A 53436-nucleotide genomic window follows, 5' to 3' on the forward strand; every position below is an offset into this window, starting at 1 on the left:
CTTCTTAGTGTACATTCTGTTGACGTACCCTATTAAAACGCAATCAAAAACGCAAAAAACCGCATCTAAAATAGTATAAACAGAAGCAGAGTTCTTTTACGGTAAGCTAAGATAAACGACTTCCAACCACTTAACACTGCGTTGAATAATAACAATCCACGAAAAACCTTTTTTTACGAGTGTTATGTCACTATTAAATTCCACAAGTACTTTCGACCTCCACCGAGGTCTGCTTCAGGTGATGACTCAGTGGAGGTCTAAAGTACTTGTGGAATTTAATAGTGACATAACACTCGTAAAAAAAGGTTTTTCGTGGATTGTTATTATTCAACGCAGTGTTAAGTGGTTGGAAGTCGTTTATCTTAGCTTACCGTAAAAGAACTCTGCTTCTGTTTATACTATTTTAGATGCGGTTTTTTGCGTTTTTGATTGCGTTTTAATAGGGTACGTCAACAGAATATACACTACAAAGCGATTTTTTTATATTTTCCCCGTGGGGGAGAGGGACAGGATTAAGGCTTACCATGAAGAAATTGGCTTCTATTATACTATTTCAGATGCTGTTTTTTGCGTTTTTGATTGCATTTTAATAGGGTATGTCAAGAAAATGTACACTAAGGGATTTTTCGAAAAATTCCCCCCCATGGGGAAAGTGTTATACATTTATAATAGATACATTTTGAGCCACAACAACGCATGGCAGAGTCTGCTAGTTTTATACATATTTTCATTAAATTCTACTCTAGGGCAATAGTCTGCCAATTTTTTTTTTTATTCAACAGGTCTACCAGAAGGTAAAGTTTGAGAAACACTAGGTTAATGCATGCCATTGAGATATTTTGTACTTAAGGCAAGTAGTTCTAACAATTTTTTAAAAATTGCACTAAGTTTTTCTTTACAATTTAAATAAAGATATACTGTTGGTAATAAGAATATTAAAACTATTTCAGTGAAATGTTGACTTAGTGTGTGGGGGTGTTTATAACAGAAATGTAAAGAATATACAAATGCTACTCATCAATTTTGCTTTGTTACTGTATCTAAAAGACCAAGTTCTTAAGCAATTCTTTACACTTTGCACAATATCAAATGAACTAATTTTAATTTTTACTTTTTTTTTTCAATTTTAGATTTAATAAGTAAGTTTGATTACACATAAGACTTATTATTCTATTCAATTGTAAGATTGTATGTTAAAATCACTCAAAAGCAGACCTTACAAATATTTTTTATTTTCTGTTAATGTTCAGACAATTATTACAGACATTTACTTCTTTTACTAATAATGCAGATTAATTTTAAAAACTAATGTTGATTGTTTATGTGAAGAATATTATAAAAATGCAACAGGGAGAGCAGTATTGCAAAATGCCAAGGAATCAAACTAAGTCCCAAATATAACATACCACTATCAATTATCATTTGTAAATTTTAAAACAGCTGTATTAATTATGCAGCATTATGAATTTGAGAGAAAAGTCTTATAATAATCTAACATTAATAAAAATTTTTTTTAATGTTTTAATATCTCTTCTCTCTTCATTTTTCTTCAAGTTCCTCATAATTATCATTTACTCACTCAATTTGAGGGCAAGTGTGAATAAACTGATTAAAAAAATGATAAAGTACAAAAATGATAATTTTAATTTAGATGGTATTTATTTATCATTTTTTAATTTTGATGCATAACAAAACAATTTCTGATTTTTTTCCAGTTTTATTATTTTATAGAGTTCACAAAATTTATTAAAGGATAAATTTATTAAATATATACTTTTGTAAAAGAAAGCAAAAATGTAATCAAGAAGACATGTTTTGTACTAGACGGCGCTAGTTGGCTAGTGTCACATACTTTGGTCAAAGGTCACCTTCTTTGTTCTAGTTTGCTACATCCCTGTGTAGCACGTGTCTCCCCTCTCTTTGTGCATGTAGTCGTATTACATATAACTGTGTATTTCCGTACATCGTAAGATATACGTTTACTTGCTTCATCTTCTGACAACTTTGTACATGGATAATAAAGAATTTGTTAATGAATAATGGCATTTTTCTAAAGCCATGTAGATTTATAGTTGTGGATTAATAACAGAATAAAAAAATTTTAATTTAATAAAACATTTTATTTTTTATTTCAATAACTCTGTGATTATACAAAAACATGTAACTGTTAATTAAAAAAATAACTAATTAAACAATTGAAGAAGCAATAGTATATGTGCATAGTAAGTCAATTGTTGTTTTCTTTTGTCAATGTGCCATATTGTATGGGATGTGAGGGTCAGCTGAATTTGTATAAAGTTGATTAGAGAAAGTCAGGAAAAGCCATGGAAAGCCATGGAATTTTAAAAAAATTTGAGTAGGAATCCTACACAAAAAACTATCTTGCAATTATTTATAGAGAATATCAAAAAAGGATGTATGAGAGAAGCAAGAACAATTTTCAATTTGCAAATTAGCTTCTGATGAATTTCCCTTGCTTAGATTGAGAAATTATGATGTTCTTAAGCTATAATAGAATAAGGCAAAACAAAAATTCAGCACAATAATTTTATTCATTTTAATTGATTTTAATATACTTAATTTTGCTACATAAATTTAATTTAGAAAAATATGAAGTGAGGAACTGATTAATTTGTTCTATATCTGTTTGCTTGTGACCTTTGTAATATTATCTGTTCTCATCTTAATTATCTCATTTCTCAGTCTTGTTCATATCCTGTCTCCTGTGCCACATTTTCTTTCACTTCTGTTACTTGCACTCCATTTTCTACTCTCTCTTCATTACTCCATACTGAGTCATTGTGCTGTAGAATACAAATGTTGTGTAAACTACAACATGCAGCTATAAGTTCTACCATTAAGTCTATGCGAGACATATCCAAATTTATTCGTCACCACGTGACCAAACGGTCAACATCGCGTCAGCGAAGATCACAATGACAAGTTTCGTCAGGACTGACACCACTGTGTCTTTACGGACAGACACAGAAACTGTTAGGTTCTCACGCAAACGATCACGTGTGTGAGTGAACGGATTCGGGATGGAGAGAGAGACAGCACACCAGAAGTGACTTATGCAGAGATGGGTTAACATAACAACTATTTAATGGGTAATTATAGGCCATTATATACAATTACATATTATACAACATCTCGATTTTAAATATGCTAGCTTTTAGATACATTTCTATGACTGATAGATATTAGATATATATATATTGGATATTAACGTTTTTGCAATTCCCGAGAGAGAATTTACAGAAGTTGCACGTGGCGATAAATAGCTTGTATGAAATCTTGATCTGCTGTAAGTCAGTCGAACACAAAAGAAGACAGTTCTGGATGACAGTTCTTATTTCTACAGTTCTTAGTTAACTAGATATTAGGCAAGGAGGTATCCAAAGGCAGAAATATATCCAAAGGCGAGGAGGTTATCCGAATATTTTAGCACTTGAGTGGTCCGATCGAGGAACTGGTGACGACTCCCCTGTTTGTTGTTCCGTTCTATATTTTGAACTGTTGAAATCGAGATATTAGGTCAAGAGGTGATGAGAAGGCATCATTGTTAGGCCTGAGAATTTAACAAATATTTTTTTTCCAGGTGCGAAAGTTGACAGTTATGTATCAAGTTTATAGTTACGATGCAACGTTAGGAACAAATAATGTAAACACACGGAAAGTCTGGATTCAGATCCTCACAATTGCAATAGAACAGAAACAAGATCTTTCAGTAAATTTTCAAATGTAAATTGACTTACTTGAAAATGTTCTTTAAAAACATCTGGCCTATATTCCAATACAATCTCTGAAATATAGTTTGTTATTTGCATATTGATTCCTTTCACTTCTTACTTTTATACTGTGCTTAATTAACAAAAATGAATTCTTTTTCCTTGGATTCTGAACCTAAATCTGATAAAATCTCTAAAATCACTCCCAAACATGCCACCATGATGGATCCTGTATTGTGTATAATATATTGTATATTGTGTATTGTATACTACTTTTATATTGTGTGTTAGTTGCAAAAAGCAAACTAACAAACATGACAGAAGCAATCTATATCATGTGACAAAGACTGCTCCAAGCTTACAGATTGATCCAGCCAAAACACGTATATGCAGCATAGGTGTGTATTTAAATATACCTATGCTGCATATACTTGTCAAAAGTTTAAATATGACTTTTGATACAGTAAGATTTATTGGTTCTGTGAAAAATTATTCCCTTTTATATAATTATTCCTACTTTAATAAGGATTTAAAATTATAAGCAGCGTGATACAGACAAATGTACACACATTAAAATATATTTTCATATAAAACTTATTCATAATTTTAATTTTACTGCACAATTCTTTGACAAGTCCCTTGCAAAATACTGCCTTTCACTTTGCATTATACAATACAGTGCAAATATCAACTTAGATGTTATAATGATGCTTGCACATATTTTGCATGAGAGTGATTTTCCAATCACTTCCAATATAACAGTCATTACAATCATAAGCAGAATCCTTGTGACTTCACTTATAAAGGCATTGTTCCCTGCCTAGCTGTATTAAAACCTAGAATTTCATGTGTGACAACACCACACAAGTCAGTTGTATTTCAAGGGTGCAGCAAATGTAATTTTAAGAGCATGGAGATAGAGGATACACAAAGATGTATCTTTGATGTAATTATCAATTTCCACAACTGTAATTTGTTTTGAAATAATATTATTACACTTTGTTTCATAACTCCTGAAATTCATTAGAAACATTATATGCATATTAAGGGGACATTAATATGATTAATATTAATATAATTTGAAGTAAAATATTTCCCCAAAAATCAAAACCACATTCAGGACAGTATGTAAACCAAATTAAATTGATATTTGCCCAGTAGTTTTTTTTTTACAAAAGTGCTCTAAATGCTTACACTTTAATTATAATCACCTTATATTAAGCAAATGATTACAGTTAATAGCAAATAATGTTAAATCTTATTGATTTATCAAAATTACAATATTGAAATTTGTTCTAAACTGTGAAATTTTCCTTGTTAGTCATATTTTCAATCTATTACTGTGGGGTGTGGATTTGAACCCAATCATGAACACATGATAAAAGTCAAAGATTGATTCCCTTTTCCTATCTCTGCCCCATAGCAGGAAAGACCTTCCCACAATAAGCAAACAGTTGTAATTATTTGTCATATATAATTTTGTTCAAAGTAATCAAATTTTATTTTGTTGAATATCTTATATAATAAATACCTGTGATCCAACAGTTTTTTTATGTTGTTTTTGAGATGATTTAGATGGAGCTGAAGACTTTGACCAAGATGCAGGTTTTAATTTTTTATTGCATTTATCTTCTTCAAATAACTCAGCAACCAATTCATACTAAAAAATAAAAATGCATGGTTATAAATATTTTTACAAATTAGAAATAAAAAGACTATACTATTCTTTTATTATAAAATTTATTAAATTTCAAACATTTACATAATCACAAATTTTTACTAATATTCAGCATTTTACATACAAGTTCTTAATTAAAATAATCATGTTTTACAGATAACTTTTTTTATCTAAATACATGCAAATACATATAAAGATAGTTATCTAAAAGTATTGAATGTACAGGTTAAACTATTATTTCAACACTATAACGCAAAACTATATTTAACAAAAAATTGAATTCAAACAGAAAAAACTTTGTGGTTATTATTATGCTTTTTAAAATAAGTATGCTAGTAATAATTGGCATATTTATTAAGAAACAATGAAATCTCAATCAAATTAAACAAATGAGTCATCCAAATCATATATGTACAGTACATACAAGAAATCATTTGGTTCTTTCAAACATTTAATAATCAGCAAAAGCTTTAAAAATTTTTTCATAGTTTCAATATTTACTGGATCTATTTATAAGGGACAATTATTAAAATATTTACTATGTTTACTTTCATGAAACATGGTAGATATAGATTATTTTATTATTTCAGAAAAAAGAACAATTCTATATTACATTTGAAAAATCCAGGATACTAAAGTTCATTAATTAAAAACATGAACATTTTATCTTTTACATAATTTACTAAGATTGTAGTCTCAGTACAAGATTCAAATATAAGATTGAAAACAATTCAATTATTTTATTCTAATAATGTTTTAAAATAAACATAGGCTGGACTTTGAAGAATTTTTAGAACAAAATATCGAACGATCCATTTTAAATTATTCATTGACTATACAAATATCATACATAAATTTATTGTGATTTTCAGGCTTGAAAAATTTATTTGAATTGTATAACATTATCGATTTAGAAGAATTTACAAAGTTACAGAATCAGCATATAGAGTAATTTACGCGAGAATGTAAAATTTATAAGTTAAATTTAACCTTTTTTTACTTCTTTCCGGCAAAAAAAAAATTGTAAACCAATTAACTATTTGGAATCAAAATTTTGGTTTGAAAAATATTTAGTCTAGTTTAATTATTTATTATTTAAATATTCATATTTTCTTTATATTAATAAATACTTAGAACAGATTAAAAATTTACAAAATTTTATCCCAAAGTAGTGAATATAAAAAGGCATATCTTTTTATTTGAATATCTAACTTTATAGTAATTTCCTTTGCAGCCCCACTTTCGTATAGAAAATGCAGACATCAAAGTTTAATAATGAACCATATAATGCATCATAAATTTTTGTTACGCTGCTCATTAACACTGAAACGTCGCGTAATGGATCTGATCAAACTTATGATAGGTACGATTAAAAGACCTCTTAGAGTTTAAACAAATAAACTGTTGCGACAAGTTAAAATAAAAGTTTATGAAAACAATTATGCAATAGCAGGACCACAATTATGTTACTTTGTTATTCTGTACATGTCTGCAGATCGAGAGAAAGAGAGAGAGAGAGAGAAAGTAAGTAAGTAAAACAACGAATTCTCAAATTTCAAACAGAATTAAAACAGGAAGTGGAAAGGAAATGAAAAGGAGATGGAAGAAGAAACTAAGGACGAAAGTGGACAAAGCCCAACGAACTATGACGAAACCATCTCCGTATAACTGTCTCCCAGTTTAACTTGAATTTTAGTCAAATGAAATGCTTCAAGTGAAATATTTGAAGCATAGATTTAAAATGCGATTTTAAAATTTGCGCCGGTGGTTAGAATGGGTCTACTAGAGGTTAAAATTGTCGAAAGTCAAAAGGAAACGCAAGTTTAGTTTGGAATCTCACAATATGCATTGTTTATTTTTTTAACTTTTTGAATTTGAACAATAGTCAAGCCAGATCAAGAATACTTTAAGCAATTAATTACATCATTAATCTATATCTATATCTACATCTACATATACCACGTATGTATAAAAATGGACGTGTTTGTGCCTATGCGTCACTCTGCAGCCAAAACTACACATCGCACAAAAATGGTGTTTGTGTGTGGAAGTAGCCCCAAGTCTCCCATCGTGCACTATGGTAGTTGCGTCTCGATAACTATAAGGGTATGAGAGATATGGGGTTTGAAAGTGGTTGACTTCGAAAATGTGTGACGCTTCAATGAGAATGTTCCAGTTTTTTCTAGAAAGTTCCAGAACCAAGAGGTGAAATTTGGTACACAGTTAGAGTACGTCATGAAAACGCACACCAAGAAGGGATTTTTCGAAATNGTTAGGGTACGTCATGGAAACGCACACTAAGAAGGGATTTTTCGAAATTCCTCCGCGGAGGGGAGAGGGAGAGCATTAAGGCTTAACCGGAACAACGGCTTCTACTGTACTATTTTAGATGCAATTTTTTTGTTTTTAACTGCGTTTTAGTAGGATACGTCATGAAAACGCACATTAAGAAGGGGTTTTTCGAAATTCCTCCGCGGGGGCAGAAAGAGAGCATTAAGTCTTAACCTGAAGTACGGCTTCTACTTTAGATGCGAAGTTTTAGTTTTTAATTACGTTTAGTTTTCATTGAATACTTAGCGGTATTAAATTGATAACATTTCGGACATTGTTACAAATATTTTTTATATATTTCGATATTCTAACCAATGTTCGAACTGTTTTAAAATCGAATTTGTTATTGCATATTGGTTCGATTATAGAACGATTGTAAACGTTCCAGAAAATTTATCAAATTAAAAACAGTTCATTTGATTCTCAGCAATTCTCATCATTCTCAGTGGTGGGTGTTAAATAACAATTACTATGATTGTTGAAATATTGAATGTAAATAGGATTTGCTTGCAAAATCCACGCGAGCGAAGCCGCTGGTAACAGCTAGCTTTGTAATTCAATGGCTTATTAATAATACTAATTACATTTTAGCAAAATACTAAGTTTAATAATGAAGAGAGTTAGAGATTTTATAAATCGATAGAAGAAAAGCGTAATAAATTTCAAAAGTAAGTAAATAAATAAAAATATGATTTGGATCTACTTTATTTTGTATGATCAGTTCAGTTCACATTGTTCCTAACATTATGCACAACCTCACACGAGCCTCATTCACAGATAATAATTAAAAATGATGTCTATCAAGCACTATATCTCGTGAAAAATTAAAATTTTACATCATAAAAGTTTATATATTAGACTATTTGAATGCTTTTTGCTAACTAATTATGTTATTTTCTCAATCCTTTTTAAATTTATAAATTGTGTCATCAATATTTTTGTTAGCTATAAATCGAAAATTAGATTGAAATACATAAGAACAATTCAGTCTAAATTTTTTCTGTTTTTACAAAATAATGCAAATTTAATTTAGTATAATATTCAGATTATTAACTTAAATCTATTAATTTTATTAATACTATAAATCACTAAACTATTAAAGAATTTCTAGAAATTCTTTGGGAAAAAAAGCTTTTAAAAATTTATTGATAAAGAAGTAAACACATATATTCAAATTATTGGTTTATAAAATTTTTAAAAATATAAATAAGATTTATTTGTTTAATTATATGAAATATTTTTCATTCATCTTAGTAGTGATTTATGAAACTCAAATCACTTACAAAATACATAGATAAGCTATTTATATAAAACAGAAACTTATTACTTGATAAAATCAGATATCATTTATGTGTTAAGTAAAATAATAACTCACAAATATATTTAATATAAACTAATAATTTTACGTTCTAAACAAGTTAACTGCTTAAATCTAGAACAGCTTATCAAATTCTCCTATCAAATGGTTTAATTGCGTTTATCGAAAGAAAAAAAATCGTATTTGCAGATAATTTAGTCGTTTTTACGCTTAAAAGAACGAAAGAAAAATAAGTAGTTGTTGTGAAAGATTTGGAGTACGTTTAAATTGATCGAATATCTTCGATTCAATTTGCCTCATCTACAGTCATGCCTATCATCACTTCTTCTAGTCTTCCAATCAGTAAGAGAAACGAATGAATTTTCTTTAAAGGGTTATATATTTTTTTTTAATATGGTTGCCGAGAATTCCATTAAATAGAGTCTAAACAGCTCCTAGATATAGAAAACAGTTAGCAGTAGAAACCTGTTTTATTCTAGAAATGTAATTCAATGGCTTATCAAATATTTTGATTATCAAACCTGGAAATGTAATTTCAAAAGATAAATTATTTTCTAAACAAAAATAAATAATTAAATGATTAATTTATATTCGTCTCATTTAATAACTTTCGTGCTTCTCTGAAATATAATATCTTAAACTTGGAAACACAGAAATTTGTAATGATAATTTTTTTATAAAATAAATTTACTTTCGGATAGAAGATAAAAGACCTTGTAATAAACCTTTTAACTACATTTTTTAAATAAATTTTTTATATTTCTATATACAATATTATATATAATATAGTATAGACCTGTAAACAGTAATATACTTACAGTACCATCAATATTATATTGTATTCAAATTAAACTTTATAAACACTGTAAAAATGAACAAGGAAATAATATAAATAACAGAATTATTTAGAAAATAATAAAGCCTATTACAAAGAGGATTATAAAATAATAAAATAGAAAATTGTTGCAAACTTTTAATCTGATTAATGTAATTTTTCTTATTTGTTACACATTTTGTGAAATATCAGTGAAAAAGTGCGTGGAAAGTAAGTTATATGAAAAATAAAATTTTAATAAATTGGCTTTATGCCATAATAAAAATGTGTGAATAGCAATTTTAAAGACAAATGAATTTTATCTGTTTAGTTAAATATTCGGTTTAGTTAAATATTATCTTTGTTATCATTTTGATAGGAGCAATAATTTATATTTTTAATACAGAAGTACTGTAATTTTCTTTTTATTTAAATAATTGAAATGAAACTTACATTGTAACCTATGAGAGACTGCACTTTACATAAATATTAGCTAGATCGAAATTTACATTAACGGTGACTAATGAAATTTACATCAATGAAGGTTAGTTTAATATTAGAAAATTTCAAAAAAATTATATTTCATTAGCTAAAATCACTTAATTTAAAATTGCTGTGATTCACAGTTTTAATTATTAGCAATATTTATAATTGATTAACTTTAAAATTGTTTATAAAAAATCCTTTAAAAATTTGTTTTTAAAGGATAAATATTAAATTATTTCATAATTTGTAATGAAGTAAATATATATTTCAGCTTTTATAGAATACGCAAAAAATTTCTTTTGTTTATTTCAGTTTTTTTAAATAATTTCCTATGAATTTCACCTGATTTACTGTACAAAACTTTATTTTTAAATCGTTAATCAAATACACTTTGAGTTAAAATATTTTCTTTTTTTTGAAATTTATGCGAATGTAATGAAGAAAAAAAGTATAAAATTAGTTCAGTTAAAATTTATTCATAACGACTTAAATTTTTAAACAAGAAATTTAGACAATGTTTGAAATGTTTTAAAAATTAAACTGTAAAATTCATTACTTTTTAAGAAATTGGGGCATAATATACAACATACAATGAAAATATCATATTAATTTAGATAATTCAAGATGTATATCTTAATATGAAACGACTTAAAATTAAATTGATTTATTAATAAAGTGATTGCATTTTAATCAAAAAGTATAAACAGTTTAGTCTTTCTATTGATATAAGCTAATTGATATAGGCCTATTTATCATTCTTAAAATTATAGACTATAAGCAAAACTTTCGACCAGAACGTTTTCAGTAAAAAATTATTAGATAAGAAAACACTTAATTGATATTAATACTTTATAAATTATTTTTACACTAATTTATAACTTAAAATCAAAATATTTCGAATTAAGATTTAAGCTTATGAAAATTAGATAAAATGTGTTTCAAACATCAAGTAACATTTTGTAATTATATATTACAATTGGATTTAATAATATTAGAAACTATTTAAAATATATTTAAAATTCAAGTTAAGAGAAAACAGCAGTTTTTAAATTTAAAAGTAATTTTTATAAAATTAATATAGGCTACTTAATCTATAAATTTCAAAGTAAAAAACAAGCTATTGATAATCTATTATTTCTATGCTCTAAGTTAAAAACTACCAACTTGAAAGTTCATATTAAACTATTTAACTCAACAATTGTTCCAATAATATATTATGCAAGCCCAATATGGAGTTTAGATTATATATATAAATTAGANACTGGTGAATAACCTAACTGACTAATTTAATTTACTTTATTTAGGATTATTAGTTAATAGATAAATAAGTGTTTGTAGCACTTTATTGAGGATCTGGGTGAATGAAGATGCTGCCAATAGGACTTGGCAGTGGTAATACAGGCTAGTTCTGCTTATTTTGAATGCTGTTTGTTAAAAAAAATTATTATTATATAATGCTTTATTAATGTAGAACATGCTGTATACATGAAATATAATTTCTTATTGTCCAGATTAATCAAAAAGTGTATTATCTGAAAAGAATGTTTTCAGAACCTCAATAATATTTTGTCAGTATTCAAATCTCAATAATAATTTGTAGTTCACAAACTCCTAGTAGACTCCCAGTGTTTACCAAAAGTCACTTTTGACCAATGGTGATATGCATTTCCATCAAAAAAAGTGACAACAACAGATATGTGTCCACCTATGACAGTCTACCATTTTGAAAACCCATGCATCGTGCTCCATCTTATTTTTTCATCTCAGTATATTAGAAGAATATGAGGAACAGTTATGACCAACTAGGGACCTATTGATCTGCCTCAGTCAAGCATTACAAACATCTGCTTTGAGTATCATCATCTCCAGTCTATGGTTAATGTTTATGGAATTTCGATAAGGTGACTGGATTATGCCAGTATAAGTTAGAGAGTTCTACCATTAAAAATAATGGATAAATTTGTCTGTGTACAAGATTTTGATTGAGAGGTTTTCAGGAACAAGGCATGCCTATAAATTGAAGTTTTTCTATGTATTATAGTATTGTTAAAACTAAGTCAATATCAAGCATCCATTAATTGATTCATTTATTGAAAATAAAAAAATAATATATATTCAATGTAATATGCAAAATATATGAAGTGTGCAATGCCATAATGTTGTAAATGCCAAAAAACAAACTTTTCAGGAGAGGTAAAAAAACACTTTTTCTAGTGAATAACTTCATTTCAATTTTACAGTAAAATGGTAAAAAAAACTCACTAGGTTACATATTCTCTGGAATATAAAAATGATGTAAATATAAGCTGTAATGTTTTAAGTGCCAAAAGTCACATGACTTGCATGTTGATGCTTTAAACGTGGCTTCACATAAGTTCAACTTCAAAATACAGTTACTTATAGCACCACTATTGCCATAATATAACACTACGCACTCAGACATAAGTGTGTATATGACTTGTGGTTAAATTATTGTAATGTAATAAATATATGATTTTATATAAAGTATATGATATTGAGTAATGTTGAACCTGACTAATTATTATTGTTACTTTCTTCAAATAGGTGTATTCTAAAAATGGATCATCACTGCCCTTGGTATGTATATAAAAATTAATTAATTTATAATAATGGCATCTAATGTCTACCTCTGGTAGCAAATTACTTTGTATTAATTGTTAAATTAGTGGTTATAGCTCGATTATTTAAGATGATTGTTTTTGGTTATGTTTCTATATACATATTGGGCTCTGCGATGTTTGATATACTTAAAGATTTTATAATTAAATATTCCATTTGACTTTTAGTACTGCTAAATTTATACTATTTAGGAGTATTTACTAAAATATTGATGGTGCTATTTCATATTTTTAATTTTGACATATTTTTTCAAGACTTTTTCTTATGATATAAGAATTTGTGATGAGTAGTTAAAATATTTTTGATGAGATTAGTACCGAGTGATCGTAATTAATATACCCCTATTCAAGGTTGTCTGCAGAGATATTTAACTGTCGAAATGAAACCAAATTTGGTATTATGAAATTTCCAGACATGCGAAAGATATTTCCTTCAGAAAATTTAGTATCGAAAGTCATCACCATGGCACTTTTTGCGCTCCAATAGACAAACATTTTATTTGTACTAGACATTCATGTTATACAGAAATCTTAGCGATGTACGAAATACTGTTCAATGTAGTTACAATTATTAAAATGTAAAACTTGAAAACGATAAAGTTTGTTCAATGGCGTATTTGATTCGCTGTGATGCTTTTTCACATGTAATGTTATTCTCTCTTTCAAGTCTGCTAAATTTGCAACATGTCTTCGATAAACTACCGTATAAGTTTTAAATGACATTACAATAAAAAATAACACAAATTCAACCACCAAAAATGTCAGTGATGAATTTCGGTACTAATTTGATACCATGCTAAATTTAATTGCATTTTGACTGCTAAATAGCATTGAATAATAGTATATTATGCAATAAGTTTATAATATAGGCAATTATGGCATAAATGGAAGTTTGACACACGAGCGGAGCGTGTGGGCCAATTTCCATGAAAGCCATAATCGGTAATTATAAACGAATTGTCATACGGGATTTTGTGGTTAGACTACACATATAACACTATGTTTATACATGATTTTCAGTTCTATAAGTATAGTGTTATAGGTGTAGTTAAGCACAAAGATAATATAATTACTATCACGCGGGTTACTATTTCTTTGTATAATTTATATAGTTTTATAAAAATGTAATAAAAATTTGGCATTACGAGAAGCAATATAAAACTATTAAATGTAAGAAACATGAAAATGATGATTATATTTTAAAAATATTTATATAGAAAACATTTCTTAGATAGTCCAGAATAATTTATTATATATTTTTGACTATATTGTAAATAATGGTAGTTAATTTGAAGAGAATTTCTTATTTTACCTTCTTCAATCCTTGTTTTCCAAAAAATTTTGCTTATTTTGAAAAAAAGTAAGTTGAACTTTTCCGGTTAGTTTATACTTGATATAAAGTTTTTCAGTATTCTTGACAGACTAAAAGAAATTTTTTATCGTAAACAATGTTTAAAAGTTTCCTATATTTTTTGTGCATTTGAGTTTCTGTTTTGAAAATGATAGAAAATTACTTTTGTGTTTGTTCTAATAATACTCTTTTTTTTAATAATAAATTCGAATCATTTTATCTAAATTTTTAAAAATGTTTTTAAAACAATTTCAGAAAGTTTATTCGAAATTGACAATCCATCAAACTGACCTAATTATAACTAATTGTATACAATTATTATTCATAATCGAAACTAAAATTTTAAATTTTTGCTTTAGTTTTACGGCATAATGATTGAAAACTTTGCTGATATTGCATCGATATTTTAAGCTTTTCTTGAGAATTATTAATTTATTCTGTGAAGGAATGAGGGACTTGTTTTATGAATATTTCTGTAATTCAGTTTTGTTATATCGATGTTCTATATCAATACAACTAGCTAAGCTAAGAAGAAATAGTAAATAGTTAATTCTTGATGAAGCGATATTAGCAATTAATTTATTCTCTTAAATAATAAAATAGTGATGGTAATGTATTTAAAATTCCTGCGATTATTTTATGAAGTATAGATTTATACATATTTATAAATACAAATATAAAATACAATTTTATTCTTTGCATTCACATAAAAATATCAATACATCTGTACTACTTTAAAATAAGGAATTTTTTCTGTTTTTTCAATCCTGAAATTCCATAAAATTACAATAATGATAGAAAATATTCCGTAGGAAGAAAATTTATGAATAAAGTTACTGTAATTTAAATCCTTATAAACATTAAGCAAGAAAAATAGTTTGAATAAGAAAAATTATCTTTTTATATTAATTTAAGAATCGTATTTCCATTTATAACGGGGGTTTCAGCTGTATTGATTCATATTATATACAGTATTTTAAATACTTTTCAAGTAATGTGCAGTTAATATATTCTTTGTTATTTATCTTGCATTCTTAATTACCTATTTAAATTAATTTATATTTTCATTTTCTGCCCTTTCTGTTCCTACATATAGAATACAGAAACTTCTATGTATACGTATATATTAATTTAGAAAAATGTTAAGAAATGAATAGAAAATGTTACGTCTGTATCCATCTCATATATTAGTTTTATAATTTACCATTTAAAAATTATCTTTTAATAATGTCTTTAAATTATAATTTAAAATAGTCGTATTTTACATGTAAATGAGTTCAAATAAATATTCTTAAATAACTTAACGCAAAACGAAATAATAAAAAAATAACAAATATAATTATAATTAATAAAAGCAATTAAAATAAAATTGTTGCAAACATTAATTTTAAAATATTACATGAATTATTTAATTTTGTTATTTAAATAATAATTTTTCAAAAATTACAAACTCCTGTGTTCATTTGTATTTGTTACTGCAATTAAATTAATTTTAATAAATACAGTAATACCTCGACTTACGCTACCCAGACTTACGCGAACCCGGAGTTACGCGATTTTCAAATCTCGTCGATTAGTCTTTTGTTTGAGCGCCACGCAACCCTTGATTACTCACCCCCCACACTATTGTTCAGCTTACATGTTCGAATGTGTCGCGCGGAATCCACACATAGCTACAATTTATTTTGTGTTATTTATTTCTGTGTTTGTTATATTTACGGAGACTCGAGAGACTCTACTATGTCATCCAAACGAAGCAGAACTAATTCTTCTACATCAAACAAGAAAAGAAAAACTTTATCTTTGGAATGTAAAGTTAACATTGGATATGTTCGTAAAGTCGAACGAGTTAAACGACAATGACGTCATCGTTATTCCTATTTCGTTAGACTTTTCGAACGATTCGTTACTAACGCGTTTAACTCGTTTGACTTTACGAACGTACCCATTATTAAAGACTTCGATACAAAAATGAAAATTTGTGAATTGGCAAAGAAGTTTGATCTACCGGAATTGTCGGTCAGAACAATTATAAAAGGCAAAGAAAAAATTCTCGAAGCTGTGAAAAATGCTCAATCTTTAAATTCAAGCATCATTCGTAAACGTCACAGTATTATCGCTGAGATGGAAACAATGTTAAAATTATGGCGTAATAATCAAGTAAATGTGAAAAATTGTAAAATAATATAGGCCTAATTTGTTATACATATGTATTATCTAAGATTTTATTAAACATTTTTTTCTAAATTATTGTTTTCTTTAGTCTCCGGCCCCAATTAAAAATTATTTGTATGTATTTATATGCGAAATTATACCCCGACTTACGCGAATTTGACTTACGCGGTTACCGCTCTGTCCCACCTATCGCGTAAGTTCGGGTATTACTGTAATAATAATTAAGTGTACCGTATCATCATTTTTAATTATTTTTCTCTAACAAGTAAGAAAAAAAAAATACAGAATACATTACATGTATAATGCATTTTAATTATTAAACAAACATAAATCATAAATCGTTTTATTTAATTTCTTTAAACAGTTTAAGTAAATAAATATGGAATTTAAATAATTTGTAATTTAAATTTCACATTAATTAAATTATTAAATATTTATTTTATCTTCAATATTTTATTTATTTATTTTTTTTTCAGAAACATAAGTAAATAATTTATTTGATATTGTTCTTTGTCAATATTTACATTTAAAAACAATAAATTTTTGATAATGTCCATATATTTAGCATTATTTTAAATGTCATCTCTTGCATCTACCATTTTATTTGTATGTAACCGGAGTGCTATATTCCAATTATCTTTGAATAAACTTTCCTTTAGTCATTAATATCAGATCAAGTGACATATTATCTATATGAGACAAGTATAACACATGGTCTAAAAAATATTAAATAAAAACGTGCATCCTTTAATAACGACTTTCCAAAATTTTCATGAAATTTATCTATAATTTTAATATAATCGCTATATTAAAGTAAACAATATTATAAAATAATCACTAATACATATCTCAGTAAATGCTTTTCAACATCATCCTCATCACAATTCAATATTTTGTTAGGTTTGAGCCTTCCATCATAATCCAATAACAGCTTTAAAAATATATTTATAGTTTCTTTATAAAATAATAGTAATTTTTTACATTTATATTTTGCAGCCACTGGAATTTAAACCAGTTCCCCTCATAAGTAATGAAGAAGAAAATTATTTATTGGNGTTAAAATAAATGAAATATTTGAAAGTTAGAGGTATGATATGTGGTCCAAAAGCCAGTTAATTGTGATAGCGGCTGAATTTAAAATCGTTTGGAATCTTTCAAAACTGCTGACAAAAATAACCATCAAAACATTAATTTTCGCATTGAAAAAGTACCCCATTTTAATCAATTTTTGAAAACTTTTTAAGCAATCTGAGTTATTGTTCGTTTATTCGAGTAGAGAGGCTACTTTCTGGAAGGGTTCAACGCCTTTTTTTTTAGCAACTTTTAAAAAGTAATAAATAAATAAATAAATAAAAGTATTTGAATGAATATAATGTGCTCTTGATATATTGAACTCTCAAAGGATTAAGTTAATTCATTCACTATATCAAAAGTTCACGACAGTTCATACAAAGAACAGCTATTTCCAACAAAAATTTTTCTCTACATCAAGAATTCATTGTATCGGGAGATCATTATATCAAGTGTTCACTGTATAGTAATTTAGTTTTTACTTCTATTATACTGACTTGGGCAATCCCTATTCCTATAAATTGTATTTTAAAAAAGTTTAATGATACCATTTATGATGTATTATTTGAATAAAATAGAATATAACTATAAAAGATTTTAAATATTTCGCTTCTTGACGATATAAAATAAATATCCTAGCTGTCCATCTGTTTATCTGTAAGATTTATCGAAAACTAAAAAGAATCATATTATACAGAATTATTAAGTAAGAGCAATTATCAAAACCTTTATAAAATATAACAAATATAAAATTATTATATTTCTAATTCAAGTTTTTAACGTATAAACATTAAATTAAACAGACAATTGGATATTCTTCTAGAAACTGCGATTTCATCAATATGAGATATATCGATTTTACAAGAAAATGTGTTAAATTCCTCGTTAAAAATTTATTAAAATGTAATAAAAGTTTATCATTTATTAACAGATTATATCAATAATGCGTAAGTAACTTAATAGAGCTTACAGTACATCAATTATAATAATTTTCGAAAATAGTTATAATGCAATTAAATTTCAAAATAATTTAATATTTAATTTTATTAAAAAATATTTAATTACTTTAACGATTAAAAAATAAAATAATATCTAGTCTTGAAAAGATAGGAAAGAATAAGAAAAAAATTTATGAAATCAAATTATAAAGTTAAAAAGTACAGTACAGAAAAGTTCGTTTTGTGGTAATTAACGTTAATTATTTTTTAATTTAATATAAGTGATATTTGATGATACAAGATTAATTCTTTTCTTTTACGTCATTTCGTGACTCAAACAGTGTTACATTTTTTTAGATTCTAGAAATCCTGCGAAAAAACAAGCAAACAAATAAATGAAAGTAAACACAGAGTGTAAAAAATGAAAATTTATATGTATAATTGTAATATTCTTCTTGTTTTAATTAGTCCAAAGGCGTTGCCTACAAATGCCGAATTTAAATAGGTGTATTCGATTTAAGAATTCTGTTCGATATTGAGTTTAATCTCTTTCCTTTATTATTCCGTAATGCAAATTTATGTCTTGTAACTTAATTAAATTCTTGTTTATGCCTCAATAAGAACGTGTGTTTCTTGAACTTTAAATAAAACATTGAAAATACGATCTACGTCTTCTCACCCAAAAGCTATGGAACTTTTGTTCAGTAAAAAAAAAAAAGAAGAAGAAGAAGAAGGAAAGAAATGAAAAGAAAAGAAGTATTAAAAGAAATTGTAGGTTTAAGTATTAATACGAGATTTACTGTTTCTTTTCTCACTTCAGAAATAGTAAAACAGGAAAGTTTTTCTATTCTTTCCAATTAAAACTTTTAATAAGAGAATTCGATTGAACAAAGCAGATTAATTGAGCTGAAGAGAATTACAAAGTATACGCACCATGTTATAAGTTAAAGATTTATTCTTAAAGAATAAATATTTTTAATATTGTGTTTTAACTTTGTAACAAATATTTATAATGCTGTATCTCAACGTAGAATTTTGTTAAAATTACATTAGTTTAAGAATAATTCAATAGTTTGGATGATTTATTAAAACATAAAGCTTCGAAAATCTTGGAATGGTTTCAAATTTAAAGTTAACCGTGATATCGTGTTTATCGGGATAAATTGTAGCCCAAATATTTTATTTCCCTGTGAAAATTTAATGCATAAATTTTAAATTTTAAATTATAAAAACAATAAAATACGTGTTAAAATTATATAAGAATAAATTAAAATCATATCAAAGAAGTTTTAGGGGAAAAAAACAGATATATTTTACATGTTTTCAAGTCGTCTTTCTTTCAAGGAGGAATATAAAAAGGTTCAATTTTAGTTAATATATTTCTCAATAAGTTTTAATCACTTTTCTCTATTTTTAGGAAATTATTTTTTTACATCTTGTAAAAATAAGGATATAATTATTTTTATAAATGATTTAAAATAATAACTAAATTATTTACTTATAAAATATATTGATAACTTAACAAATGACACATGAATGATAGGTGTTTATCATTGCAAGCAATCCCCGTATAACACGATACTTCTTCAGCATTGTTAAAAAATTGGAGAACCAAGATATTACGTTACATGTGATTTTTTTAACATTTCAATTTTTTCTTCTAACTTTCCGCCATTTTTTCTTGTTCGGCCAGTCGTTATTCAGGAAAAAATTAATAGGAAATCTCCATACAGTATTTCATTTTGTTGCAAATTTCCCTGTTAGATTCTAGAATATTGAAATTTTGCTGATTTGGGCGCATTAAAGATTCTGCTTCCTCACTTTTAAGATTATTTTAATTTTTTTACTTGATAGTTTATAAATTTTTGGGTATGTAAAATTAATACAAAATTTTCTTTTTTAGAACCGTATTGCAATATTTCTTTGTTGTAAATTACATTCCAGCCTCAAATTATGACTAAGAAACTAAAAAATACAGTTTAAAAGAAACTTTATTTTTTTAGGATAACAAACGAAAATTTTGCATCTTTTTAAAAGTAAGAAACAGATGTCACGTTGCAGAATGTTTAAACTTAAATGAAGAAATAATCCGGACCATAAGAAAACATTGAATAGTAAATTAAAACTGTTGTTGCTGTTGAAACCTTCCATCTTCATAAATATTACAGTTTATTCCCAGACACTTACAGTTGAGCTACTCTGAATACGAAGAAAAACTATTTAGTATTTGGGTTGACGATAGCAGTAAAAACAGATTCCATTAGACGTCATTATAATTAAAGAAAAGTACTAAAAATAGGTCACCATTTAAAAAATATTGAAAATCTTTTCACCTAATGAGTTTACGAGTCAAAATGAGTGGACCAATCTAAAAACCGTTCTCTCATTATCTAAAAGAAGAATCCAAAGGGAACGTACTGTACATCTACTGATAACGAAGCTGACAGAAAGTTTTCAAAGAATTTCAATAAATTTTTGAAGAGCACAAGTACACACTACATCACTTACCTTTTAGAACGTAATCCCACATTTTGTATTGGTTCTAGTCTTGAGTAACACGTCTTCACACTAAACAAAATTTTTCAAGAACTTAACTACTGTTATATATAGTTATATATTTTCTGAGAAAAGCACTATTGGTCACCGACGTTTTAAGCAGGTAAAAATTGTTTTATGGAATCGATACTTTGTAACATCTCATAAGGAACATCTTATGCAGGAATATTTAACGAGCGTCTTATAGATGGGACCGACGAGAGAGTGGGATAACAGGGTAAAATTTCCCGTGTCCGGGATTAGACCCGCTCTAGGGGTTACATCGCCCCGGACAAAAAGACAAATTGCCGCCCGTTAAGAATATATATATATATTTAAATAAAGGTACATATTTTTTATTTTCAATAAAAATCAAATAATTTTATTTAAATTTTAATAAAAGCATATATTTAGAAAGAAACATATAACATAACATTGATAATCAAGCAGTACAAAACAGTAGAAATTAATTAAGAAATATCTGTACCTAGCCACAAGTTGTTAACCATATAATTTTTTACATTTTTAAATGCTATTAAAAATGTATCATTGCACAAACAATCAAAATGCCATTATTTTGAAAATAAAGCAAGATAACATCAACTCCGCTAAAAGCACAAAAAAACTTTTTTTCTTACTTTCAGTTCTGCAAATTTTTTTATTGCATCTTTTAAATTTACTTGATCAGCAATTTCATGCTCAATCGCCAACGTGGCCGAACCATTAAGACGATTTTGTGTAGTAGTCGAACGTAAAAAGTTCTTAATTAATTTTAACTTATAGAGAAACACCTTTCGTCACTTGCTACAGTTATTGGTATCGTTAGCAATATTCTTAAAGCAATAGTAAGATTTGGGACAAAATTTAACTTTGTAATTAAGCTCAGTACATTGCTTAGGCTTTCTTTTTTTTGCCCAAAAGCGCAGATATTGCTGAAATTTCCTCCGCTAATTCTACCCCATTTACGTCAAGAAAATCACCGTCAGTTAAAATGCATTCTAAATTCTTTATTGTTTTAGTAGCATTTCTTTGGACATGATATTTAAATCGTATATATTATATAAGAATTGAAAATAGTTACTATGATTACTAAGTTGTTCAAATCTAGCATCTAGTGCATTTAGTGCTTGATCAATTGTAAAATAAAAAAAGCTCTGTTTTATATTTTTCTTTTGGATCTTTGATGGGTTCATCTCGTGCTTCGTATAAGAAGTTCCTTTTCCTTCTTCTAACGTGGTGTCGTGTTATTGTTGGTCCAAAATTATCCTCCATCAATTTCGGTAGCAAGTTCTTTTGCATCAATAATAGTTTCATCGAAAAACGAATCAGATCGAAGATTCTTAAAAAATATTTTGCAGTTTTGTAAAGATCAAGTGCAAAGGCTAGATCAAAATCTTTCGTTTGTATCAAATTGCTTATTGGATTAATGGAATTTAATATTTTATGCCAAATAACTAACGAACACAAAAACTTAAATTGTTTAATACAATTTAATAAACCCGAGGCCTCGTCTCTTATTCAATTATCAATTTCTTGGTTTTCGTAAATGCTTAGCAAAGCGACATCTCCCAAATGAAATCTCAAAGGCTTTAAGGTCTCTTTTCTACTCTCCCATCTAATGTCACTCAATGGTTTCAAAGTTAAACCTTGCACGTTTTAAAAGTATTGCCCATCGAAAAGTAGATGCCGAAAAAAATAAATATATTTTTTGGACCGTGTTGAAGAAACTAGCGGCTTCCAAGGATTCTTTTGCCATATCATTAACAACAAGATTGAAAGAGTGAATACTAAACGGAACATAGAATGCTCACGAATTATATTGTTTAATTCTAGATTGCACTCCTGCTTTATCGCCCCTCATATTGGACCCGTTGCCGTATCCCTGCCCTTTGATATCCTGCAATTTAAACCCAAGTCATTAAGTTCTCCAATTATAATTTCAGACATTTGTTTTCCTATGGATTTTTCGACTGTTAAGAAGCCTAAAAAGCTTTCATTAATTTTAATTTCAACATCAGCGTCAAATTTATTGATTGAAACATATCTGATTACAAGAGTCATTTTCTCTACCTTACTGATGTCAGGAGTACAGTCTTAAATTATGAAAAAACATTTTGATTTTTTTATTTCATCAATAATATGAGACTTTACACTTTGATGCAGCAGATCTATTATCTCGTTTTGTATGTTTTTTCCGAGAGAGTAAGCTTTAGTCTCTTCTTTATTTAGCACTCTACGGACATGCTCTTCCATAATGGGATCAAATTGAGATAGCAACTCAACAATTTTTAAGAAATTACCGTTTTTATACTCAAACAACTTGTCGCTTGTACCTTGAAAAGCCAGACCACTTTTACCAAGCATTTTAGTAAGCCTCGTACCAATGATTTGTTTCGGCATTAATAATTCTTTGAGAGGCAGCATCTATAGTTTTACAACACTTTAAACTTAGCTTCATTTCTAGCCATGATTTTTGGGCCTGAATATGATTTTTGGAAATTTCATGCTCTTTTAAAGTTTCGCTGAGGTGCGTCCAACTTTTAAAACCCTCCTTTGAAAGAGAACTAACCACACAGCCGAAAATTTTGCAACAGAAGCAGTAAACGCAGTTTTGTAAGAGTACAATAGCCAGTCTCGTAAAACTTGCTCTCTATTGCTTAAAATTCGTGTATAATAATTTACGCTAAAATGTCGACCAGTATCATTGGAAGAAAATTTGTAATTATGCAATGGTTTAGGTGGACCTTGTCTTACTAAAAACTTCTTTCAGTGTCTCCTAAAATCCTTGGCCATAATGCTGGATCTGTACTCAAAGTTTGTAGAACGCTTTCTGTGGGAGTCACGTTAGTGTCAATTTTTTCAATGCTTTCATCTGGTGATGATAGAGTCAGAGTGTCGTCAGTTCCAATTGATTTAGAAACTTCGTCCATTTGTTTGTCATCATCATCATCTGACGATTTCGTATTTTCTTTTATAACCGAACTTGATGTTGGATTCTCAGAGTCGTCATTTGTTTTGCTACAACTCTGAATATAATTTTTTAATTCGCCAGCTTGTTTTTGCCTTTCTGTTTCCTTTTCCAGCCTTCTTTTTTTGTACTGGTAACCAGTCTTCTTTGACCGTTAGACATTCTGGGAGAGGCACGTATATAAGTCAAATTAAACAATGTAAACTATAAAATAATATTTAAAAAAAATAAAGATTTATCCTTGTTCTAAATAAGCTAAAACCGTAATTAACATAAGTTCAAAATTATATTCTGTCAATGGACATAAAAAATATTTTTGGCTTACANAAGAAACAAGTTATATTTGTAAGAGTTTCATTTTTCGTAAACTGTATACGAAATATTAAAATGGTTTCTTGATTTTCAGAAGATATTTCAATGGAAATTAATTGCGCAAAATTATTTTTAATGCGATTGTACCAGTTTAAATTGTTGGATTTTATGATATTTTTAAAACTTTCGGAGTTTTCTTGTCAGATTTCCATACGGTTTTTTATTTTATACAGTAGAATTTTGCTGAGCATGGATACAAAATTCAATCTAGTGATAAATTCTGTGATAAATTTTGCGAATTTTATAAATTGATATAAAGATTTTTGGATATTTTTCAATTTTATTAGATAAAACTACAAGAGATAACATAATAAACAATATTACATTAAGAAGAATATACTTGTAGTGTGTAGTTTCAGATCGAATTTTATATTAGATGTTTTAGTTTTAGTATAGATATTTATAGGTTGTGACAAAATAAAGTAAGATTTAGTTTTGTTTTGGAAAGATAGTCATCGAAACTAAAAATAAAAGAGATATTGATACTCGACAATACTTGAAGATATTGATAGAAATTAGCAATAAATATAAATAAATACTGATAAGAAATATATCTATGTCAGTATTAGTGTTTTTGCGGAGTTTATAATTAACCGTTTTGTTGGAAAATTGTATAGTTTAAAACAACTAAATTAGATTCAGAAAAAAATGCATTAACATCTGCGTAAAGAAGTCGATAAATTAATTTGTCGTTTAGTTTTCAAATAAAAACATTTTCTTTCTTTAATATTTTATTACATTTTTCTTTGCTTTATTAAATTTAAGAAAATCATGCTCCTTTGATTTAGAATGTTTTACTGGAAAATTCCAAGTGCGCATACGTTGAAATATTCCATTATATAGAGAATCTAGAGGTAATTTGACATTAAAGAATTAAAAATATTTTATAATATACTGCAAAATAATTCAATATCAATCAAAATAATAAAATATAATCGGAATCGAAATTACATAAAAATGATATCCTATTATCTTTAAAATATTTCTGTTATTGAAGAGATGATGTGCAGTTTTAGAAAAATGCTTAACCAAAGAAGAATGTGGAATTATATCTTGAAATATAAATCAAATTTGCTTGTAATAATGCTGCTTTAGTGTATTTGTTGGCCTAAGCAATCACATAAATCTTTCGCTATTCAACTTCAACAAAATGTAATTAGTGTAACGTACTCGTAGTACACTAATGTAACATTTAAGTAAAACAATGATAAGTACTGTATAGTGCTTCTTTTGTAACATTTACTTTTTTGTTTTAGAAAAAATAATTCTTATAAAATATAGTTAAATATATGTGTATACACACTTTTGCATTTTACGACAACGTGATTCGTGGGCTTTAGGATGTCTTTCTGGAGTACTTTCTATAAAAAACTGGCTCCTATTTAGGTGTTATACACGTGAAGAAAATTCCGAAACTCCATGACGCCAGCCTGTTGGCGAGGTGAGAAACCACAATCAACTTATAGTTCAGTGGTTTTATCCATCAGCCACTGGTGAGCGCTATTCTCAGGAGATACGGAAAACTTGGTATTATTATTTTTTTTTAATTAAGTACTGGTAATATTTTTAAAGCTTGCCATCTAAGAATAACCAGAAAATGTAAGTATTAATTGTAACATAATTAATAACAATAACTTGTACAATACGTCCCAATTGTGATAAGTTAAGAAACAAGTTATATTTGTAAGAGTTTCATTTTTCGTAAACTGTATACGAAATATTAAAATGGTTTCTTGATTTTCAGAAGATATTTCAATGGAAATTAATTGCGCAAAATTATTTTTAATGCGATTGTACCAGTTTAAATTGTTGGATTTTATGATATTTTTAAAACTTTCGGAGTTTTCTTGTCAGATTTCCATACGGTTTTTTATTTTATACAGTAGAATTTTGCTGAGCATGAATACAAAATTCAATCTAGTGATAAATTCTGTGATAAATTTTGCGAATTTTATAAATTGATATAAAGATTTTTGGATATTTTTCAATTTTATTAGATAAAACTACAAGAGATAACATAATAAACAATATTACATTAAGAAGAATATACTTGTAGTGTGTAGTTTCAGATCGAATTTTATATTAGATGTTTTAGTTTTAGTATAGATATTTATAGGTTGTGACAAAATAAAGTAAGATTTAGTTTTGTTTTGGAAAGATAGTCATCGAAACTAAAAATAAAAGAGATATTGATACTCGACAATACTTGAAGATATTGATAGAAATTAGCAATAAATATAAATAAATACTGATAAGAAATATATCTATGTCAGTATTAGTGTTTTTGCGGAGTTTATAATTAACCGTTTTGTTGGAAAATTGTATAGTTTAAAACAACTAAATTAGATTCAGAAAAAAATGCATTAACATCTGCGTAAAGAAGTCGATAAATTAATTTGTCGTTTAGTTTTCAAATAAAAACATTTTCTTTCTTTAATATTTTATTACATTTTTCTTTGCTTTATTAAATTTAAGAAAATCATGCTCCTTTGATTTAGAATGTTTTACTGGAAAATTCCAAGTGCGCATACGTTGAAATATTCCATTATATAGAGAATCTAGAGGTAATTTGACATTAAAGAATTAAAAATATTTTATACATACATTTATATATATATATATAATACATTTTTCTTGTAACTTAATATCACTTTTTTACTGACCAAATGTAAATCGACTCTTCAAATAGCTTCTTATATGTAAATAATTTCTGTACAACATCATTCCCCTGCACAATTAAAAACTTTTACATTAAATAAAATACATAATACTAAAAAGTTTCTTTAATGCGCCTCTTTTTATATATACTTTATATAAATTTAATATTGATATAAATAGTATAATATTAAAATTTCATATCTAAAATTTTTTATCTAATTCTAATCCACTATATCGTCGAACGTTTACATTATTAGAAATGAATTCATCAATTATTTTGAGACGTTGTAAACAAAAAGTATTGTATTTTTACAATACTTTTCGTTTATTTACATCTTTTATTTGAATTTTTATTTAACTATCTTTTCTTTAATTACTATTTCCTTTTCTTTATCCATTATTCTTCTAATTGTGGATATTGTTCTATACTGCTAATGGAAATGCAAAACTTTAGAATAATCATAAATTCGTAATATAAACATTATATATTATTTCTGCAACATTATGTAAAACATCTTTAAAAAGTTTTCGCTGATGATAAGCCAAAAGTTATAAAAATATATACATAATTTCAATTGCGTGTTACTGTTTTACATAATATTGCACAGGCATAGCCTCTAATAAAAAGTCTTCTCTGAAAAAGACTGTTTTAGTTTCTAGTGATTGGACAGGGCGAAAGTGAAGTGAAAACGTTTTAGTTTCTTCTATATTTTATATTTTGTGAATATTCTGCATTTCTAATCGAAGCCATAACAATATTGAGGTAGTTCCAGTTGACACCGGTTGGCCTTCAAACAAATTCACACTAACGATGCAACACACGATGCTTATAGAATACTTATGGATAGTAATCCTTTCCAGAGGCTTTAAAAATAAAATGTAAACTAAAAAATACGCAAATCGTCTTAAAGTCTTAAACAACAAATCTAAAATTACATTTTATTAATGAATAATTCAATATCAATCAATTATTTTATTTCTTATGTTAAAAATAAAAGAAGTAATTATAAAAGAATGACTATGTGGATTGTTCTAGAAAAAGATCATAGAATATTGAGTTTGTTTTCGAAGTTTCTTTCTAAATATATCGGGAACGTCCGGCGGATATATGAGAGACGCTCATTTGTCGGCAGCGAGGGAGTAAGAGTCATTTAATTTTTCTTCATTCTGATTGTACTTTTCAGATTACCTTTCTAGTTCACTTTCAGAGTAAAATCTTAGTTACGTGTTCGCTGCGATTTCAAACACAGTCATTACAACAAAACATTAACGAACATTTATTTTTAACATTAATATAAAATACAATGCAGAAATAATGTACGCTACAAGGAGAACTACGTAACAGGAAGATCACGCGAAAGAGATAATGCACGTCAGTCATAACATAGTGATGTTATATAACTTTGATCGCTAATAATGGAATGATGTCAGCTGGAAAAGAAATAATGTGATGGATTTTTTATTACTAAGGAGAGGTTACTCACTGCCGTGGACCTACAAAAATAGCAGAAAAGTAATATTTAACATAATGCCTGAAGGGCATTACATAATTCTGATTTGAGTATACATGAACCGTTCTCTCATAATCAATAATTATCATGCAAAATTTGGTTACGATTGTAAAAGTGGTTTTGAAATTAATTCCTGAAAGGTTTCATTTGGCCTACCGTAAGGAGTTCCGCACGCTTCGCTCAATAATTCAATTACATTTTTTATTCTTTTATTTATATAGACGTATTATAGACGATGCCCAGAGCAATATATATAAAATATATAATATTATATATATATATACTTATATAGTGATTGTGATTGTTGATTTTCCAAAACACAAACGTTTTTTTCTGTAATATTTTCAGTATTAAAAAAGATAAAAAAATTTAATTTTTCGTTGACAATTTTTTATAGTATTTTATAACCAATTAAAAATGATAGCTCTATTTNTTATAAGGAAGAGATTACTAATAGATTTTTTTATGAAATTCATAAAGTATATGTCATATTTGCTTCTCGCTTGCCATATCGCTTTCACTTTACTCTTATTCTATATGTTTTGCTAATATTTATAATAGAAAAGATTTTAAAATGTCTGATGAAATTACTCAACATTAGGGTCGAGCTTATTTTCACAATTTGTAAATGTGAACCTCCTACCTTCTATTTCCGTTCCAATATATAGAAAACATTCGAGCCAAAAATCTATTCCATTGGTGAATATTTACTGGTATCTCAATTAAATTACCTTGGTATTATTTACTGTACTTTTAACAATTTTTTTCAATGAAGGCGCTGCCTGAACTGCTCGCTGCTGGCGCGTTTTTGTGCTTTCACGGAGTTAACAATATTCTCGTCTACATTGTTTAAAGTGGTGTTCAAGTGAAATAGCAGTTCGATTTAAAATACCATTTTTATATCTACAGTAGTTATAAATAATTTTTCGCTTTTTTTCTCTGCTAATAATCGGAGGTGTAGAATTTAGTTCATGATCCAATGTCCTAAACACTACATTCCTCATCTGAAGAAAGGAATTTTCCGTCTACCAGAAAGAGTCAACGTTCTCTCAGTTAATCGGTACTAAAGACATCGCGCCTAGAAAATTGTTTTTGTGTCAGGACACGAATACTCCTTTTCTTTTTTGAAGATCGCTTTGAAACTATGTTGTCAAAGTTAAAAGAAATGTGTAAATTTGATTCTTTAACTAATTTGCATAAGGAGCACGAAAAATGACTGACCCGCATGTAAGAGAATTAGTGATATCAATGCTTTCAAGTAAATATGTGTTAATTTTTCTTTACAATCTTACTTTTTAGACTCATTTTACAATGAACTAAGAAGGCATAATATTGTTATTCCCGGTCTAGGAAACAACGAGAAAGGTTTAATAAATAATGCTAGAGAATTTCTTAAGTTATTAAAAAAATTGGAGAATATATTTGTCTCGAAACTTGCTATAAAAGACGAAAGTGTAATCTAATTATAGCAAAACTTAATGGTTTTGACGCTAAAACAGTAATTTTTAAAAAGTTAAAAAAATATTTTTTTAAACGTTCTAGAATTACCTCTAAAATTGGACCGTTTATTTTGAAAGTGGTGTAAGTCCATTTTTGGAAAAAATTGAGAAAACACATAATATACATACAATTTAGTGTGAACTTTTTATTTATAAACAATTCACACTTAACATTTTAAAATAACCATAAGCTTTGATCAATTGAAAATTTATCGATAAATGACATTGCATAACCATTGATTTTGAAAGTGGTATAAGTCCATTTTCTACAGTCTAAGCACTTGGGCTATCCATAAATTACATGTGCATTTTTCTTGAAATGTTTACTTTTCCCTCTTGTCCNTGTAAGAGAATTAATGATTTCAATGCTTTCAAGTAAATATGTTTTAATTTTTCTTTACAGTCTTACTTTTTAGACTCATTTTACAATGAACTAAAAAGGTATAATATTGTTATTCCCGGTCTAGGAAACAACGAGAAAGGTTTAATAAATAATGCTAGAGAATTTCTTAAGTTATTAAAAAAATTGGAGAATATATTTGTCTCGAAACTTGCTATAAAAGACGAAAGTGTAATCTAATTATAGCAAAACTTAATGGTTTTGACGCTAAAACAGTAATTTTTAAAAAGTTAAAAAAATATTTTTTTAAACGTTCTAGAATTACCTCTAAAATTAAAGTTTTTGATCTGACTTTTTGATGTAGGATGAGATGTAAAGAACTACTTTCCCATTATAACAAGGCAAGATCTTTAAATAAAACTGCCTATTTAAGAGCTATTTTGACAGTAGATGGAGATAAATTTACTTTTAATTTAGAGAGACAAATTGCAGAAGAGATGTTTTTTAAGACAAAAATCAATGATTAGAGAACGCAGACGGATTTAGTTATAAGGAAGAGATTACTAATAGATTTTTTTATGAAAAGTTTTTATTAGAACTGTCAGTAAACACTGGATTTGATTGCAAAAAATCAAGACTATAGATTTTGCAAAATTATGATAATATTTCAATAGAGAAAATCTGGTTGACGTTATCCTACAAAAGACTGTTTTCAGTCTTGAACCCTAACTTATTTATTGTAGAACGTGCAATTATTTATATTTACTGCCGGGCTGCAATTTTTAATCATATTTTTAATTTATTACATTTAAAATATATATGCTCTCCGCCTTAAATTAATAGTGGCTTGCCCTTGTACATCATACTTTTTCTTTAAGAATAGAGTCATGCTGGTCATCTATCTAACTCCTTTTGAAGGAAAACGTTTGGAATGAAATAACCTAATTTCCGATTTTCGTCGAAAGTTCTCATGCAGATAGTCGGGACTTCTGTCAATGCAGTTTTAAAATCTCGTCTCATCTTTTATTTTTCTATGTTCTTGAGATTAAGGGACGACAGACAGTCGGACGGACGGACAGTGGAAATTTACAGGTCTACAATTTTTTAAAATTGTAGCCCAAAAATTAGCAAGGAAACCATGTGGTCTAGGTTAACCATTTGGAGGGTTAATTTCAGCAATTCCTCAAAGTTTGGTCATGCACAATTGCTATTTAAATCTAATAATTTTATTGTGCTTAACCTCATTTTTGACAAAAATCATTATTACATAAAGTTGTTTTAGTTATCGTCTTTGTCTATTCAAATATACTCAATTACTAACTGAACTAGAAACTTAATACAATCTTTTTTCTAAGATGACATACTTATAATAACGTCAGAATAGGAGAGGAAATAAACATATTTATTTTGGCTGAAATACTAAAATTTCGAATTCTTGCAGATCCAATGACTTACTATGCACTTAAATAAGGAAAATATTTACAGTTGATTAAATTTTGTGGATTGTTTAAAATGCAAATTACATTTTTACATTTAAATATGAAATATTTCTTAATAACGTAGAAAGCATTTAAAATGTTTGGGGAAGAAAATTTTAAAAATAAAATTAATACTTTTTCGATAATGATATATTCATTGACAAAATAAATTTACGCACCAAGGAAGCGTTCGAATCTAATAAAACTTTATTTGTGTGCACATAATATCGTCGCAAAGCGGTAATTTCCTGTACAACAACAATATACTTTAAAGCAACTTTTATACCTTTTAGTACCTCCTTTTGCCTTATTTCATATAGCGATACATTCAAGCCCAAGGTACCCTATGCTATCATACAACAGATTTTACCATAGATATTGTAACTGTCTCTCCACATCCTTTACATTCGTAACTGGCTTCTCATCTGTTCCTATAAATGCCCGATGGGCGACAAATCTGGAGACCTGATAAACCAAGGAATGTGAAAATGTGACGGAAACGTTCCTATAAAACATTAGCTGTGTTTTGCTGAGAATTATTTTACTGGAAAATTACTATTTTCAGCACTACAAAGGCAACACCCGAAGGCACATGACTTTCTGTATGTACCGCTATTCCGTCAATGTCCTTTGTACCACTACTAGGGGTGACTGACTGTCCTAAAAGTTGGCTTCTCAGATCAGCAAGCGCGTAATGGAAGCAGTGTGTCACTCAATAGTAGGTCTGTAGGCGGAATTGAAAAGCTTATCCGTATTTCTATACACTTTAATACTGCAGTAGTTTGTTTTCAAACATAACCAAAATTTGTTGCTAAAAAACGGTTACTAAAACGGTTAAATACGCCACCAGTTTGTAGCAGTCCATGCATTTCTCTCATAAAGATAACGAAGTTGAGTTGTAATAGCAAAAGACATAGTGGGCACCTTGAATGCAAATGTGGGGGCCGAAATATTTGCTAAATTATAAACATTGATTTCGAATTTTATTTTTATTCTTTAAACTTTATTAATTTGTTTAGTTAATAAAGTTTAAAAATAATGAAAAAAGAAAAAAATACTATACCCAGAAGATCCGTTAACCTATTTCCGTGTAACTCATTAAACCGTGAATGATATATGTCGATGACCCTAACTGTTATTCAGCGTATTGAATGGAGAAATGAATGTACTGTATTTTCTTTTTTAGATACAACAAATATATTAATGATTAAATTCTGTGCTATATCCACTCTGTTGGGACCTATGTAGCATTCATCTTTTGCGATGATGTTAATTTAAGATAAGGTTTGCATAGGCCGACCTATTGACAATTGCTAATTGGAAATGATATGGGAAGAAACAAAGTTCTATAGCGAGGCTTCCACCTTTCTCTGGATATTAGACAAAGACTTCGTTTTAGCTTTGTGCTGTCTCATGATCAAACATTTTCTCTTCCGATTGTTTGTCTTGAACATCCAGAGCTTGTGCGCCATTTGTGTACGCCCTCACGGCCTCACTTATCCATTGTTCCTAAGATCACAGTCAGATCTGAAATGCAGGAAAGTTCGCCAAAACAATCATCCTGGTTTCCTCAGCTCGATAAAGTAGCCTATAATGGACTCTATCAGCTGTATGTAATGTCTTCAACTGCATAGCACAAGTATGTCTGAAGTGCAAAGATTTCTAAACAGATGCACAGTAAGTCTCTGGAAGTCTTTCTATAAGATATTGGAGTAGCAATTTTAAGTCACTCTAGAGCATTTGTCAGAATCAGATGAATTAATCGTTTGATTAATTTTTGTAAACTGAACTAAGTCTAACATTGGAGAACAAAGAGCGGCTTAAAAGGATTTATTGGAGGGTGATGAACGAGTAAACAACTTAATAAATCTTTCTAAGAATAAAAGGGGCTGGGTTGTCGAAACCTGTGAATTTTGTATCTACTTAGCACCTGGCTACTATTAAAGGCCCCCATCGTGCGGTGGACTTCTCGGCCCTTGGTTGGTCCGGCCACCTAAAGTACGTAAACCTTATTTCAAGCTCCGATGGTCCATAAAACAAAGACAAGTGTAAATAACAAAATGAATTTATTACCCAAAAGTTAGGTAGAAACATGGTTAGTTTTCGACATAATCACCGTGAAGGTTGAGGAATATGTCATATCTGTGGACAAGCTTTTTCATCCTCTTATCATAGAATGTTGCCGCCAATGACTTCAGATGGGCCCTAATGTTGTTTTGAGGATCGTCATTAGTTTCGAAACTCTGCCATCCTAGTCACTTTTCCTGTTCAGGAAAGAGGTGGAAATCACTCGGCGCTAAATCGGAGCTATACGCTTAGTGTTTAAAGGTGGTGAAGACCTTCCACCTTTCAGACTTCCACTCACCTTAAAACTTTTTAAAATGTGTGAAGACTTCCACCTCTTTCCTGAACTGAAAACATGGCTAGCAGGGCAGAGGTTTGAGACTAATGACGATCTTCAAAACAATGTTAGGGCCCATCTCAAGTCATTGGCAGCAACATTCTATGACAAGGGGATGAAAAAGCTCGTCCACAGATATGACATATTCCTCAACCTTCACGGTGATTATGTCGAAAACTAACCATGTTTCTACCTGACTTTTGGGTAATAAATTCATTTTGTTATTTACACTTGTCTTTGTTTTATGGACCATCGGAGCTTGAAAAAAACCGCCCTCGTAAATAGGAGGCAATCGAACAGATAAAGGAGTCGAAATAAGTGGTTACAGAGAAACTTATTGATACAGGAAGAAAGAAGTGATTTGTAGTGGAGGTTTGAAGGAAGATATCATACGAATACAGTCTTTTAATACAGTCGAAGTACGATAGCATCGAGTTCGCTAGTGGTTGAGAGAAACTCTGAAACTTCGTAGGAAATTGGAGAAAGTGGAAATATTTCCCTTTTTAAAAATTTGCCACGTGTCACGGAAAAGTGACAACATATGTAGATCTAACTTATCCCTGCAGCTAGTTCAGTTGACCTTAATGCACTCCTGGATAAGAACGGTCCCGTTCGAATCTATAGTGATAACGCTCTATCGAGTAAATGTTTGTGTAAATTTGTAGATAAACTAGTTGCAATTGCAAGTAGTTTGAACCTGTGGTTTTTTTCCGGACAGTCATCGTAACCGTCAGCAGACGATAATTGGACTTGTTACAATTTATTTATATGGAAAATCTTTATTCATTATTTGTCGTGCAGTTGAAAAACAACTGTAATCACTTACGTGTCTGATAAATAGCTGAATTTTGCAATAATCGGACAATTCTATTTAGATGCGTAACTTTTTTGTCAATGAGTACAAATTGATATATAACAGGAATAACGTTCAAATATTTATCATCTGACAATTCACTAAGTTAAACATATTGATAATAGACATGTATTTGCATTAGCTAATATGCAAAGTAAGATAAAATGAGAAGGAACATTTACTTATGTTAATAATATTGTAGATTCCTCATAGTAAAACTAATAGAAATATTTTATAAAGACGGTTTTGGAATTTTTTATGTTTATATAATAATGTATTATGTTATGTGTCGTTACATGATATCATAAAAACAACTTTTTTAATATTTGCTTTTATTATCTATATTAAGATAGTTTATTCAATTTTTAAACTTAGCCATTAAACGATATATTTGACACTGCATTCTATTGTAAAACTTGCTATCAGTTTTTTTTATTCGTTTTATTCAATTTGCTTTCAATAAATTTAGTTAATTTTTTTGCTTAATCATCAGCATCGTATTTCATTTAATAAAAGACTATCAGTAATGAGAGTTACCTTTATATCAGGGCTGTGGAGTCGGAGTCGGAGTCGTGGAGTTTTGGTGTTTTAGCCGGAATCGGAGTCGGAGTCGTCAAAAAATCCGCCGACTCCGACTTTTTTTTACTTACCAACTTGTTATGTATATAAAACGGAAAAGTATTGGAATCGTGTCAAATTTGACCCTCCAAGTTCTTTTTTGCAAATCTACACGTTTGGAGACCTCCCGAACCCTTCAAAAAAGTCAATAAAAGGGAAAAAATTCGCGCGCGCGTGTGTGTTGGCGTCTAATTTGTTTAATTTCTTTATTTTCCGTTCTGAGATATTAAATAATATGTCAGAATGGGTAAAGTTTAAAAAACGAAATGTGGCACTGTAGCTTGCGTATAAAGAGGCATTAATACTATTAAATTTTGATCCTTAATTAAAGGTCAACAGGGTGAAGATATAAAAGTGGTCATGTGTCATATCTCTTAATGAATATTTTACTCGTTATTAGCGTTTAAAATTTAAAAAAGTAAAATAAAACTCGTCACTGCCCTCAAAGTAAGCTTTTTTGTCATTTTATAATAGTACAGTAAAGCCTGTTAAGATGTTCTCGCCTAAGATGTTACAATGTAAATGGAGACATGATTTAGTTCAACCACTTTGACGCTTAATAACTAACTCCTGTGTTAAACCATATGACTCCGATTCTGACCACTCTGACCGCAAAAATTATTAGGCTTCAAACAGGATGAACAAAATCATGCCCCTACACAGTCTAACATCCACACATATAGAAAAACCTCGAATCTTTTGCATATCTCGAAATTTCAAGGTATCCTGCGTCCAAAAATTTGGGAGGGGTCATTTTTTGACCCAGCGCTACACTTTCCCTCTGTTATATATAACATCCGGAAAAGTAAAAATTATCGAATACATATTTATATATTACTTAGAGGAGTCTTTTAGCTTTGGAATGAAAAGTTTCTACGTTCTATCTTTATTAGAACTCTATTTATTGAATTTTTTATTCTGAAGTCACGTGATGACATCAGAATTTCCGGGTCTCTTTCGGCAACATGTCCACCCCTGGTCGGAGTCGGAGTCGGATGGTAAGGAAAAGTCGGAGTCGGAGTCGGAGTCGGTAGATTTTTACGCGACTCCACAGCCCTGCTTTATACATTAAAATTATAATCTCATAAAATACTTAGTGTTTATAATTTTTTTTATATTAATATCTTTTTCAATATATTTAATGAACAATATGCACAAAATAAAGTTTCTACACTTCTGTAAGTTTTAAATTTATTTTATAGTATTATTCCATATAAAGTAATAATATAGAAATTAAACATTGTTTTTGTTATTTTAATTATATATAATTTTTTCGAAGATAAAAAAGTAGCATAGAAATCATATTTTCTGAAGGTAAATATTTATATATTTCGCATATTAATTCTATTAAATTACATATGAATTTTTAAATTAATAATACAAATATAGAGTGAATACTAAATCTGATTTCTAACTAACTCAAGGCTATCAAGTGTTGTATATTTATCTACGATGATGTCTTACTTGTTGATCGAACTAATGGCTAACAGAATGTCAACAATCATGCTGACTACCTCAAGTGATACTTATTTAATTATTCAGTTGTATTATTATTTATTTTATCTTTAGAATTCTCTAATACCCACAAATACATGTTTACAAGTTAAATTTATTTTATTCAAATGTTTTCATTTAAATAATCATTATAAGTATCATCACTATATAAAAATCTTAAACGTAATTTAATTAATATTTTATAACTTTAAGAAAGGCCTATATAGTACTTCCTACTATATAGGCCTTTCCTAATAACAAATTTAAAACTAGTTAAGTGAAATAAATTATAGTAAGATATACTGTATTTATATTAAATAGCCTGTAAATAACTGAGATAGTATTCACATTCCAGACTATACAGTCAAAATTGTTGTTTTATCTAAACCTTCCAAATCGAGACAAACATGATTGATTGATTGGAGGAGCAACTATTGACAAATAATGGACAGAATACAGGATAACGGAAGACCAATAAGAAAACACAAACGTTCGGGTGACGAATCGAGCTGTCAGTTTACGTCTAGGACAATCCGTGGTATTTGAATTTTATCAGCAGAGCAGTCACAATGAATTACGCTTAACTTATTTTCTAGAAAACATTTTATTTGATATAATGAACATCGTGATAAAAGTTTTTTTTTGTCTTTTTTGTAAATATATTACTAACAATATAAATGTAAATGGCATCTGTGCTTTATACTGTGATGAAAAGTTCGATTCTGCAAACATTAGTGCCATTACCTCACTATGCCCATTAGAAAATACTTTTTATCTTTATGTTAAATGTTAAAAATTTATGTCTCTTATTCGCTTCAAGTACAATTCGTTACAGGTGCGCTTCTAAGTAATTCATCACATTTACTTCAGCATTAAATTAGTTTTATATAATGTCAAACCAATATTTATATTTTAACTTTGTATCTATATGCATAACTAATAANATTTTGTGTATGTCCACCAGTGGCTAAGAGGATAAATCCTTTGAACACTGGTAGACACGTGTTCAGGAATTTTGGGCTGATCAGTTACGAACATATGGATGTTTACCTGGGCTGTGGCTGGCCACCTGGCCTTTCCCGGAATTTCTTCACGTTACTAATACTTCCATAGGGGCCAGTTTCTTATAAAAAGTCTTTTCGGGAGATACTCATCTACGCAAATCGCCCATGTTGTGTGGCTTCTTACATTAATTTAATCCGTTTTATCTTTTTAAAATTAAACTGCACATTACACTAATTAAAATTAATCATTCACATCTGCTTTATCTGAATTTAAAATTCGAATCTAGTAAAATTATTAAGTTTTTCTCGTGTAAGTTATAATATTTCAAAACTTTTTATTGGCTTATTATTAAACTAATTTTTTAATTTTCATTATATAAAATTAAAAACTGCATAATTTCTCTTTAATATATCAAGGTATTCATTTTTTAATATGTACAAATTTATTTCCTGCCAACATTACACTTTACGCAATAAACAACTTAATTCTATTAAATTACATATGAATTTTTAAATTAATAACACAAATATAGAGTGAATACTAAATCTGATTTCTAACTAACTCAAGGCTATCAAGTGTTGTATATTTATCTACGATGATGTCTTACTTGTTGATCGAACTAATGGCTAACAGAATGTCAACAATCATGCTGACTACCTCAAGTGATACTTATTTAATTATTCAGTTGTATTATTATTTATTTTATCTTTAGAATTCTCTAATACCCACAAATACATGTTTACAAGTTAAATTTATTTTATTCAAATGTTTTCATTTAAATAATCATTATAAGTATCATCACTATATAAAAATCTTAAACGTAATTTAATTAATATTTTATAACTTTAAGAAAGGCCTATATAGTACTTCCTACTATATAGGCCTTTCCTAATAACAAATTTAAAACTAGTTAAGTGAAATAAATTATAGTAAGATATACTGTATTTATATTAAATAGCCTGTAAATAACTGAGATAGTATTCACATTCCAGACTATACAGTCAAAATTGTTGTTTTATCTAAACCTTCCAAATCGAGACAAACATGATTGATTGATTGGAGGAGCAACTATTGACAAATAATGGACAGAATACAGGATAACGGAAGACCAATAAGAAAACACAAACGTTCGGGTGACGAATCGAGCTGTCAGTTTACGTCTAGGACAATCCGTGGTATTTGAATTTTATCAGCAGAGCAGTCACAATGAATTACGCTTAACTTATTTTCTAGAAAACATTTTATTTGATATAATGAACATCGTGATAAAAGTTTTTTTTTTAGTCTTTTTTGTAAATATATTACTAACAATATAAATGTAAATGGCATCTGTGCTTTATACTGTGATGAAAAGTTCGATTCTGCAAACATTAGTGCCATTACCTCACTATGCCCATTAGAAAATACTTTTTATCTTTATGTTAAATGTTAAAAATTTATGTCTCTTATTCGCTTCAAGTACAATTCGTTACAGGTGCGCTTCTAAGTAATTCATCACATTTACTTCAGCATTAAATTAGTTTTATATAATGTCAAACCAATATTTATATTTTAACTTTGTATCTATATGCATAACTAATAACTTTTTATCGTTGTCTGTTCTTAACTCTGTTTATTATTCATTTTTGCCAAATTGATTAAATGTAATAAAAACCTACTCTCTACATATCGAATATATATTAACGACCTTATTATAAATAAAAAATACATAATTAACGACCTTATTGTAAATAAAAAATACATAATATTGCCAAAAAGTTTTATGCGAATTTTCGGTTTTTCATGTGGCATTTAAAGTAAGATTTTCGATTACATTTTCTTTTCCTTAAATTTTCGAAAATTGACTATTAAGATCTATTATATATTGAGACATATTATTAATATTTTAAATATATTTGTGTTTAACTTTGAAAACATTTTAGAAAAGTAGTTGACAAATCATACAATAGTCGACTATCAATTCCCTTGAGGAATCTTGACATTAACAACATTAACTTCCATACTAGAGTCAATTATTTAAAAATCAAAATTTTTTTTACACGTTAAGCACTAAAAATATCTTTTACTTGCAACTTCTAGTGAAAAAAATTAATAGTTTTCTTTCTCAAATATCTTTAAAATAATTGGTTTTTGGACATAAAAAACAGATAATCGAAAAAGTTTATTGATGATTTTAAATATAAAGTTTGGTGATGTAAAGCTGCTTTTTAAATTTTAATTATTGACTAAAATTATATTTCTCAGTTTTCTAGTTATAAAAGAAAATCTTTATTTTCTGTAATAAAAATCAATTTTAAAAACTTTTAAAATTTATAAAATAACTTAATTAATTTTATGGCGTACTGTGCATTTATATCACCCTTTTTTTTCCTACTATAGGATTTTCTAAGTAGCGAGGAGAATCAAATTTCCTTATCAAAATATCTTTTAGGTCATGTTTCAATATTATTTCTTTATAATATGCTTCAATTAAAGGGTGTAGCAGGTGCTACCAAATACTTAATGTTTTATTTAAAAAATTGTTTAATAATAGACTTTGTATTTAGCATATACTTTCTTTAAAAGAAATATAAATATTAATAATTAAGTATATGAAATAATATTTACATGTATGTGTAACTAAATTAAGCAAATTATTTTTATTTGTTTAATTGTAACAATTTTCATAAATTACGTAAAATTTTGCAATAATATTTATTAAATAAATCATAGCAATTCTAATTACGTAAATTATGAAAAAGCAACGTTCTTCTTAAATCATACCACGTGTCCTCAGCGGAGAGAAACTATAATCTTATTACATCACCTGAAGTTCGCTGAGAGAAAATTCTTTAACAAATGTTTTCAACCTGTTACCATAAGCCATCTTCAGGTTTTGAACAAAATTGAAAAAATCGTTTCAAAAATAGAACATTCCGTTTCGAATTTTTACATTTACACTATTTTAGATACAAATTTAAAAGTGCACGAATAAATTAATAAATTGTAAAAAATATAAAGTTAACAAAATGAAAATAAAATAAATAAAATATAAAATAAAAATTAAGAAAGTATATTATAAAAGTAAAGCCAAAGTTGATTGTAGAAGACACACAACTCAATAATTTGTTTTTTATGTCCTAATACTTTTTCTGTAATGTATTTCCAAACTGAAGGTAATGCATTTGCATCCCTATTGTTCAGACATTGTTCTTTAATTTTGTTCTCTCAATATTTTTTCCATATCCATAGGAATGGTTGGAGAGTACTACGATGTTTTCTTCACCCCACTTTGTAATCGAGCCTTCCATTTGTGACATTATCGCTAAAATTGTATTACTACGGCTTTTTTTTCTACATTGCACTTGTGTTCCTTGAGATATACCGTGAGACTTCTCTATGTAACCCCAACAAACCTTAGGTGATGTAAAAAAATTTTAGTTCCTCGTGATAGAAATTAAATACAAATTAATTGTTAATAAACTGTTACAAGCAATGATTTAGGGGAGACCGGGGCAAGATCGGCATGTTAAGCTTTACTTAAATTTTGTGTAATAAATACTGATGTAAACTGAAAAAAAAGCTTTGCATATTGTCTATTGGAATGTTACCTTACTATAGAACTGGTTAAAATCAGTTTGGAAATAAAAATAATTAAAATAATTACAACTTTACAAGAAGAGAGAAATTGACGAAGTTGCCCCGGGTATAGGGGCAAGATCGGCAACTTCTCTCTTTTTGTAAAGTTGTAATTATTTTAATTATTTTTATTAAAGTTGCCCCTGGTATAGGGGCAACAGTAATGGGGCAAGATAGGCACGTATATAAAATTATGTTATTAACAATGTATAAGTTGGAATTCACTATTAAAACAAAGAAATACAAATCCAACACCCATTTAATATTATTACAACGAAATGCAAGTTCAAAGACATATATACATGAATAACAAATGCAAACATGTTTTCATTTATCATCTGTTTGATTTTTATCCTTTGCTTCTAATGTGGCTTTATGTTGCCGATCTTACCCCGCTAGTCATGATTTCGAAACATTAAGTACAACCCTGAGAACAGAATGCCAAGCCACGATCTGGCCACGTGAATAAGTTGAAGTTACATCCTTCTAACAGGAAAAGTAACTTTCGTTATCATGGAATTATAACAAAACCTGCCAATTCAATATAAATGGAAAAAAAATATTATATGGAATTGAACGAAAATGAAAATTTGCTTGATAATTCAACTACGCTTGTTGGAGAACAATAAAAACACTACACTCAACAAGCCATCAATAAAACTCAACTGCCTAACCTATAACCAAAGTCTCCTTTTAATTTGTTTTTTAAAAAAAGCGCTTGACAAACTTGCCCCGCATGCCGAACTTGCCCCGGTCTCCCCTATGCATTGAAGAAATCTCTACATAACAGTAATACTTCTAATTTACTAATTCAATGTAAATGTAAATTAATAATTTCTAAAAATATGCGAAAGTAATTCTATTTTATGCGTGTTGTTACACTCTTAAATAAGCATTTTTGGCTTTAAACTTAGCATTAATATAACACATCATTTATATTTTGCCTGTGAATCTAACAATATAGTATCAATATTATTTTCTTTTTTATGCTCTTTATATTAATTGATTATGGATTTGAACAATCTTTCTCCAATTTGATTTACTATTAAACAGAGAAGAGTAATCTTGAAATTTGTAATATTTGTCACTATTTCTCTATTATACTTTCCTTTATCTTATGAATCAATCTGTTTAGTATTCCATTCATCTGTTTCTTCAGTTTTCAAATATAATAACCTATTTTTTTATAGTTTATATGATTAATTCCAGTTGTATATTCTAATCATCTTGAATTTTTTCAGTCATTCTTTTTCTATTTTTAATCATTTTTATTTCAAATAATCTTGCTGCATTTAATATTCTTTTTAGTATGTTCATTTCGCCAATAAAAGGATTTCTTTCTTCTATAGAGATCAGATAATACCACTGATTATGTTCTTATATTAAATATTTTGGATTTCCTATTTTTACTTTACAAATACATTAGCAAATGAACGTCATTAGATTCGTAAAATTGTCAACTTTTTTTCTTATTCTTAACATCTATTTAAATTTCTACATTTCTTTAACTGAAATGAATTAGTTTAGTTTTATTTTTATTGATACATAAATCAGTCTTTTCGGCATTTAACATTTGTTTGCGACTCTTTGTACATATGTTTTAACGTTTGAAAAAATTGCCACACGCGTATGGAGTTCAGATTTTTGAGATTTATATTATAGTATTTTTCACAATTCATTTTCCTCTTTTTTTTAATTCTTAGGTTTGACAAAAAGTTTCCATGCTGAATTAAAGTTGTCTTTACATAATTTTCAATGTAATAGACTTTCAATGTAATAGATTTTCAATATAATAGATTTGATTTCCGTTTGTGATTGATTATTATAAAGTTTATATTTTGTTATTTCTCACGTGAAGTCCTTGTTTATTTTTCTCTGTAAATTCATACCTACGTTTTGATTTATACTCTGATAAAAATTTAAAATACATTCTTCTCTTTAATTGCTATTTCTATATCTGTCCAAACTTTCCGATTAACTTGAGCAGAGTTCTACTGACTCAAACTCTGCCCCAGTTAATTTGAATATTTGAATACATATGGAAATAGTAATGAAAGAGAAGAATGTATTTTAAACTTATACTTAAATCGGCGTATAGATTTCAATTATTCATTTTCCAATTCCAAATATTTTACTATAACTCTGAGATCGATATTAGTCTTAATTTGACATTACTTGTCAAATCTATACAAATTTTTTTTCATTTCTTTACGTTTTTTCACTTTTCACTTCTTTGCTAAAGTGAATTTATATGCAGATATCTGTATTATAATTATTTCTCTTAGTTCTATTATCAATCTTACTTTTAGCACTCTAGATAAAACAAATTATATAAAAATATGGGCTAATTTACTGTAATTAATATAATAACGATAATAATTTAATTTACGGTTATAATACTTACTAGTGATGTGCCGGATATCCGTATCCGTATCCGTATCCGCGGATATCCGAGGGAAAAAAAAGATCCGTATCCGTATCCGTATCCGTTACTTTTTAGCGGATCATTAACGGATCTTAATGAATTTCATTACTTATATGAAATTTTAAAGATAGGTAGCAATAGCACATTCGTCGTTTACTATCGTAAAATATTTCCATATTACACTACTAAACTTTTTTGTCGACATTGTTTTTATTTTAATTTAACTCAACACTCTCCAAAAACACAAACGTAATCTACGCTATCTCGTGTCACACTAGCCACAAACCAGTGTTTCCCAACGTGGGGCCCANGCAAAAAATTATTATTAAATTCTCGCAAAATAATAATAATTATCTAGTAAATCCCTAAAGATCAATAGCGAGGTTGCGGCCGAAGTTTTAAACGTGGAAACGTGTACGTTGGACGTTCAGCGCCGCTTTCCTGTAAGCCTATAAGTTTGACAATGGTATTTGGATAGTCAGTGGAATCATGCTCGACGTTCCAAATACCATTGTCAAACTTCCAGGCTTACAGGAAAACGGCGCTGAACGTCCGACGTACAGGTTTCCGCGTTTAAAACTTCGGCCGCAACCTCTCTAATATCTTTATTCCTTTCATCTGAACGTTGGGTGGGTGGAAACTAACTAGGCATTGAAAAATCGCTATAATTTTTACATTTCTAATGCAAACATTATGAAAATTATATGAAATATAATGGAAATACGGATACTCACCTAAAAATTCAACGTAAAAACCGGTGTCATCCACCAACGACGTTTTCTTCAGGTTAACGGCCATTTCTCCGCACGTCTGTAAACGAACCCACTACGATCATTAGCTTCCAATGACAATTCTTGATTGTTTCCATTTACCGTATGTCACCATCTTTGCACAGCTACTCCACACCTCGTAATGTGTCTCGCTCCTGAACAAACAAGGGTTGGTCATCTTTATGCCACTGCGTGTGCGACCTTTCTCGATCACCGCACACACCACCAAAGCGTGAATTATAAAATTCCATCGATTGATGCAACCAGACACAAAATGTGTAATGGGAATTTTAAATTGTACAGTGGGAATTCCATATTTGTGCAGTAATTAATTGTCCGATTCTGGGTTTTATAAGTACTGTATTTCATTCTTCTGGTTATGTTAAACTTATACCAGCATTTAAACTATAATCCACAACCACAGCACAGTGGAGTGCCGTGACATTTGATGAGAGGTAAGCCGTGTTTCTGTAAGAAGCCGATCTTCAGAGGCAATCAGTTAATTCTTTAAAATGTATTTTTAATAGATTTATCTGACGTAATTAATAAATGAACAAGTTCAATATAATTACCTCTGTTATTAGATTCAATAGATTCCCTATGCCCTCTAAATGCCGATTCTTGCTTTGATAAAAACATATAACATCAATTCAAATTTAACATAAATTTTAAACGTTTCTCACCATAGCTGTAAAAATCTTCCAAAGTAACAGTTAATTTTAAACATTATACAAGAATTGTACACGTTTTTTTCTACATTCACTTAAAGATGGGATGTACGAAATCGTAATATCATTGGTTTAACATTGAAATCGGCGAGTAATATAAAATCGGAGAGCGAAATAAATATATCAAATATTTTAATGGATTTTTTAAAACTCCTGTCAACTATACAAAACTATCATAAAAACATACCAGTAAATTCTTATCATTTGGGCTAAGTTATAAATCTACTCGTGATTCACATAATCGGACGAGGGCAACTAACAACCCATAACCGGTCCTGGATAGAATTGGAAGCGTTATACGTATGTAGCTTCTACCGGAGGTCCTAGGCTTCCACCGGCTAAACAGGGTGAGGTTGGTGCTCTGTAAAGCGCATGCGCGAATCTGGCATTTGGATGCTGACAATACAGCACTTCCACTCCGCCATTAAATTCGAATATACAATAGCAATCTTTTTTTTTTTTTACGTGTAGTATAGAAATTTGTAATAAGATACATAATGCGGTTATAATAAAATATTGTGCGATTATTTTCATATAATTAAAATTAATATGTATTTATATTTTAGAAAATACAAGGAAAGCGGCGCATACACCGCTTCCAATGACGGCACGCCACTGCTATTTATTTTTTTTATAAGAATTTATATAACGATATAAGAGTAATAAATTAATCTTTCTCTGACATTTCCATTTAAAATAATATTTAAAAATATTGGATTAATTGCAATAAATAAATATTTAATCTAAATTCTAATTAAATTAAATAAATAAATTCTAATTAAATAATGGTAAAACGATAAAGTTCTACCATTATTTAATTTATTTACCATTATTACCAGTATATATTTGTTACGTTAATTAAAATTAATGTAACAAATATACACTGTAAAACTTAAAATTTTTGAACAAAACATCAAACCCAAAAATGTTTAAATGCTTTATTATTTATAGAATAATTGAATAAAAGAATGTATATAATTCGTCTCTGTAATCCAAAAGGTTTTTTGGTAGACGGACGTAATACCAAAAAACCTTTTGGTAGACGGAAATTTGTAATAAGATACATAATGCGGTTATAATAAAATATTGTGCGATTATTTTCATATAATTAAAATTAATATGTAGTACGGACTACCGTCCGTCTACCAAAAAACCTTTTGGATTACAGAGACGAATTATATACATAGTAGCATACAGCAGTCCAGATACAGAATTGAATAAAAGGACCTTAAATTAACTCACATATATTTTGTAAATAATATGAAAACTAAATATATGCATAAACTACAAAAAAATAAAAATTAGTTAATAAATGACAAACACCTAATTTACTAATACTAAATTGCAAAATTTAGTATTAGTAAATTAGTATTTTCCTTTGGAATAATTCATAAATTATGTAATGAAAAACCATAAAATTGATACCAACTTTTTATTCTTGATATCATAATAAATAAGAAAATTATAAATAATATTAATACATTAAGGCCAAAATTACTAATATGATATTATTATTTGATTTTATTGCTAGATTTAAATATCAAGTTAATTAATTTTGAATATAATCAGTCTCTAAAATCTCACTTGTTATTTTATTATCGAGCAAAAATAGAGCTTTATTAATGGAATTTAAAGAAATTTAATGCAAACTATAGAATACTTTCCTACTTTAGTTTCTAAATTTCATTAATTAAATATTTGTTTTCAAGAATGTATCATTAGAAACAAAACTTCTAATCTGTAAACTAATGTTAAAATGATAAATTTTCACAAAAATATAATATTTAGATTATTTAATGTCTTGATTATTTATTTGTCTGTATCTAAAAACATAATAGTTCATAATATTATTTTGTATTATAAAGTTTAGTTCTTTCTTAATTAAGGTAAATTATAAAGTATCTATTATTTAATTATAAATTTAATATTAGAACAATATGCAATAACATAACAAAACAAGAATTAAAAAATTTATATTTAGTCTATTAAAAATTAGCTAAATTTTACAATTCTTACGAGAAATTAAATTTTAATCAATACCTATACCTACACTAATCATTGCTATAGGTATAGTGTTATAATTAATATCTGGCTTAAGTTAAATATATATATATAGCAACATATGTATGTTTAGAAAATTTTTGAGTATACTTAAATATTGCATTATATGCTCTTAGAAAATCTTTAAATATAATTTTTAACTGTTCTTAACATACTCAAATATTAATACTATAAGTTAGAATCGAATTTATTGGATTGATAATCAAAGAAGTTTCGACAGAATATCAAAGATTGTGATTATCAGTGTGTGGCAAATGAAGAAAACCAATACTTTATGTTATATTAATCTACTAAGTAAGCATAACTTACCAGAATTTTTTTGTTATTATATCACGTATTGATAATTTACGAATATACGAGTAGAGGTTATGTTTTCTGTTCTCTAGAATACGTAACAAAAATAACAAAATAAATATTCATTAAATGAGATTTCTGCCTCATTATTGATTTAGGGATCATAAAAGCTATTCAAAAGTAATATAATTTATTTTTGTTCTTTTCTATAATAAACAAAAGCAGAAAAGATTTACGATAATTGGACATCTTTATAAGTTTTATCATTGTTTGATCTTTATCGTCTCTCCCTTTATCCGAGAATTCTCTGAAATTAACACTTTTATCTATTGTATATAACTAATATGTTAAAAGTGCCTCCATTAAACATATCTTTCATATCGTTCTCTACTGTCCCAAGTGAGAAACTTCTGTGAAATATCGTTATTTGTAATGTAAATACATTTATAAGGCATTATTTAGGGATTTGATTTGAATTATCAAAGTTCTAATAAGACTAAATTTTAAAGTTATTATTTATAATTTAAGAGGTTTTATCGAGTAATAATTACAATAAATTAATTCTGAATTTAAACTAGTTTTCAATATAATGAAACATTAATTACTAAAGTAAAGTTATGTAAATTTATGGCAAATTTATTGATTTTCTAAATTCATTTTCGAACATAGTATGTAAGTATATCATAAGCTTTGAGTCGACCAAATGTCAGCGAAATTTGTTTAATTAGGAACCTCCATGATCTTAAAGTCATGTAACATTTTACTTCAATATCCATAAGTTAATATTAGCAGTATATATCGAGCATCATTAAAACCATGTTATTATGCACTCATTTTGGTCAACTCCATTACGAATCAGGCCTACCCGTAATGACATAATTGTTTCCAGCTGTATAGAACACGTTGATTAACTCAAGTTAATTTACTAACTATAAAGAGATGAATTATTACAAAATAATTTGGTTTTAACAGAAATTTGAAAATTTTGGTATTTTTAATAATTTATATAATAATAAATGAACAAAAACGGAACTTTTATCTATTGTTTTCAGAANTAATACTTACTTATTATTATTTTTTATTTTGTTCTGCATTCTCTGCTAGAAGTTAGGATTGTGATTCTCTAAGTCAATTCTCTCCTTATTTCCTTTTTTTACTATGCCGTACCATCTTCTGTCAGTATTATTTACATTGATGGATTACTAAACATCAAAGACAATGTCTGATAAAAAAAAATTGATATCTCGTATCTATGCTATTTTTGATTAAATATTCATAATATAATCATTTCATTTGTTGTTCCTATTGCAATAGGAAACTTATCGTTTTTTGTTTAGCACTAAGATGTCGTGTGTCTATATCCATTCAATTTACACTCGTTGTGAAAATTCCAGCAATTAATCAACCGTTATCCCTAAGATATAATCATGCGGATAGGGAAAGGGAATTTTTAAATGCAAACAGAACAGGGATATTATTCTCGTCGAACTCTTCCATGTATAAGGCGATCATAATTAAATTATAGCATTAAACCATTTCTCCAGACAGCGTTGAATCCATATTCCGTATTTTCATCATGTATCATAGAGATAACTGCAGTTGGAGAAATGGGTAGTAATCCAAACTCAACCAAACGTTGGCGTTTCCGACATGCCAAACAGAGTTTAGGGGAGAAAAAATATGGTTTAAAAATTTATTACTATGTCATTTGTGGCGGTGCAAATGAAAGAAACTTTGGCACAATATCTTAATGGTTAATTGTACAAATTTCTGTGCTTCCAGAAGAGTTTCTGATAGGACTTTTGTACAGAGGAATTTGTTCTGCTGGCAGGATAAATTTATATATATCATTGACCACAGTCAGTCTTTTTGGCAGGACGCTGGTTATTGTATGCTACTGCTAGTATCGTACAATGCGCTATCTAATACATGGAATCTGGTCTTGCCAGAAGGATGCAACTGTCCTTTTAGTAGAACCGTCAGAGCTATTCAAATTGCATTCTTTTAAACTCCTCCTTTATTATGAACTTCCTTTGTTTTATCCAAAAATTTATTATTTGTACATTTTAGGACGTACCGAAGTTTTTTCATCACGAAAAAATGTAAATACACTTTAAGTTCTAATTTATTATGCAAATCATGCACATACAGTCATGGTCTCTAGTTTTTATCCTTGGATATATATTTATGATGATGTGGAAATTGTAATTTTAAGTCGTCTGATGAATTGTCAATTTACCTTTTACATCAGATCCCAATACATCATTTTCTCATTTATTGTTACTGTTAGTCTTCACTGTTTCATGAACTTGGATTGTCTTGAGGAATAAGAGGTATTTCCAAATGCGTTACGTACTAATTGTTATTATGCAAAAACAGTTCATCAGCATGCATACCCTGGGCCAGATGACTCGGTGGAGAATGGTAGACCCGCACCTTCTTTCACAAGACAACTCAGATGCAGAAATCCATGCCACATTTCTATCTATATCACACTTTCTTTTCGGAAGAGTTTTGCTACTTCTAATAACTATTCCTTTACAAATACTATCTATTTCTATATTTCCAAAATTCAGGGCACTCCAAGGAAAATCTTCATCCTTCTTGTCAAAAAATTGAGCGGGAACTGAAACGATACAACTTGTTCTTTCAACTCGATAACATTTTCAACTATGGAACATTGACGCAAAACTATTTGAATTCGATAATATAAACAGAAACGACTACTCTTAAAAATGGAAAAGAGTGTATCCTGCTAGCATTGCGGATAGACCTAAAATAATATATTAATTAAACATGCTGGGACAATGCGGTTATTTTGCCTTTCCTGTAAAACGATGTAAATTAACTATTAAGGTGTTGTCACTCGCGAGGCGCATTCGCAGCATTGACATTGTTTTCATTAAACAATTTTGCAAGGAAGGCAGTTCAAGACAGTTATGGCCTTCGCTGCTGATCTGCAGAAATATAAATATTATTTCACATGCCTTAGGCAGATTTAATATCCGGAAATTGACCATAGCTTATGCTCATTATCATATGGTACGTAATTTTTTCTGCTGGAAACGGCATAAGGCATAAATGGTGAGTGTTGAAGCTAAAGTTTTTCTCGCAGAAATATCTTACATTTATAAAATTTGGATGAATTAGGACTGCTACATTTCTCTGCGGACAACCTTGAATAAAGATACTTTAATTAATTACGATCATCTGGTACTTTGTATGTTAATGACAGATTCAAAGTGAATTTGATGAAGTTGTAAATTAATAGATAACGGCGACATTATGAAGCATGTTTCCATATTAATAATGAATTTTACCTCAAGATACCGAATATGTTTATTATGCAATTTATCAATTGAAAATCATTAAATGCTTACTATGACATGATTAATGCTTCATAATAATGATTTGATGTTCATCGTATAAAGCAATATTTACACTGTATGATTCTATTGAATAATAGTACCATTTATATTCACTAATGAATTAAAAACTACTGCTTTTAAAAATAATTTTTATTGAAAACATATTACTAATTTTGAAATTGCCTAAAAAAATTTTATGGGGAAAAATAATAGAAAAATAAATTATAATTATGAATTTTATATATTTGCTATAAATAACATTTAAATAATTTTGATCTGTATATTTTATATTTAATTTTACCATTATAAATGATTCATTATTTATAATTCAATACTCAAATTTAATTTTTTTAATAATAAATATTTATTTTTCATTTATTAATGAATTTTACAAGAATAAAACGTATAGATGAAGTTATTATTTTATTAAATAAATTAATGTTGAATAATAATGAAGTGATTTGTATTAAGTTAATAAAATTATTTCTTTGAAAACTTTCTGGACAAGAATTAAGAGTTACGTTTTTAATTTATGATTGTTTCTGTGACAAAGAATACGAATTTGAGTATTTACGTATATATATTATTCCTAAATTTATCATGATTTTAACAATATGGAAGGTAAGTTAATTAAATTTTCTAAAATTTTATCTAAAAAGGAATATATACCATATGAATTAGTGTCGTTTATTACTTAATTTATATGAAATTAAATTTAAAATTGGAACAGCTAGCCCGTTTTGTATTTAACGGGATATGTTATTGGTTTGTTTACTAGTTGATTGTTACTTAGAAGCACTCGTTATATTGTATTGAAACATATTTTCAGTTTATATAATTCTTTGTAAACAGGCTTAAATTTGAAATATAAGGTATAAAAATTGTGACAAAATAGAGAATAATTCATTTTCTGTCTGTTATCTTCTTGGAAAGAATTTATCCAATTTATCAAATAAATTGGATATATTCACTTTGCCGAAATGAATATTTGTATTTTGCTAGCTTTAATATATAATTGATTATTCTTACAATAATTAATGAGGAATGTTTTACTAAAACTATCTAAATGTCTTGAATACAGTCATTTCAGAATAATATAAATAGAACAATTACACAACAAAATTGAAGTTTAAAAGTTATAATAATCTCTTATTTGGAATTTATTTAAAGAAAAGAATTCTATAATGTAAATATTTAAGAAACTATTCGGTTAAGTGTAAAAATATGATATATGAATTTTAGTCCATTAAAAATTAGCTAAATTTTACAATTCTTACAAGAAATTAAATTTTAATAAATACCTATACCTACACTAATCATTGTTATAATATAGGTATAGGCTTATAACAAAACATTTATAAGTTAAAAAAAAAAGTAGGATTTTTCGATTGTATTATTTTCTTAACGGGAGTGTATTTATTAGTGGCGTGCCGTGACATTTGATGATAGGGAAGCTGGGTTTCTGTAAGAAGCCGACATCCAGGAGCAATCAGTCAATTGCGCATCAGTGATGGCCTAGGGTCCATTCGTATCGTTTATTCGATAAGCCAGTAAAAACCGTGGACTTCTCTAAATGCAATTTTAATATCACAATTACATTCTGAATTCGCTAGCCATGATAAAAGAGCTACAATTAAAAATAAAATAATAAAAACTTACTCGGTGAAATAAAATGTGTGGTGGATGTACCGGTACATACCTGGAACATCATTTATTTCCATTATTTCCTGGAATATCATTTATTTATTCGGTTTTATTTCACCGAATAAAAACTTACTCGGTGAAATAAAATGTGTGGTGGATGTACCGGTACATACCTGGTACAAAATATTCTTCAATTGTATGAATATACTTTTAAAGAAAATTATAATTAAATATAGCTTTGTAAAGAAACGTACATAAAAATAT

The 53436-nt window shown here is 28.1% G+C and overlaps 1 pseudogene; it reads right to left on the bottom strand.

The window, feature by feature from the left end:
• Positions 1-22924: 22924 nt before the first annotated feature.
• Positions 22925-23997, bottom strand: LOC111619640 (annotated as a pseudogene).
• Between the last annotated feature and the right edge of the window lie 29439 nt (positions 23998-53436).

This window comes from Centruroides sculpturatus, unplaced genomic scaffold, assembly GCF_000671375.1.
Source record: "Centruroides sculpturatus isolate CEXI.00-Female unplaced genomic scaffold, Cexi_2.0 scaffold25, whole genome shotgun sequence".
In the NCBI taxonomy this organism is placed as follows: domain Eukaryota; kingdom Metazoa; phylum Arthropoda; class Arachnida; order Scorpiones; family Buthidae; genus Centruroides; species Centruroides sculpturatus.